Source organism: Chroicocephalus ridibundus, chromosome 4 (assembly GCF_963924245.1).
Source record: "Chroicocephalus ridibundus chromosome 4, bChrRid1.1, whole genome shotgun sequence".
Lineage (NCBI taxonomy): Eukaryota > Metazoa > Chordata > Aves > Charadriiformes > Laridae > Chroicocephalus > Chroicocephalus ridibundus.
Window position 1 is genome coordinate 48,618,195 of NC_086287.1, and position 60,948 is coordinate 48,679,142.

The 60,948-nt window shown below is 54.0% G+C and overlaps 1 protein-coding gene across 2 annotated transcripts; it reads left to right on the forward strand.

The window, feature by feature from the left end:
- Window positions 1-19,336: 19,336 nt before the first annotated feature.
- On the forward strand, window positions 19,337-60,720 carry ALX4 (ALX homeobox 4). Of its 2 annotated transcripts, none has more exons than XM_063334286.1 (4): window positions 19,337-19,736; window positions 48,736-49,046; window positions 57,031-57,159; window positions 59,252-60,720. In XM_063334286.1, exons 1-4 carry the CDS (start codon window positions 19,337-19,339, stop codon window positions 59,573-59,575), a joined length of 1,164 nt encoding a protein of 387 aa, XP_063190356.1. In that variant the 3' UTR covers window positions 59,576-60,720. The 2 variants fall into 2 exon arrangements, with proteins under 2 accessions (XP_063190356.1, XP_063190357.1); XM_063334287.1 differs by lacking the exon at window positions 19,337-19,736 and adding an exon at window positions 24,697-24,961.
- The last annotated feature ends 228 nt before the right edge of the window (window positions 60,721-60,948 follow it).

A 60,948-nucleotide genomic window follows, 5' to 3' on the forward strand; every position in this document is an offset into this window, starting at 1 on the left:
TTAAATCAACCTCAAAAAAGAAATATTTTCTTGTCACATCTTCAGCTCAGTCGCCTCAAACTTGGAATTAAAAATTGTTTTAATTTCAGCACACTGGGAAAACTCATATTTTAAAAAATAAAGTAGCATTCTCTAAACTTGTCAGGATTTTCCTCTAGCCTCTTAAGCTTTCTAGTAATCTTGAATTGCCTATTTGGCAATTTTTAAAGATGACACCACTATAAACACAGCTCTTTCTGTATATACATGTACATGCACATATATATATATATGTGTGTATATATATATATTGTAAAGACAGGTTATAAACTGCACCAAGTTGGCAGCTGTTGGGAAGGTTATTTGTGGAGCGAGCGCTTTAGCCTAAGGACGTGGTGGGCTCCTAATAATAAGCGAGGGGAAAAAAATTAATGTTTTCTTTAAATTAAGACTCAAACAGAATTGTTTTAATGAATTTCTAGAGCTAGCAGAGGAACTCGCAGGCTTCGGTTTGCTCCTACTCTAAAAAAAATTCCTTTGTGGTTTTCACTGTAAGATCAAAAGGAGCCAATTAACTTTTCTATAAGGTAAACAAATGGGGAACTACAAATATCCCCCCGAATGATCCAGCCGGCAGGGTCCGGCATTTTATTGTTTTCCCTTTTTTCTTGTTTTTGGTGCTGTTTCCCGCGTGTCTGGGGCGGGGAGCTGGCGGTGCCCACCACGCCGGAGTCCACGGGACCCGGAGAGGAGGCTGCCTGGCCGCAGGGGGTCAGAGGGCAGCCCGGCCTCGTCCCCCCAGCAGCATCCCAGTGGGATGGGATGGGATGGGATGGGATGGGATGGGATGGGATGGGATGGGATGGGATGGGATGGGATGGGATGGGATGGATGCTGCTTCCCCTCCCTCGTGCTTCCTAGAACCCTGGCTGGGGCAGGCTGGTGGCACCAGCGTGGCGCAGCCCAGGGCAGGAGGGCACGCAGCTCGCCCAGGGGGCACCCCAGCTTTTTGGATACAAGACGCTCCTTAGCACTCTGAGGAGGATAATATAAATTGAGGCCATTGTGTAACGGGGGATTGGGAGTATTTCTTTACCCTCACAAGCTGCGGTCTCTCCCCTGCCCGCTGGCTTCGGCAGGGCCCAGGGAAGCCTGGGAAGCCCCATGCTGGTGTAGGAGCCCAGGGGGGGCACAGCCTGGCCAGGCTGCGTGTCCTGGTGAGAGACGAGCGGGCACACGCTGGGGGTGCTCCCGGGACATCTCATGTGGGTGAGCAGCAGCAAGGTCATGGGCAGACGCAGAAACCCAGCAGCCACGGGCAAGGGAAGGAGAAACAGAAAGCATGAGAAAAACTTCCAGCCAAACCCCTTTCAGCTTTTTTCGCCCATTGTGAAGAAAACAAAACCAACAACACAAGTACGCAGATCCTCACCCCTGCCTTACCTGGTTACACCACAGGTAACCAGGAACCCTGCTCTTTTTAATTTTTTTTTCTTGCAGGGTATTTGCTTTGCTCCCTAACGCTGCTTCACTTGCTCGGTGACCCGTGGAACAGCTGCACTGCTCTCCCGGGATGGGGAACGGAGCCCTGCGGATTGCTCCTCTCCGTAGGGAGCACCGCGCCGGTCCCACAAACCATCCCCGGCTCCGGAGAACGGCCCCTGCTCCCCACCACCCCCCAGGCAGGAGAGCCCAGCTGGCTCCCTGCTCCTCAGCAACGTCACTCTGGTTTTAGGGAGCACCAGCTTTACTAAAAAATACAAATAACAAAATAAAATTACCTCCCCTGGGAAAAAGAGAAGGCTTTCTGGGGCTCGGCAGTTATCTTTAACTGAAGTAGCCATTTTGTCTCTGAAAGAGCCACCGAAACGGAGTGTCCCACAGCTGGGACAGAGGGCTGCTTATTTTTGACTGGACTGCAGAAAAGCGGATGCGTCAGGAAAGCAGCGAGCCGTGCCGCTGACAATGCTTTGCTCCCGAGGTAGCTGTGTCAGAGTTAGCTGAGGTACCTCCGATCCCCACCACCCCGTGATGTGGGGCCCAGGGGTGCTGGTCTGGAAACAACGAGGCTGTGCCTCCAGCACTCCCGGCCCCAGCAGCATTCCCGCCTGGGAGAGCACTCGCAGGTCAGGCACCAAAATATCGAGGTGCAGAAGCCCCCCAAACAATGTATTTACTGCCTTTGGCCACGGGGTCAGAGAGCCTGGTTTTGCAAGGCCAAGCAGGCCTTGGGCATCTCTGCGGTGTGACGTTCATCAGCATTTTAATTGCATTAGAGTGTCAGAGCTTGAGGTAGGAGCAAACTCAGTGTTAGCGACACCGAGCTCCTTAGCTCTCGCCTCAGATGCTGCAGTCGCCAGCACCGTGGAAATACTGCAGATAGACAGGCTGAAAGATGCCAGGACACATACTTTATCACTGTATAAATATCTCAAAATACTGCCAAACCCCTGAATAACGCAGAAATGCAGCCAGCTCTGGGACGGAGGGCAGCAAACCGGAGCATTACAGAGTAACGGCAGGAAGGAAGGATTTGGCAGGCTCCCACTCGCACCGAAAGGCATCTGTGGCGTTTGGTGTCCATGTGAAACTATCTCCTCCCTCCCAGTAACACCAGGAACCCCATCTGCGCGCCCTCCTTCAGTGGTGCCAGCCCCAAGTCCCCTCCCCGAGTGCCACCCTGGGAGCAGCCCGGCACGCCTGCTGCCCCGCGGGCCGCCGGACCTTGCTGCTTTCATTGCAGTGCCACGGCCTCGCTGAACAAATGCAGAGAGGGAGGGGGTTTTCTAAGGGGTCTCCTTGTGCTGCCACCGGCTCGCTCCGGCACGTGCGGCTCCGGAGCCTGGAGAGGGCTGGGACCAGCAAAACCCAAAGGGATGCCCGGAGCAGGGCGCCCAGGGTCCATGGGGAAAAGCAACCCACCGTCTTCATGCACCAAGTGCTTTGTGGAGAGGGGGAAGCGGGGTGATGACTGCATCCGAATGGATAAATTGCTATTTTAACCCCTAAATGGTTTTCATTACTAGCTTTTTTTTTTTTTCCTATTTCAAGGGGCAGCTAATGGTTTCTTGGGATTTTTAGAACAGGCTTTCCTGATCGTGTCACCAGTAAGTGAAATTAAGAGTCTCTCTCGCCCCACTCCCAACCCCCACATCTTCCTGCCAGATCCCTTTGGTAGGGAAGGGGAGTTAGTAATATTTACAGATCCCAGTCATTAGGCCTTTCCTGCATAATTTCTAAAATGCACTAAGAGAAAGGGGTGGGGTGGGGGGGATAAAGAAAAACCCCTTTATTGTGCTGAAGCTCATAAATTCACTGCGGGATGATTTATAGCAGCAGAGAGTAGCACCTAACTCAAGTCAATGCAAGAGGTTAATATGAAAGGTTAAGGAACTCGGTTCTGGCTGATTTATGGTTGGTCTGTCGGCTTTTATCCTGACCACAGCTCTGCAACTGTAGCTTGGGACTCTACAAAGCACAAGAGGGGGTGGTGGTGTTAAAAAAATAATGTGTATTTAGGCATTATCCCTGCCTATAAAATAAAGACCCCAAAATGCTTAAATGACCAAGGAGCTTTCGTATCACCACATGTCACGGCAAAAGCAAAGCGCCTCCACTCTTTTATTCCCAGGTTCCCAGACCAGAGGGGACGGCTGTGATCATCTTGTTTACTTCCTGTATTACACAGGCAATAGGTTTTTCCCAGAAGCTGGGTTAAAGCTTGTCTTCCCGAATGCTGCCCAAGCTTAAAACTTCCAAGCGCCAGGAAGCCCCTCTGCTGCCGGGACAGAGAGAGGTGCCTTCAGTGGCAATGAAATGATACCTTGCTCCAAGGATGAATTCCAGCATCCAGCCATTGCATCTTATGATGCATTTTCCCTTGCAGGATGGAGAAGCCCCATGTACGCAGACGCTTCTGTTTGCAAGTGTGAGCAGGCACTGATCTCCCAACCTTTTCTCTCCAGTAAGATGACGGGATCGTGCTCTACACAGCGTCCTGCTATGAGATTTATTTGCTTGCCTTGCCAAAAATCTTTCCAACTTCTCCCGGCATTTGCAGAGCCAGAGGAGAGCAGAACGGGGTGCAACATTTGAGTAGCAGCCTTACCAAGCGCTGTACGACTTCCGCTCCCAGAAACATGCAGCGTTACTACTGGTGTCACACTGGCAGTATTTCCATTAAAATCCATGAACAAATTTGCTTTTACTTTAAAAAGTTCCACCTTAATACCACATACTACAAGTTTTTAATCTGGCAGTATTAAGACAGGCATCGTCAAGAAATACGAGTAGGCGGATTTAATGTAAGTTGACTTTACCAAGCAGGATGTATTCCTGTTTGAAAAAGACAAGCAGTTCCTCTTACAAGACCCGTTCCTGCGAAGCCACGTATTGGCAAAAGACTTTTGTCCATGCTGTTTACTATAACCGTTGCACTACTTAATCCGTGAGCGATATCAGACTACTCCGTCCATAGCTGCCTGAATCTTCCCTTTCAGTCCCAGACTTCGTATTGTTGATGCTCGGAGCCTTGTGGATTTGCCCTAGATTTACCTCTGTGTAACTGAGAGCCCAGTCTGGGCAACTGGGAGCAGTTCTGTCTAACCGTACGTGCTGGAGAAGGGACATAGCGAGGATACTTTCACAGTAATATTTTGCAGCAATGATCCAAACCCACAAGAAATTCCTGTGCCTGTAAGTCTGTTACTTTGTTAGAGAAAATTTGGTTTGTCCTTGGATTTTTTTTTTTTTTTATAAGAGCATCTGTCTTCCAAAGGTTTGGGGAGCTGGGCTGCGTTAAGGCTTCAGCCCGGTGCCCACCATGAGCTTTTCCTGCTTGGGAGGGAGGAAGGACTGGGAGCCAGAGGCGTCCCTCAGGCACTTGTCTTCCTTTCTCTGCCGTGCAGGGCTGGGGATAGCTCAGCTTCCCCGGCCAGGGCACGGTGTCCTTGCAGTGACTGTGGAGCCCTTGGCCGTCCTGGTCTTCACCCCTGCTGTGCAGAAACCCCCCTCCCACGACTGGCATTCCCAAGCTGCTTTTCCAGCCGCTGGCTCCCAGCGCGGCGCAGAAAGGATGTTCATGTACCAGCTGGGCAGCGGCACAGAAGGGACGGTGTCACTCTCTCTTTGCAAATGCTCCCTGCGCCAAGGATATGCTCCCGGTCAAAAATAGCCTTTGGGTTTACGTGAGTTGGTTAAACAAATCATAAAGCTTTTAACCCCACTTGAAACCCGAATCTCCTGAGGATTTCTAATCAGAGAGGGAGAAAGGTACCCTTATGTGTTTGGGAAAGACATTATTTGTTTCTTAGCTGTATAACTAAGCTTTTTTGTTTTCACTTCATTTTCTTTTTGGTCAATTATGGTTGAATGAGCTCAAATTTTAATATCTGCGTGTTTATGCTACTAGCCACTGCTCCTGCTGCTTCTGGAGAATAGAGGATATTGGTTTATGGCCCATATGAGGCACAGAGAGACAGAGAGAGAGAGGAAAGCAAGTTAACTATAACTTCAGACTATTCTTTACTCAGTTTTTGAACAACCCATGGGCATATTCCTGCTCTTGGCTCTTAAACGATTGGCATAATACTTGAAGGGCTTAAGGTGTACAAATATCTTTAAGAGCTATTTCGCAAAGGTGAAGTACAGAGTAACTTTGCCAAGTCATTCTAAGCTGGGAAGGCAGGCATTTGCATAAAGAACTGTAAGTTTTGTACCAACTGGTAAGATGCTTAAATGCTCAATATATAGTATTTCAAGTAGAAAAATGCCGTCTCTGCCTCTCCTCTCGCGTTCCCTGTCATCTGTTGACATTAATTGTTAAAGGCCTTGGCAGAAAAACTAAATCACAGATAAAAAAGTAATACAAACAGAAAGCCTAATCCCGCTGCCAAGGAGCTGAACAGCAAAACTTTTATAGACTTTAGTGCAGGCCGCATTGGGCGCAGGCACACAGAAATTAGGACAAGTCACTATCTAGATTGTATGAGCCAACATACAGTCTCGGGAGGTTAGGGAGAAGATTTCCCTTTGGAAACACGTCCACCCAAATGTTTGAAATGCTGGTGTTTCATATGACTAAGAGAGGGAGAGAGTTCCCAAAACTCAACTTCCCTCGCAGACCTGGACGCATGTTTCTTGGACAGCTCCAGAAAAAATATATATTTCTCTTTTTAGCAGGTTGAAAAACAAACTTTAAAGTCCACGTGCCTGTACTAGTTGCACATATATGCATTTCTGGAAAGACGGGCTGGAGAAATGAGTTTTTTGAACACTTGTCAGAACTGTTGCACGTTCTTGCACCCTTCAGCTCAGATATCTCTTTGCAGGTTGCTGTTTTAATACCGTAAACAGCCACCGCTGTCGGGAGGCCACACTGCTGTATGCGGTCCTTCGTACTCTTACCAGAGGAATCTCCCAAGAGTTTTAAAAATCGGTACAAAGACCTTGAGTTGGCCCCTGGTTCTGTAAGGAGAAAACGCAAGAGGTGTATCCTTAGCAGAGCTGAATAGCAACATCACTGCATCGAGCTTTAGTGAAGGGGTTTTTTTCTCCAGTGGATTAATTTAATTTCCAGATAAATTCAGTTCCCCGTGACCATATTTGCAGCTCAAAGGACAGGGAGACAATCTTGCAGTCCCAGTCAAAATCACACCATTTTTCTTTTGCTGCTGTAGTTATTTAGGGATTTCAAAGGAGAACAGTCTAAAAGGATCGGTTTAGCAAACTCAGGCTAGCTTCTGCTAACGAACCCAGAGAGTGCCTTGCAGCCTGTGCAGGTATGGAACAGAGGTCAGGGCCAAGAGTCCAAGAGGACACCACCAAATGGTCCTGCTGCCCCTTACAGCACGTTTCCTGGACAGTTGCCCAAGCCACGTCACCATCTCAGTCTGCCAGGCTGGTACCCAGGGCAACACAGAAACGGTGTCCCTGGGGAGGGGGAGCTGGACACGAGGCGGTGGAGAGAGTTCCATTTCATCCTCAACCATGGAAGTAACCAGACTCTTGTTTCTGTGGTATCTGTGAGGTCTCTGTTCATCCATGCAGTTCGGTGATCTCATCCTCGCTGCTTGTCCTGAGGTAAAATAAATTTATGGATTTAAGGCGACTGAAGGTTTTTAAAACAAATCTCTTCTTGTCTCTCAAGATATATAAAAAAAAAAAACATATTTCAGCTTTCTGTTTTGTTTAAATGGCATCACACAACTCCATTGCCCATCCGGAAATATCACCCAAAAGCTGCCTCGAATATGAGCTGGAAGAGTGCTGATGCAGTTGAAGTAAATCACGCCGCTCATCCAGAGTGAACTGTTATTCCCATTCTCCTTATAAAAAGAATATTAACCTAGTAAAAAAAAATAATAATACAGAATAAAATGCTGAGTTTCTTGGAACTGGCTATCGGTCCACTGGGTCAATTTAAGGTTTTTAGTGAATATATTTCCTTCATGCTGCTTGAGGCCTTGAGGAGGAACTACCATACCTCTTCCAATATTTGGCAGTGATGTGTGTTCTATAAAAAAAAGAAATCAGATGGACACATCGCTGGACTCTCTCCTCTTGTCCAGGCTGGCTGAGAGTCTCGCTGATTCTGACCGTTGGGACGCAATCAACCCAAACCCATGCAGCCCTCTTTCTGAACATCATTATCCTTTTTAAGCATCATTAGGTTTCTCCTTTTTTGAATTGAGACAAATACTGAGCAGTCAAATGCCTTGTGTGAATCTCCATGGTGTCACCAGAGCCATGCAATTTCTATCAGGTAAAAAACCAGCCTGGGTATTCAATGCGCTAAGCCTGTTGTAAAGAATTCTGCTGGGAAGGAAGATGAGAAAATACAGAACAGGTAAAAAGATGCGTCTTACTCCTCTAGAAAGAGCAGGTTCACAGTTCAGACCCACGGGCTCACTAACCGATGCGTTTCTTAAAATGAGTCAAAAAGTCCCAGCACGCTTAACAGCCTCGCTCTGCAGAGTTTTAGGGTGCTCAACGAAATTTCTGTTCAAGAGAAGAATGAAAAGAAAGCAAAGGACCAGCTCTTAGGTGTAAAACTAGTGTTCTCTTCATTGAAACCACTCAGCAGCACTGAAGTCAACAGAGCAAACAACTTAAAGTAGGGAAAAAATCTGACATTTTCTAGCCCTATTCTGGCTGCAAATATGGTTTTGACAATCATTGACAAGGAGCTAAGAGCCATTCCCATTCCTGTGAGCAGAGAGCTTGCTGGTGAGCTGCTCACCATCACCGTGAGCCTATTGCTTCCTGTAAAGCAGGCGTGAGTTCACACGCACCTTATGCACACATCGTGTGACAGGTGTGTGACTAGGATTAATTCAGACGCAAGTAATCAGATTAGCTCAGAAATGGAGATCAGAAAACCTTATTGACCCTCTACGAGCAGTGATACCTTCATTCTGATCAGTGTGCTCAGGACCAACTCTTGATGCTTGTTTCATACCACTGAAAAAAACAGAGGCCCGCTGGAAGGCACCGTGGGCATGAGTAATACAATTTTGGCCCTCTGCGACTTGGGGGTTTTTTTGCCTTTGATTGCTTGATATGATAGGATGCAATGCAGAAGTCCACACAGACACTAAAAATTAGTGTGAGATAATAGATCCCTCCAGTTCTGGAATTCAGGGCCATAATATCTAATTGAACAGATATCAGTTGCCCGATGAACCTAATGTCATAAGCCAAACATCACAATGGGGTTGAAACCTGCAGAGTAATTTTGTCCACAGAAACCTCAGTTGTTGAACACGAACTCAAGAGTGAGGCTGGCCTGACTGCAAAAAGGGATTGAAATCACCCCCGTGCCACCATAGCAGAACTGGGTGGTGACGATTCAGTGCAGTGAAACTTTCCGATTCCCCTGCTGAAAAGCAGGGGGAAGGGAATACCGTACATAAGTATTCAGAGACCAGAGAAAGCCTGGGGAAAGAGGGGCACCGGTTGAGTTGGTTGAGCCTTCAGGGACCAGTAGAGTTTGTCCTAAGTGAGTATTTGGAGGCGCTGATGGCTCAGTGCAACATCACGATAGCAATATGGTCAGTCCCTGCATTGGCTTGGAGTCTAGAATGATCTGTGGAGAGAAGGAAATCTGGAAAATCCAGATCTAGACTCAACTGGATTAATATGCAGAAATGCAAACACAGCCGTAGTGGCATGCGCCTGGGCTACTGGACAGGGAATGCAAGTGTGCCTTGCAGAAAGGGTGACCCAAAAGCTTCTGCGACATTTAAATCTGGTCACTCCTTAAGCCCGTTGACTTCTTCTGGTCTGTAGCACAAAGATGGGCTTCACGTGCTCTGGATGCACAGTTCTCCGGGCATGGCCCATGCAGACTGCATGCTCTCGTGCTCACTGCGAGCCTGGGACACATCTCTCATTAGTTAGCAACCTGGTTACGAAGCGCTGCTGCTCTCGGCACAGTTTTGTTAACCACATCTGAATCAAGTTGAATTCAAGGGTTGCTACTTCTGGGTAAGCAATCAGAAGTTTAGATTACATGGGGGTAAATATTCACCATTGTATGAGGGTTTAAGCTACTCTCACCAGAGTCTAGAGTCGTCTCTTGAAGCGTGCATGCTGGTTAGGAAATGCCCGCGGCTTGTCTGGGTGTACCACCATCTGTCCGCATGGTTTCGTCCTTTTCCAGTGGCAAATGTGCGCTTAAGTGCTGGTGCACATGAAGGACTGGTGGCTTCACAGAGAAGCAGGTGCTCTGAAAGCTTTAAATAGCTCTGCCACGTACTTCAAACATGACTGGCAGCACTCCTAGCATTCTGCCCTGCGTTATTTGGCCAAGAAACCTCAGCCTTTAACTTCCAGACTTGGCTGTTTCAGCCTCGAGCCTCCATATGTCTCAGTCCTTTGGAGCATCCCACAGCTGAACTTTGCTTAACACAGGTACAGCTCCCTGGGGTGCTGTTCAAACATGCCAAGGGAGGAGGACATAATGAGAACCCATGGCAGGACATCTGTAATTTAAGCCAGGATTTGAACCCAGGCCTTGGCAGATGTCTAGGAGAATTTTGCCCAAGTGTGCTTGTTTTCCTCCTTTCTTTTTCCAAGTGTTTGTTTCCCAGTTTGCACTAAATTTTATTGAAAACATCAGGCTAATAGCAATGGGGAGAGTGGTTGAGTAGATTTTGCCTCTTTTTCCCTTTTCTTTCTGGAATGCAGCCATCAAAATAAACATTAAATACAAAATGCTGGGGCTTGAGTTATTACTTGTGAGGGTGCTGGGAGGGAAATTTATAGCAACATTACTGTGTTTTGCTAGAAATCTCTTAATGCACCAAAGTGGAGAGGTGTGTGTGTTTTTTATTAAAATGTTACACTCTATAAATCTGAGCAGCAGGGAGGACACAGGTGGCCCTGGGGCTCAGCTGACCGGACTGTCATTTCTAACTCGGGGAAGGTCTGTCTGTCTGTCCTCCTACCCCGTCCCAGCATCAGCACAGCCACAGGCTGTCTCCATCCCAGACTGCAACGGCTGTGGAGGCTCTGCATTTGTTTCATTGCTGTTATTGTTGTTGCTCTTGGGTTTACTCCCTCTTTTTTGTCCTTACAAACTTTAAGCCACCAAAGGTAACCCTGAGTCATTGCTCCTGCCTTTATAGTGGGTTTCCGAACGATGTCATTCATAGGCTTCTCCTCTCCGGGCTTTCTTGGTGACTTTCTCTCATGTCCTGGATGCAGTAGTCTCCTGACGAGAAGGTTTCATGGGTGGATGACCCCTAAAAGCTGAGGGCGGCTGCTGGGCAGAGGTATCTCGCTGTGGCTGAGCAATATTGCTGGCCAGGCAATTTGGAGATTGGGTGCACATCACTATGGTTTCTGACTCAGTAGTCTAAATCACAGTAGCCTGATTTCTGTCTGAGCTGCTGCAGCTTTCACTGGCTCCAGGGGAAGCTGAAGAAGCTCAGGACCTGGGGAAAACCCAACACTTTTATCCCTGTGTCTGTCAGTAGGTAAGGTGCTTCTGCTGAACTGCTCAGCTGGGAGGATGGCTGGTGCTGCTGAACTTTCGCTGGAGAGAGGGGCAGAGACCCGCAGGACTCTGGGCTTTTTCACGGCTCCCAGTAGAGAGCAGATCTTGTGGCTTAGTGTGAGTTCAGGCAATCACTCGTTTGAGACTCATTTTCTCTGCTTTAAAACAAGGGTGCTTCCCTCAGTGTGAGGCTTTACAATAAATAAGTGGCATCCTCGTGGCATGTACATCCAGGCAACCCCTCAGTTGCTCGCAAAATTTCTTGGCTGCTTTCTGTAAGAAAGAGCAACCCTGGGCCATCCTGTGGAGGGAATCTGCGAACCCTGTGAACCCCTTTCCCCTGAATTAGCAATGGCTCTGACACAATCAGCCTTGATCAGAATTTTTGTGGGAGCTCAAAAAAAACCCACCCTGAAAATAAGGAAAAGCAGGAAGGCTTAAAATAATAAACAAGCAAACGAGTAACAGAAAAGACAAGGTCACAGCTACGGTCCAGGGGACTAGCAGAGCAGCATTAAGCCCCTGCTAGGAATCACATCTGCTCGGAGATCCCACCGCAGCGGCTGCGAGACCCGACGGCGCTGGGAAGTTGAGCCCGTCGGGGAGCTCCGGTGGGACGGGGCAGCCCGAGAGCCGGGCGGTGTATTGCCGGCGGTGGAGCTCCGGCGGGGCCGGGCAGCCCGGGAGCGGGGCGGTGCGTGCGCCCGGCGGGGCGGCCGAGCCCGGGCCCCGCAGCCGGCAGTAAGGCGGCGGGGGCAGCCGGGGGGCGGCGGACAGGCTGCGGAGTGTCCCGGGAGAAGCAGCCGTGCGAAGAAGCCGAGTACGCTGTTTGCAAATCCTCCTTGTCCTGCTCCTCTGTCTTTCCGGGATATTTCTGGAAGGGGCTTTTCCACGGCTTGCCTGAGCTCTGTCCCCGCACAAAAAAAAAAAACAAAAAACCAAAAAAGCCATATTCCCCTTGCTGTACCCCTCCCCGAACGAACCTGCTGAAGAAAAGGGGGGTTCCTCCGGCGCCACAGCCCTGGAAACCCGCGCTCTCAGCAGCGGGATGGCGGCAAAGCCACTGGCGTGGCCCCGGGGCACGCGTGGGAGCACAGCCCGGGCTCTCCCCGCCGGGGACGGGAGCTCCGGGACACCCTGCAGGCATTGCTCTGAGCGCCTTAGCCGCGGTGATTTCGGCGCAAATCACACGGAAAATAAATTTGTGCATGGTGCGTTGACGGCCTAATATGTTGCCGTGATTTCTGGAATTGGGACACCATTATAATCCGAAAAAAAAAAAAATCACAACGGTTATTATTCTTAGCAGTGTATCAGGAGTTGCTCTATTTGGGGAGATCTGTTCTTGTTTGGTTTAGGGATGTTTTTAGGGAGCTGCTTGGAGATTACGACGAGAAAGGTGGATTTTTTACAAACGACACGGGGTGAAAAACCTGTCAGGGGGTAAGGCAAGGAGAGAAACAAACTGAATTCAACGGCCGGGTGGTAACGGGGACGGGGCTGAGCCGGCCTCCCCATCGCGGCGGCCCGAGGGCTCGCCTTGCCCCGAGTGCCTCATATTTGTAATTAAAAATATCCACGCTTCCCTGGGAGCGCTTTTCATCCGCTCTCGGCAGCAGGCACCAGCTGCTCGTCACCGAGAGATGCTGGAGGTGGGTCGCCGGGCCGGGGCACAGGCGTCCCCGGGTCCCGGGCGGCGGGGCCGGCTCTCAGCACCAGGCGTGCCTGGTCCGGGGGCGAGCTTCCTCACAGCCCCCCTTCGCTCGGCCTCCCCGCCTGCCCCAGCCTGTCCGCCCCCACCCCCCCACCCCCACCGCCGCGGGCTGTCCCTGCTCGTAAAGGTCAGGGGGAGCCGGTGACAGGTGCACCAAATGCCACTGGATGCCTTCGGCCCGGAGCCCCCTCCTCCCCGGCCTCTTTGTTTCGTGCGCAGGGCAAAGAGGACATTCCCAGGCCGGCGCACCCCACGGGGAAATACCTCCCCCGCTGCGCATCGCGGCCCCGGCCCCGAAAGGTCACCGGCGCCGGGGGCTGCCCTTGTCCTGTCCCCGGGAGCAGAGCCCGGCGCTGGGCGCTTGGGGTGGTGGGTCCTCCCGGTCCCGTAGCGCAGCCCCCGGGACGGCCGGGATGGTACCCAGAGCGCGGCGCGCATCCCTCGGCTCCTCCGTCCCGCCGCCTCCCTCGGTTCTCCCGGGCTCTCCTGCGCACTCTTCCGTGAGAGCTGTGCAGGAGCCGCGGGGCAAGCCGGGCCGCTAGCCCGCCTTGCCACCCGGAGAGCCTGCCAGCCGCTCTGCTTTTCCCTGCGCCGGGGCTTCTGATTCAAGCAAAAAATAGCCCCTGACTGCAGAGAGAGGTCTGGCAAGGTCACACGCAAACGGAAAATATCGAGGAAATTAATAGTAAGTGGATTTTTCCCCGCAGGAAGGAATTTACAGATAGCCAGTGAAAATTTCAGCCCTGGGATGGCGTATTAAATAAAGGCGCACCCCCCTAGATCGTGTTCGGGGTACTTGGAAGCGGGACGAAGTGCACGGAGGGGCTTTAACCCAGCCTGACGCGACCGGCTAAGCCCAGGCCAGGGTCCGAGGGAGGCCTGAACCTCCCCGCCCGGCTCGGCCCGGGCCGGGGCATCCGCGCCGGCCGGGAGCGCTCCGCCGCGGAGCGGGGCGCGGAGCGGGGCGCGGGGGGCGCCGGGGCCGCCCCTGCTCCGTCTTCCCATTGGCTCTCACGTAGTGGCGTCACCGGGGGCCCCCGGCAGCGCGATGCCAAAACCATTGATTTTCGGTTCCATGTTTTTCTGGGGACGGAGGGGGGAGGACGGGACCGAGGGGTTCGGGCTGCTCCCGAGATGCCGGGCTCCGCTGCCGCCCTGCTCCGGCCGCGGCGGCCCCGGGGGCTGACTGCAGGAGCGGGTGAATAAATGCCCTCGGCCGCCTGCAGCTTGAAGCGACCGCGGCACTTCCTGGAAAATAAAACAAAATTAGAAGAAAAAAAAAAGAAAAAAAGAAAAAGAAAAAATAATGAAAAATTTAAAGAAAAAAAATAAAAATAAAAATAAAAATAAATTTTAAAAAAAAAAAAAAAGCCTTGGCTAGAAAGTCTGAACGGAGCCCCTGCTGCCCGGAGCGCTCCGCCGAGCCCGACCGGCGCCGGGAGACGGGGACTCACCCGGGGCCGTGGAGCGGAACAGGCCGTGCCAGCTCCGGTCCCCTCCTGCTGCCGTCCCCGGTGCGGGGCCCCCGCCTGGTTCCCTCCTCCCGGAATGGGCACCAAGGTCCGCAGAGCCCGGAGCCCTCCGCCTGGGCCGGGCAGCCCAGGCACCGGCCGCGGAGGGCAGCGCGGCTCCGGCTTGTCCCGCACCCGTCGCCCGAGGGATCGAGCAGGTGCCCGGTTTGGGTGAAAACGTCTAGATATACACGGCTGCGCGCACACCTATGGATCCGCACGGAGCACAGCGTCCCCGGAGCAGCGGGGCGGGCCGGGGGGAGCCGTGGGCATCGGGGCTGCGGGGCGAGAGCCTGCGGGAAGCGGAGCCCGGGAGCAAGCTTTGAGGCCTTGCTGAAGCGGGGTGAGAGGCAGCGGCAGGAGCTCGGAGGGTGGGGGGAGAAGAGCTTTGCCAGCACAAGCCCGGAGGGGCAGGGGCGAGCCTGGCCGGACTCAGAGCCTCCTCCTTCGCTCTGCCCGGGCAGGAGAGGAGCGAGTCAGCTCCGTCTCTCTGTAAGCTCCTTCGTGACACGAAGAATGTGTTTTAGTAACAATCGACGTCGCATATAAGTCTATATACGTTTATCCCCGAGGAAAGGCGCCGAGGGCAGGAGAGCAAAGCCCCCGCGCCGACGCAGCTCAGGCCCCAGCGCGGCGCTCGGCGGGAGCCAGAGCGCAGGTACCAGCATCACTGTCGCCAGGCAGGCTCCGCTCCCCAAACAGAGACGCAGCCTTCGTCCCACTGGAAATTAAAAAGAAAAAACAAATAAAAAAAATTGGGAGATTAGCACGAATACTTTTTTTCCCCTCTCTCCCCCGCCAGCAGCGGTATTATAAATAGGTCGCCTTCAGATCTCGGTCCGGTACAAAAGGAGCTCGCGGCTCTGAAGTGACCACACAAACCAGCCCAATGGTAAAACAAATTGGAGGCAGTTTCCAAGAGCAGGGTTTGCCAAGGAGCCGGTAGGGAACGGCTTGAAAGATCCCCCTCTCTCCGTCCCCCTCCCCAGTGCAGTGAGCCCATTCCCTGAACCGAGGTATTTACTCTCCCACCCCCCGGGTGGAGCGGGGAGGACCTGGGGTTCTGTACCCGGCACCTCGCCGTGCCTCCCCCCAGCCACCCCGCCGCCGCTCCGGTTGCAGCCACCGACACCAGCCCCGGGCCGGCCCGGAGCGGGCGGCCGGAGCCCCCGGAGGACGGTGGAGGCTTGTGGGGGGACACAGTGGGTTTCTCCCGGCGGTGGCTGTGAAAGCGGAGAAGCACATTCCTGCCTCCTCCTCCCGGCCCCCTGCGAGAGCCGGGCACGTCCCCGCCGCCCTCCCGGCTGCCCGCTCCCCGCAGCCCCACGCCCGGTGTGCAGGGACCAGGTTGCACCTCTGCCTTTTCCCTGGACGTGACACAAGCCTGAGTGTCTAAATCGCATGGGAATAAAGATTTTTTTTCTTGCAGAGATGGAGTTGTAGAATCCGACCGCTATCGCCTGCCCCTCGCACCGGGTCCTCACCCGGGAGCGATGCCCGCTCCTGTCCCGGTCGAGAGGAAACGGCTCCTCGAAAACAAGCCAGGCAGGGCTGCCCTGGGCTGCTCCCTTCTCCCCGGGGCTGTCGCCGGGAGGGGACACATGGATCTCCCGGAGCTGGAGACCCGGGCGATTCCCCCAGCAGTGACTTGCTCGACTGGGAGCCGCCGTCCCTAAACGCGGGACCATGGGGATCTCACCCGGGCTCCCCAGCCCTCTGTGGGAAGGCACCCTCGGGAGTGACCCTTTCCAAAACCAGCAGCGACTGTACCTGAAAACGGTCTCGGTACAAAGCACACATACATACAGGATTGGCAACCGGCTGCTGCGGAGCGCAGACCTTTCGGCCGCTCTTTCGCCTTTCCCTTTTGGACGCCTTTGGTGCAGGGACAGGGCAGTTTTGGGGTCACTCAGAGGAAAAATGGTGAGATCGGGTTCCAAGCGGTGCGTGCCCCTTTCTGTCCCTGCTCTGCCGATCCTCGCTCCCGCAGGCGGGGATGCTCCTCTCGCCCCGGAGCCGGCAGCCCTCCCAGTGCCGCCGCGACTCCGCCGGGAGGGCAGAGCCCCACCGTCGGACCCGTCGGGCGGACACGGCCGCTTCGGCAGCGCCGCGACACGCAGTCCCCCTCGCCTCGTTTAACGGGGACGGCGGCCGCAGGCTCCCTGTGTGCTTCTATGTTCACACGGCTCCGCTCCCAGCTAACGGGGGCTGTGGGAATCCCCCGTCAAACTTGCTGAGAGGACTTCACGCAAAACCCAACCCAGGCAAACGAAAACCGTCAAGAAAGCGATTCCCCGGTTATTCCCCCCCACCCCCCGCCAGATCGCTAGGTATTTGCGAGCACCCTTTCCGTCGGTAACGATTCCCGAATTAACCTCCCACTTCTAGGGACACAAATTGGCCATTAGGGAGAGGATTTTATTGCGGTCCTTTCCGCGGGCTCTGGATTAGCCCTGATTGGGAACTAATGGACTTTTCGTTACAGTTTAATGCAAGGAGGGGCTGGCGGAGCGCTCCGGCCGAGGCAGACCCCGGGCAGCCCTCCTTCGGCTCGGCCAAGCCGGAGTGCCTCTGCGAGTCCCTGCACCGCAGCGCTTCTGAAGAAAAAAAAAAAAGGAAAATAAAAAAATAATAAATCTCCTGCCCGATGCCGTAATCTCTCCCTTTAGTTTTTGTTGTTGTTGCTGCTGTTGTTTAACTTTGCCGAACAGAAATCCCGAGGCCGAGTATAACGCCTCAGCATCGACGACTGCCCTCACATCATTTCTTTCAGCCTGTTTCTCCGTTCGCCAGAATAATTGCTGGGGAAGTAACCGGCTGGAAAACTCGTTTTTAACGAGCTCACACACATAATACTCTCCTCCATGAATGGCGCAGCGGCGAGTCCTCTGCGGGGGATGCGGGAGTCGGGGCTGCGGGTACCGGGGCTCCGCCGCTGGGCAGCTGCCGCTCGTCGGCTGCGGGTACCGGCAGCGCCCCGGCTCCCCCGGCCGCCCCGAAGTGGTTTTTAGAAAGATTCTCATGCATTGAGTCGGTTTGCTTTTTATTAAGTCGCGGAGAAGGGAGAGAGAGGGGGCTGCGGTGGGGTGGGGGAAGTTTGGGAGGGGAGAGAGAAACGACGAGGAAAGAATTAAGCAAGGTAATAAAGGGAATAAGGAAGGCAAATCCGCTGAAAGCTTTCTTGGACCAGAAAGCTGAGCGAGCGCAGCGCTGCTCTGAGGGAGACTCTCAAAATGGTTTGAAATCTAGTAAATGAACCCGTCTCTGGCTGTTTTAACGACGACCTCGCTAGAAATCCCCCCTGCATCTGGGGGGCGAGAGGGGCGGGGGGGGGGGGCTGTTCTTGTCAGATCCGAGCTAATGAAAACGGCGGTACTGGTCTTGCTCCTGGAGCAAGGCCCTGGGGGGCGGCGGCGGCCACGGCCCCCCCCGAACCGTCGCTCCGGGGACCGCACCCCCGCCTTACCGCCCCGCGCTCACCCCCCCCGGGGCCGCATCCCGCTCCCCCCGCGCCCCCAGATACACACACGCAGATGAAAGCCACGAGTCTCCCCCCGCTCTGCACGGAGGGGAGGCAGCCGGGGGGAGAAGGGAGGACACATGGGCCGGGCCCCGGAGGGAGCCCGCTGGGAGCCCAGAACCGCCGCCGGTGCCCCCGCTCCCCACCCGCAGCCGGCCCCGCCGCGGCCCGCGCTCCCGAAGGGGTTAAGGGCCTTCTTTTCTTCCCTTTCCTTTATTTTCCTCTTTTTTCTTTTCTTTTTCTTTCTTTTTTCTTTTCTCTTTTTTCCTTTTTTTCTTGCCTTTTTTTTCCCTTTTTTTTTGACTGAAGAACTGTGGATGTAGTTTGCGTAATATCTTTATTACTGAAAACTTCAAGGTAAGCGAGCAATAGAAACCAGATGTGGGGATGGGAGGAAGGCAGGGTAAGAGTAAGTGTAAGGGGTAGCAGGAGTTAACCGGGGGAGGAGGGGAATCAGGTTGAATGGCGAGGGAGGGGGGAGCGGCGGAAGGTGAGTATTGATTTATTTTTAAGCCCTTTTTGGGTTGCAATTGACCCTTCAAACCAAAAAGGGCTCCTGCCAGCCTCTGTCCCTTTGCAAGTTCACCTCTGGCAGTCCCAGAAGCCGGGGCCAATTTTATGTGCTTGGCGACGCTGTTAAAATTCCCTCCCTGCTGCCCTCCCGCTTTTGATCCAGTGGTTTTACACCTGGAGAGAGCACGTTTTTAGAGGTAAATAAATAACGACGATCACAAACGTGCGGCGAGAGGCCGCGGGAAGCTTGCCTGGCGATGAGCTGGGCGAGCACGGCACCGCCGTGCCAGGGGAGGCATCGGGGCAGCGCTGGGAGAGACGCTGGCCCTGAAGAGGTTAATGGCGGGGGAGGCTTAAAGGCATATAGCTGCGGGGGGAAATCCGTATTGCCTTTAATACAGAGGAGGGGGCCGCGGAGGCGGGGGTCCCCGCAGCTGGGGGCAGCGGAGAGGGCCGGAGCGAACCGAGCGTGTCACGACCATTAAAATCGTCCCCGGTGCTTCCGCCTGTACGGATCCCACATCCATCCCTTCGTGGCGTTCGTGTCATCTGTTTGATTTTCGGGTTTTTAATCATAAAAAATTTTGGGGTCGTTTTGTTGTTTTTTTTTTTTAATGTTTTTTTTTTTTTTAACGCAAAAGATATGACCTCCCCCCCCCCTCCGCTTCCACACATACACATACACACACACACCCCTTCCTGGGCCCCCTCCCCTACACTGTCATCATCTACATATTAATTGGGGGAGAGGTCTCTTTTTTTTCTTTTTTTCTTTTTTTTTTTCCCCTATGAGTGGGGGGGAAAGTGCGGAGAAGAGTCTCTGTAGAGTGTAGATAGTTTGGAGGGAGAGAAGGAGGGCAAGTGTGTGTGTGTGCGAGAGAGAGAGAGAGAGGGAGAGGGAGGGAAAGAAAAAGACCCCTTTTACTGTGCGAGATCTTAAGGGGGTTTGGAGATCTGGTCAGCTTTCAAGAACATCTGAATCCTCTTAGAGCTCCCTGGCCCAGCTGTGAGTGTGTGTGTATGCGAGAGGGAGAGAGAAAGAGAGGTTCCTGGTGCCCCTCCAAGCGCATTAAGGACACTCGGGCCTTTTAATTTTAGGAATGAATGCTGATACTTGTGTTTCTTATTGTGATCCGGCTGCCATGGATTCCTACTACAACGCAGCCTCCCAGGGCACAGAAGGCTCCTCGCCTTTTAGGGCATTTCAAGCAAGTGACAAGTTCAGCCCTACTTTCCTGGCCAGCAAAGGACAAGGCTTTGGTGACAGCAGCACTAAGTGCCGGAGCCGCTACAGCCAGCAGGAATGTCAGTCCCTGGATGGCAGCGTGCAGGCTCCCGGCTCCGCCGGGGCTCCGGCCTCCTTTAACAAATACCCTCCGCAGCAGCAGCAGCCGCCGCACCTCTACATGCAGCGAGGCCCCTGCAAAACCCCCCCGGACAGCAACCTCAAGCTGCAAGAGAGCAGCGGCCACAACGGAGCTCTGCAAGTCTCCTGTTACGGTGAGTCCTTGGCGAGCGACGGGGGAAGCACCGGGGGCGAAACCGGAGAGAGACGCCCGGGGTTGGAAAGGGCCTCCCGGGGGCGGGGGGCGGGGGGGGGGGTGTAGAGGCGGGGAACGGCTGCCCGGCAGGACAAGTCCTCCCGGGGTCAAGGAGACCTTGCCTGGCTCCTGCACGCCGAGCAGCGCAGCCGGCTGCGGCGGCGGAGCGCAGCGCGCCCGCGGACAGCCCCGTCCCGCCGCAGCCGCGGTGCGGGGCCGGGGGCCGCCGTGTCCCCCCGCCTCGAGTATCTTTATTCCCAGCCCGGGCTGGAGCCCGCGATGCCCGAGGGAAGCCGCGTTTCCCTCTCCTCCCGCTTTGCGGTGGTTTTAATCGTCGTTTCTGAGCGGAGCCGATGCGCTCCCGGAAAACGTTAGCTCTTTGGCAACGCGGGGAAATCCGCAGTAAAGGGGGAGAGAAACAGAAAGAGAAAGGAGGAGCGGACCGTCGGGCTGCCCCAAACTTTCCCTACGGGGACCTTCTTCTAGGGGGAGAATTTCTGGAAAATTTCACCGGAATCTTCACTTCCCTCTGTAACGGTCTTTCCTACTTTTCTGTCTCTCACTTTCTCTCCTAATTGCCACTCCCCTAATTGATTTCTGTCCGGCTGCAGATAACCCGCTCGCATCCTCTCCGCGGGTCATTAGCGGCAATTAAGACACTCCTTTGCGCTGGCGCTCGGCGTGACTGCCTTGAACGGGATGGCTTCCCTTGGCGATTCTGAGCGTGGGTTTAAGAGGCAAAACGCTTCTTCGGGAGGTTTCCGCTATATCGAGGCGAATTGCGGGGGGAAGGGGGAAAGAAAAGAAAAAGAAAAAAAGCCCCAAACAAAAACCAACCCCCAAAGTCACAAACAAAAAAAAACACCCCACAATTTTTAATTTTATTTTTTTTCCGAATAAAGGAAAGTGGAAATGAAATCTCTTCCTTTCCATCCCGGCGCTCTCTGTGCGGGCAAAGAGAGGTTGTCCCGGCCTTGATTCAGCGCGTCGCCGCTGACAGGGGTGGCCGCGTCCCCATCCTCGGGGCACCGGTCCACCGTGACCTCGCCAGGCAGGGACAAGGACAAGGCCGGGCTGGGTCTTAGGGACATTTCCGGGGTGTCCCTAAGACTAGGGGTGACTGCGGGTTGGGGGCGCGGGGGAGCCGGGGGAGGCCCGGGTCGGACCGGCGCTCCCACCTCCCGCGACCCGGGCTCTCGCCGTCGTTTTGGGTACTCCTTGCCCTCTTTACTTTCTCTTTCTGCCCTCACACATTCCCTTTGCCCCGTCTCTAGGCTTAAAAGGAGGCAGAGGCGCCTTCGCTCTGTCCGTCTTCCAAACCTCGGTGCGCCGGCCGCTCTCAGGCGCCGTCCATCACCCGCTGCGAGCAGCCAGGGGTTCCCCGCACCCCTCCCCGGATCCAGGTCCGCGGGCCCTGCTTCCCCCAGCACCGGTGACTCCCCTCCTGGGGAAAGGGCATGAAGTCCTCGCCAGGCAGCCGTGCCCGGGGGGCACAGGCAGAGCCCGCATGCCCTGCGCCCGGCCGCGCTGCCCGCTCTCCTACGGGCCGACTCGGGCAGGGGTCGGTCCCGTCCCCCCGCCTCGGGCATCGCTCTGACCCTGCCCGCACCCGGGAGGCACAGCCCGTCTCCCGCGGCACGTCCCCGCGGAGCTGAGGAGGGGCACGGCGTGGTCTGGCTGGGGGGCCGCTTTCTCGTGTGTTTTGGCCGGGGCCGAGGCTGGGGTGTTCTTCTCCCCCGTTCCCTCTCTTCCCCTGCCCCCTTCCCCGTAGGCGGGCAACCCCAGGCCGGCGCCAAGGCCCGCTCCGCACCTGCGGAGGCCTTCTGGGGCCAGGCCGGGACCCACGGGGAAGGGCACGGCGGGGCCGGGGAATCCCCGCGGGGAGAGAAGGGACCCGCTCTCCGCTCTCCGCTCCCGCCGGGCGAAGTGGGAGCGCAGGGGAGCCCCGGTGCCTTCCCGGCCGCCCTGCCCTGCCCTGCCGTCCTCTCCCTGCTAACCGGCTCTCTTGTTTTTGTAGGTTGCAAAGCCCAGGGCGCCGGCTTAGCCTGCGATGACGCATTGCAACCCCTGGTAGAGCCACACGAATTTATCACCCTCCTTAACACCACCGGGGTCCCCCCGATTTATTTTCACGCGGGGCTCCAGGCTTGACTTCAGTGGGAGCCCCGCGTCGGCGGAGGGTGGCCCGGCCCAGACCCGCGCTCGTTGCGAGCCCCGCGTGATGCGGCTAGGGACGATGGGGCTGTAATGAGAGGCACATGGGTCCGCGAGGATAATTAATAGCAATAATAACTAATGGATAATGATTGAAGAGAGAGACTCGCTAATAATAGCCAGATCGGGGTTTTGCACAGGGACGGCGGCACCCGTAGGTGCTTCTCCGCCTTCTCCCGAAGGGCTAAGCCCACCGCGCCGGGCACAGGCGTTGTGCCCCCGGAATGCCCGCCCCGGCTAAAGGGACCGGGAGATCATCGAGCCCGGCTAAATACCCTCGGCGTGGGTGAGAGCGGGGGAAGAGGGAGCCGTCCTCTTTCTCCGCAGCGGGCACAAGCGCGGCCCGCTAAGGCGCGGGCGGGATGTTACGGCGGGTGGAGAGAACGGCAGACGGGTTTTGCTCGGGGAGCCGGGGAGCAGGGGCTGCCCCGCTGCCGCCCGCCGAGCCCCCGCGGCCGCTCTGGCGCTGGTACTGCCGTGCAGACGGGGAAGGAGGGCGGCGGCGGCAGGGACTGCTGGCTCCCCGCCTTTCCCGGTTGCCTGGGGCTGAGGAGGATGCTGGGGTGGTGGGACGCTGTGCCCGTAAATCCTTCAATTTAAAAAACAACGTCACATAAACACCACCACCACCCCCCCAAAAAAAAAAGATAAAAAAAAAACAACCCGAGGCCGAGAAAGTGGTAGGTTGTGCCGCCAGGCAGTGCGCAGGCGGCCGGCTTCCCCCGGGCGACCGGAGCCGAGCCCGGGGCTGCTGCGGACCCATCGCCCGGGCGGGTTTCCGCGCTGCTCGGGGACGCCGCTCCCCGCACGGCCGCCCCGCAGCCTCCGCCTTTCCCCCCTCCTGCCTTGTCGAGCCCCGGGGTTGCCCGGCGCGGGCAGCGGCCAGCGGTTGGCACGGTGGGCACCCCGCGAAGCGGAGAGAGTGGAGATTTCCCCCGCGCCTTTTTTTTTTTTTTTTGTTTAATTTTATTTTAATTCTTTAATAAACAAGTCGTTTCGAGTTATAAAAAGCCCGTGCCTGCCATCTATTGCTCTCGGCTTCTATTTCTAGATCTAAGCCCTTCCATTGCATTGTACGGATAAATATAGGCCAGGGAGAGCTGCGGCCGTAAATACGCGGAGGACACGAGCGGCAGTCGCCGAAGCGTTTCCAGCCTGGCTCCTGGCAGGGCCGGTGGCATCGGGCGGCCCGGGCTCCCGGCCGGGCTCCCCGCGGCCCCCTCGGTGCGGCGGCTACCGGCCAGGCCCTGGGGGGGTCCCGGTGGGGCTCCCCGCCTCCCCCGCCGCTCGCCCTCCTGCCGGCGCGCTGCCGCCGGGCCGGCGGCCTCGCACGGCTTCCCTGCTTTCCCCGCCGTAAAAAGGGGAGGTACGGGTTACCCCGCAGACCAGCACCGGCAATTAAAGCCGAAATCTTAAATAAAAGCCCTCAGAGCAGGTTATATATCTTGGCTTTGGAGGGGAAAAAGCTTTCGAATGATTTATGTGCTGTAGTAATCTGACTTGCTATTTCTACTGCGTGGAGCTGAAGTAAGTTATATGTCTTGAAACATATGTATGCATACACCCATGCACACACACAAATATATACGTATAGTGTTGTATAGAAATACGGTCTGGGAAAACAAAATCCTTTGGGGAGTGAAGGCGAATATGATGGGGATGTTTGCTCAGAGGAGACAGGAGAAAGGAAACGGGCTTTCTGTAACAGAGGAAATTCTTTAAGTGCCGGGTTATGCAAATAACGACCATTTCTTTCATTTAGCGAGTAAATAAAAAGTGCAGGCTAAAGTGCGTTATTAATAGAAGTGCAGAAAGCAACTGCCGTAGGAATCAGAGGCTCGCTGCGTGCTTTTTTAAATTGACGCTTTTAATGCATTTCTCCTCCTCCTCCTCCCCCTAATGTAATGTAAACTGCAGGCACGGCAGGAACGAGCTCGCTGGCGGTCCCCCCTCCGCCTCCCGTGAGAGACCGCTCGCTGCCAGGCGCTCGGGGCTCCCCGCCGCGCCGCGCCGCGCCCCCGCCGGTGTTCAAAAGGGCTTTGCGGAGCCCGCGGTGCGCCGGGGAGGACCGTCGGCATCTGCCCCCTTCCCCCGGCTCCAGCCGCAGCCCCCAGCCGGGGGCGGGAGGGGGCTCCCGGGCTGCTTTCCCCGGGACTCTTGCAGGGCTCTTCCACATCGGGTTTCCTCCCGAGGTCTGGGACTGTTACGGCTCCCCCGGGCCTCCGCTCCCCGCGCTGCGCATCTCCGCGGGAGCCGCTCTGCCATCGGCCCGGGGGGCGGCCGCTGCCCCTCGCCCGGCCGCAGGGTGCAGAGGGCTTTGCGTGGGGGAGGGATGCCGGGCTGCGGCGGCTGCCCCGGTCCTGTCCCCCCTTTCCTCCCCCGCCTCAGCTTTGATCTGGGCCCTCGGCTCCTGCCTGGGCTCCCTCCCGCGGATAAAAGCGCCGGCGGGGAGGCAGGAGGGGTGTGCGCGGGCTCCCCCCGCACCCCGGCGGGGAGAGGTGAGGGGGGGGGGCGGGGGTGGGGAGATGCTGCTGCCCTGATCCCCGCGGGGGGCAACAGGGAAGTATAAAGGGGAGAAGTATGCGGGAGGGAGGCGCGAGTGGGGAGGGGGGGACGGGACCCTGGCGGGCACCGGGGAGAAGCAGCAGCGAGCGGAGCCAGCGAGGGCGGGAGGGGAGCCGGGGCAGCCGGGGGAGCCGGGTGGTGGGGCCGGCCCCTTCCCGGGTGCTGCAGGGCCGGCCGGCAGGGCCGCCGGCTCCCGGCGTGCTGCTGACGCCGCCCTGGCAATCGCCCTCTCTTTTCCACAATAGGGCCACCAGATCTGCCATTCAAGGGCTCCGGCACCCTCCCAGGGAGGGGAGGGAGCTCTCGCCAGGAGTTTGGCTAAGCCTCTGTTTGAACAGACACTCGGAGGTGCGGGATCTCCTCCGCGGAAACCTGCGGGATTTCCTCAGGGAGCAGGACGCGAAGGTAGGGCTCACGCTCCGTACCCCGGCTGCGCAGGAAGATTTATTCGCGGCTCTTTCCAAAGATGTTTTGCGCTTCTCTTGACTTGGACGGTAGATCTGGCTGGAGACTTTTATAGGATTCCTGACCCGAGCTGTTTATAACACTCATGTGTCAAAGGACCGGGAGCCTCCCTCCCCCTGTATTCCTGCCGCTCCCTCCTTGCAGGAAGATTTCTTTTCGCACTAGAGCTGTTTATTTTCGACTTGTCCGCTGCTGACTGGGATTAACTCCGCTTTAGCCGTACACTTCTGCAGCGCAAGCTTGTAACCCCAGCAGGACGTTACCAGCAACAAGACGGGTGCTGAAAAAGAAAGAGTCTTAAAACTTTTACTAGTCTTAATTGTTTTGAAAGCAACACAGTGCGAAGCAGACGAGAAAAATACTGATGGGGAGAGAGATTTGGAGATGCTTACTGAGTGCGTCTTTTCCTAAGGGTTTGGTGTAGGAGTCCTATTAACAATATATGCTGATGCCAGATAGCGCAAATGAGCTGTGTGTGTGTTATCTGGAGCTGCAGGCTGTTTATTTTGTGCTGCCTTTTGAGTGTACAGTCAGTGTGGTTGCATGACTAACTGGCTGGAGTGATTCACTGGCTGCTTTATGGGTGACTGCTCAAAACAAGTTGTGAATCAAAAGAGATTTCTTTGGCTGTGGTTTCTAACCTCCCAAGTTAAATGCACTCAGGGTTTAAGGGGAGCTAATGTGCAGACTTCAGTCCATCAGATCTTGAAGATTTATTCCTTTTCCAAGCCCTTCATTCAAAGCCATGATGAGTTTCCCTTGTAAGAGGGAGGTGGTGTCTAGGAGGCTCGGAGCCAAGGTCTGCTGCTAAAGGACATCTCCAGCCCCAGCCCTGTCCATTCGGTTGCCCTAGTTCCCAGCTCTCTGGAGTCCTTAAGTCTTGTTCAGGGCGTTTGGGTAGCTGTAGCAATTCTCAGGTAAAAAGTGTGACACATTCTGTAGCAGTAAAAGACTTTTCTTCGCATTATGCAGTCGGGAAAACTGAGGCTCAGAACCTGTGTGTGAGTGGCTTGTGCAAGGTCAAGCTGTCGCCACTCAGTGGCATCAGTGTGATCCTCCCAGGGCCCGGGGCTCCTGCAGAAGGAGGCTCTCAGCGGGCTGGAGAAGGAGCCCACGGCCGGAGTTGGAAAACTTACAGAGTAGACATCCTGTGTTTAATTTTGGAGGGGACTGAATTTAGGTTTCCTGATGGCCGGGTCCTTATTCAGTGCAAGAAGCATAGCAATTGGCGTGTTCTCATATGCTGAGGTCTCTCAGTACATAAAATAGGCTCAACCTGTCAATCCACATGAATGGTCTCATCTTTAAAAAGCAACTCATCAGCGTGGGCAAACTATATTGGCCCAAACAAGCTGTGGGTTGGTCACTGTCTTTCAGAAAATGCTGAGAAATCCCTGCCCTAAAAGTCATGTGTTTCTGAGGTATTACGCCTACGTTTTGGAAAAAAAAATCCCATCTCAATTGTTAATCAGCTTGGAAAGAATACATCTACTATCTTAATGTAGATACATTTTCAGAAGAAAAGAGAGATCTGGATTAGAAGGAACCTGAGCAGTAACACAGCTAATGTAAGACCCCTTGAGAATCATTTGCTAGAAGACGGATGGGAACATTTCGTATAAATAAAGCGTTAGAGTAATTTACCATAGTTACATGTCTCTCAGCTGCCTCAACTTGTAAATGAAAGTTCATAACTAAAGGAGGAAAGCTGCTTACATCTATTAAATAAATGACCTCCACTTTATTTTCTGTGTAAGTTCAGATGAATCAATGCTATTATACATACTGGTGATTCTGCTTGGTCATCTTTTCATTCATATTTGCATGTCATCTTCATCCTTTGACTGTCACATAAGTAGGCATGACGTGAAAGAGCAATTGTGATCACCGCGATAATTTTAGAGCCATTTTTTGGTCAAAGAAAGATGGGTCAACAAGAAATAGGGGAGAGGGATGGAGGGAGGAGGGAACAGAGATGAATGAGAAGAGGCAGGGGAAGAAGAAGAGGAGATATCTTGGAGGGGTGATGAGCAGTGGCAGACTCACCGCTATTACGGAACATGGTCTGCAACTGATTTTATGGACTATATAAGTATGAATCCACCAGCATCAAATTCTTTATCTCTCCATTGACAGTGCTGTGATTCAACACTTAGTAGCTATCTTCAGGTCCCAGCAGGATTTAGCCATGACAAGCTGGTATGTCATGAGCTATGGTCTGTCCTTATCTGCACTGATTGGAGACCATTGCATTGCCTAACTCAGCAGTTAAATGTCAATTTGAATCTGATTTTATTTTTTTTTTTTGGTGAAGATGCGATTTAAGGGTTTAAGCAGTTAGTCTGCTTGCTGGAAACAGATGGTTAAATCAGTATTATTTCTAAATATATTCTTTATTAGCAAGAACTGTGTTCATTAGCTGTCAGGCAAGTGGGTTTTTAGCTGGTGATGGAGCCTGAAAGGTAAGCTGGTTTAGTCACTGATAGGCAAGCTGTACGCTGAGGCTGGGTGGAAACTCTGAGGGGCTTATGAAGGTAGCAACCGCCTTTATTCAGTACAAGTCTGAAAACACTACGAAACCAAAGAGGGTAAGTCAACAGAAAGTCAAGGCCCATCAGAAAAGTGCTATTAATGGGAAGTAAGGAACCCGAGGAAAAGACAGAATTAACATTTTGGGCAGGCAGAAGTCTGGGGGAAATAAAAGAAACTTGTAATGTCTTGAAATGACTCCTATCTGATTGCTACCGTGTTTAGGGAGATAGTGCTTTGTGTGCAAACACCGCAGTGTAAAACAAATACCTTGGGTCTCATCAGTTCCCCCCTGTAGTGGAAACTCCCTCCTTAGGACTTGGGATATCGGCTGACTGCTTCAGTCGGGAGCAGTAACGCTGGTGTCGGGGTAGGATGCAGTTTCCAAAGAGGGAAACGGGGAACTGTATTAATCCTTTTGATGCAAGAGGGATCAGATAACAAAGGTGCTTGCAGACATCTAACCTATTCAGGAGCGCTGGAAAGTGAAAGGAATTCACACCAGAATGAAATCAAATCAAAACACAGGGAGAGAGGGTGATATCGGGAATTTTCCCAGAATGGGCCAAAAACAATCAAAGAAAGACTGTGCTGGGACAGTGCCCAGAGAGATCTGAAGGCACAGCTGCAAGACCCCGACTCTGCGAGGTGCTGGGGAACGTGTGTGACACAGGCCTGAAGATGTTTCACAAAACAGGGGAAAGAGGAAAACGTTATTCAGCCTGAAACTTAATAAGAGGCTTGAGCCACAGCAAGGTTTCTGAAAGAACAGAAAACCATCTCCAAAAGGAAAGCAAAGCCTCACCAGGGTACCAGCCTGCTGGGTGTGGAGTTGGTCTCAGGCTGTTGGGTCTGCCAGGCAGAGCTTGGGTCACCTGTGGGACTCGCCATTTCCAGAGTGTGTCCTCTGTAACGCAAGCACAGGAAAGCCCACAGCATCAGACTTTTCCAACCTCAGCAATGCCACTAGAGAAAGGACCCCATGGGAGGCTGACGCATGTCCGTTGCCACTGGGTGGCCAGCTGGAAAGAGGAGCCAGACGGAGCCTTGCTCTGCAGCGCTTGTTCACAGAGAAGAGCCTGAGGTCAGACACTGGGGCAGGGGTACACCCTGTAGCCTGGACGGTGGTGCTGGTCTCCGGATCAGGAGGAGCACCTTCTGCAGCACTGTGTGGTTCTTTTCCAGCCTTCCCTAGGATGGTGCATGCCCAGACCTTATCCTGGAGCGGAGTCAGGACCACAGCTGTGGCAAGGACCCATACCTGAGAGCTGAGAAGCCCTGTGTTATAGACATAACCCAGCTTATCAAGATTTGGTCTGAACCTTCATAAGCAGATTGGAGCCAGATATCAGTCTGAGCTAGACAGGACACGGCCAAATGCTAGAAGGCAAGAGGAAGAAGAGACCCACCTAAATTGGCAGAGGACCTGCAGACATTTTGTGTTCCTCATGTCTCCAGATGCCAGTGAGGACTTCCAAGATAAATAGCCGATGGACCAATTGCTAGACACTTAGGCAGATTGTGCAGGAGGCCAGAAACACTCCATGAAGCTGTGGGATTTATGGCGGAGCTTAAATACTGCATTTCATCCCTCGAACAGAAGTTGGAAAGCTGCTACTGGAAGAGAGGGAAGCTGGTTGCTTTATATAGGTATAAGGTCCTGTGCTAGAGAGAAGAGTATTTCCATCCAGTTCATACCACTTCAAGCTATTAGAAAAAGGGACTTACGCAGGACAGAAAAGCAATGGGGGATTGGCTACTACATCAAACATGAGAGCAGCGGCTTGGTTAAGTGCGGCTCTGATGGGGAGGGGAAATATCCACAGAGAGGTTTTTTACAAATATACGGCTAGACAGGACAGAGCCTCATAAAAATATACTGAAAGGCCCAAACTCAACTCAGGAAGCAAAGGCACCTGAAGCTGCACATACAAAGCTGGGTGATACTGGTTTTAAGTTAGAGTTGAGGCTGTAGCAAAGCTTTGTCGTGCCCAGGGCTGGATACTAAGTTGATGTTCAGTTGGTGTTGGCTCTTCCCTTGTAGCCTTCAATTAGTTGATTTTGGAAAGGGTACTTTTGTGGCTGGTTGTACTGGAAATCCCCTTTTCCTTGGCCTTGGTGGGAAAAAATGGAGCTCTTGGTAGTACAACCTATATGCCTCCGTTTGGCAGCGGTCCACTTCCGAGGGAGGGCTACAGGGGAAGCCAAGCAGCAAGAGAGGGGTTACCGCATGTGTATTTTATAGGCATTGCAGATGAGTAAAACTAGACGGAGAGGGACATGATGGGACAGTGCAAAATGGAGCCACCCCAGGGGGTACGAGGAAAGGCAGGGACTGGTAAAGTGTCCTTACTGAGGAGAAATGCCAGCGGGATACTGGACCACCAGGATCCAGGAAAATGCTCAGCTTGGCCAAGGTGGGAGATGAACTAGCACTCAGTGTGTACATCACTGTGGTTGATACCTGGTCAGTCAGCACACGGGCTTTCAACCTGCGGTGTTTTCCTTTAAAGACACGGCTCATGTGAAAGAGAGAGGTTTGGGCAATCTGTTTGTGGCACCTGCCTCCGCAGGCAGGCCCCTGAGTTGTTTCTTTGAGCTTGTAGCCAGCTCATGGACCTCATCTGTTGTCCTGGTTAGAAAGAAAAGGCGAGCAAGAGCTTTGCTGTGTAATATGTTAATCTCAAAGCGTGCTTGTGCCTTGCCATTAATAGATAATATCTGGCATATGCCTCACTAGGTTCATTTTGGTTTCCACTGTGGATATCTGGTGGTGAAAATTGTTTTCGTGTTAGGACAAGTCCACAGCAAACTGTAGTATGGGTGTCCCGCCACCCGTGTAAGGCAGCTCTCACTTGAGAGACCGACAGAGCAGGTATTATATGGCCAGCCATCCAATCTCTCTCTTATAGCTGAGGATATCCTGGCACATGGTGAACTCTTTAACAGCAACTGATAATGTTTTACAAACAGGCTTTCATGAGCTCAAGGCTGCCGATCTGAAATAGACGCCAGAGTGAGGTGAGCTGTTGAAAAGAGGTAGACAAAGAGGTTTGCACCCTGGGAAAACGCTCAGCCAGGGGCAATGGGGCAGTGCTTCCCCGATGCGAGGGAAGGGAGCAGGGCACTGTCAGTCTTGTGGGGCACTGGTCCTGCTGCTGGAGGCTCAGCTGTGGACTTCCCAGGCTTACAAAAGCTCCACATGGTCCTTGTGAGAAGGGAAAGCTACCTCAGTGGCGGGAGGAGAGCAGCTGGGCATTTTCAGAGCTGAAGCAGTCTCTGCTGAACGCAGCTGGGGGTGCCTCTGGGGTGGGGACACAAGACCACGGTCACCAAAGGCTAGTTCTCCCAACACCTTGTTCAAATGCCTTTTTGGTGGTAGACACCTCCCTCACCAGGACAGCAAGAAAAAACTGAGTTTGCATCCTTTTTTTCCTCCTTTCTTTCATAGTCTGCAGGAATTAAAATGCTCCTGCTTCATCCAGTAGAGGTAGGTTTGCTAGAGCAGAGTTTAAGGAGCTGAAAGTGTCTCTCAAAAAGCTTCCTAGTAACAAAACAAGGCGTGATTGAAAAAAACTTTCATTTGGCAACTGTGTTTGCTTTGGAGTATAGACTCTCTTTGGAGTAGCAGAGTAGCTCTTCGGCCATAGTGAGAAAGCTTGGAATTTAAAGACAAAATGTTGTATAGGAGATGGGGAAATAAAACAATGGGTGATGAGTATTCATGAGAGCTCATTATACCCGAAATACTCAAAAAGGAGGTTCTGAGGTTTCGTTATAATGTCAAAACCATTGGACATCTTGACGTTCCAAAATCCTTAGTCAACCCAAGAGAGAACTGGTTTTGAGGAAAATGCAGACAGATGACGGAAAATTACTACAGGAAATGTGATGCATTTCTTGCATGGGTTGTATTTCAAAATTGGGTCCCCAAAGATGGGGAGAAACCCTACGGAGCAGTGTCTCCTGGGGACCTTACTGCTATTCATTGCTGTTGATGTTGTTGGGCCTTTGCCTGAGATGGAATCTGCCAGACAATATTTGTTGGTAGCTATGGATTTCTTTAGAAAATGGCCTGAAGCTTACCCAAAAAGGAACCAAGAGGCTGTGATTGCAACCAAGCTTCTAAGGGATGAATTTTTCACCATATTTGGGGACCTAGACATGAAGAGCACGCAACAAGGCAGAGCTTTGAGGCAAAAGTATTTCAACAGGTTTGTCAGATGCTAGTAGACACAATAGGAGGTACCCAGCATCCTACAGATGGTGGAGAGGGGAAGCTTAGCTGGTTCTGGGAGGAGGCGCTAAGCCAACTGCATGACGCTTGGCCTAGGTGCCCCCATTTACTCTGCCTGGTCTCCCTGTGCTGCTCCTCAAGGCCTTGGTATCTGCTTGCCCCATGTCGGCATCTGAGGGATCTGAGTGTGTCTTGCATGGGACCAGAAACCTATGAGCAGGCAACTGAATCAGACCCCAGCTATTTTACAAGAGAATGACAAAGGAACCAGGACTAATCCTGCCCTTTGTCTATTCTGTTGACTGTAGTGACTTTCAGAGAAGTAGAAAGGGAAAGTGCAGCCTGACCCCAGTTCTCCTTTTCAGACATTAGCCAGGAACCATAGCACACTCCTTGCAAAACGTTTGTAAATTTGGGCCATTTGCTATGCACTGGTCTGGCCTATCTGGACTCTGCAAAAATCAAGTGGAACGGCTCGGGTTTTTTTAGACAAAGCCAAATGCAAGTATTGCCTCAGGCAACATGCACGTTCTCTGATGTAGGCTTATGTGTAGAAACCTGGCTGATTCCACATCCCATGGAGATGGAGAGATTAGGAGCCCAAAGCAGATAAACCATGGTGTGTAGCAGTGGCCACTTACGTGTATTAACACGTAAGAGACCAGCGGGTCCTGGTCCTGTGTTAATCAAAGGGTGTTTGTGCCTTACCATTAATAGATAATATCTGCAATGTGCCCAAGAGGAGTTGTGAGGGGAACCGAGTCTGTCCTGAAAGCCAAGAATACAGCTGTGGATGTTGAGTCTGACAGAAATTAGTTCCCTACTGGGGAAAAACAGGGAATGGCCTGGTTTAGCCCACAGATTTCATTAAAACCAAAAACTTTGCTGAGAACTCCTTCTCAGGGTGTCAAAAGGAAAAGGAGCAGCAGCTGAAAGCCTGCAGTGGCATCCCAGTGGGAGAAGCGTCAACTCGAGCTGGCTCTATGAAAATGGCCCAATGGAAAAACCCGATACAAGTATGTAAATAGCTAAATTGGTCGCTTTGACTCTCTTCCTCCCCGTATGTCTGAGATGATGCAGGTCCATGGGTCTGGTGGGTTCTGCTGGCAGAAGGCTGAGCAGGGGCTGGTTTTGCAGGGTTGGGTGCCTGGTGGTGGTGAGCGAAGCAGTTCCCTTTTGCTCAGCCCCGTTCCAGAAGCACTGACACAGTGGTGTAGGCATGGGCAAGCCGATGAAATCAGGGGATGAAGGCACCGAAGACTGCTCGAAGCACGCTCCAGAGCAGGCTGTGTGTGCCTGGAGCAGGGGGCAGGGGTAAGCAGGGGACCTGTCAGTGTGGCAGTGATATGGTTGATCCCAGCAGGGCTGTCCCTCCCCGCTCCTCGCCCTGTCATGTCCTGCACAAAGGGATGTGGTGCCAGGCCACCCCTTGCCCAGGCAGGCAGGTCTGCTCCACAGCCCCCAGCTCTCCTGGCAGAGTTTTCTCCTGGAGGCAAGACCCATTAAATAAAGAGATGACACACTGGCTTCCAGACTGCCCCCGGCTGGTAATAATCTGTAGAGCTTCTAACTGTAGCATCTGAACATCACAGTCCATCTACTGACAGGAGATGGAGTACCAACATTTTTTTTTCTGTTTATGTCAGATCACGTTCTTGACAAAGTTACACACATGCACACACGCATCCCCCATCCCTCTCCGCTGGGACTTATTTTACAAAGGAATGACTTACAGGGGGAGGTTATTTAGTTCCGTATGTGCTACACTTTGAAGGAAATCGGACTGTAGAGCAGTTGTGCTATCCCTGTTTATAAGCGTCAACTTCATCAGCTGTAGGAGGTTTCAATGGGGAAGAACAGTGTGATTCGGGAAGCTGCATCATTGCTTTGGAAAACAGGGGATGTGAGCTGCAAATACTCAGAGAACCCCTAATTCCGGGCAGGCCTCTTGGTACCAGCAGACGCAGCACAGGGGCTCTCTGCCCCCTTCTTCAGCATGGAGACCTTCCAGTTTCCTCTAGCACTAAAACCTTGGCTCTAAAACCCTGGCTTGTTGGAAGCTACAGCCTCGTAACTGTGTTCACTGAAGGAGTTTTGTAGTTTGGAGCCCCATTATTTACGTCCCACTGTATATCTTCTCCTGAGAGCCTTATGAACAAAATGGATTGCAGCAGAAATCACACATTCCTGTACAGGCATGTTTGCCTCTCGTGAAGTCTGCAAAATCACGACCCGAATGTACGGTGAGATAGTAAATCCGGGAAGACAGAGTGCGGGAAGTCTAGTCTGAGATGAGAAGGAAGGAGAAAGCCACCCACTGCCGCCCCAGCAGCTTTCCTTACAGCCTCTCTGAGCCCGAGGGCCGGGGATGCTTTGGGAAGCGGAGGCCAGCCCGTGCCTAGTGGCCCCGATAATGCCACGAGTCCCCAGACATCGGAAACTGAAGTGTTTATCCATTCTTTCCAAATCTAATTCTTTCCATAACCTTGGAGATAGGCTTATTTCTGAAAAGTGGAGGAAGATGGAGTGGGTGAAAAGGGGTCTTGCTGACTCTCAGCTAGGAAACTCTGAAATAGTACACACCTTTCAGACCGGCGCTTTCATGCACCAGTTGCAGCCCATGTTTTATGCTTGTGTATTTTATTCTCTCTAGGCCACCCCGCTTGTGGTCGCTCTTTCCACGTGCTGTTTAAGGCCTCCCCTTGCTTCCTGCCTTGCTAGAAAAAGGCAGTTTTTAAACACCAAAGCTCTGGTTGTGGCACTGGCGTGGGGGTGGCATCTTCTTTAGGCAAAGCCCTTCTAAGCTGGGGGCTGTGTCAGCACATGGACGCTCACGTGTAGATCAGAAATCTCCCAAAACAAGGGCTCCCCTAAGGGAGTATTTTGGGAGAGAGGGGAAAGGAGGGACAAACGCCCCTTGCGTTACGTTTGCAAACTGTCTGCGAGCAAGGTGTGATTTTTCAAGGTCTGTCTGGGAGCCAGGATTGTTGTTGGGGTGATGTTTGTGAGTAATCTTTGGTCAGCAGATTGCGCGCGTGTGTCAGGCGGTGCAAGAAGTAGGCAGCAGAATGGTGATCTGTGCTGGTAAGTGGAAGGTAGGTACACGGCGGACACATGAGATAAGAGTCTCATCTGTTCCTGGTTGGATGAGCATCACTGGCAGAAGGAGGTTTCTGGGGCAAATTCTCCTTTTCACAAGTTTCTAAAGAACATTTCTGTAAATATTTGCTAATGTTTACTTGACATTTGCAGTCACTCCTCTCAATATGATCCCATCCTGGCATGTTAACTGGAAACAAACACTAAAGTGGGCATGAGCCCCCCTGATGTGGATACAGTTTTTAATTTAGAATGATTTTCATGGTCATCATCTTTCACGTTGTTGTCCAGTTCTGCTGAGAATTAGTGGTGCTCCAGGAGTTTCACTCTTTCCAAGATTCATGATTTTTTTGTTCTCTGTTAGGAAGTCTGTTACCAGAATTACTGTTGTTTGTGTCTACTGTCTGACACTTCCTACCAAAATCCTGCCTCCGCTTGCTTCTAACTTAATCAAAACTTAACGATTTGGCCTAAAAGCTCCCACAGCAGTTGTTTGCCTCCAGCTGTTTTTATAATACTTTTTTTTTTTTTAAAGTTCATCTGAATCAATTAAGCTGTTTCCAAGAACGTAGCTAAAACTAAGCACGTTTTTGTTTTCTCCTTGTCAGAAAAAAATAATTACGTCCTTTTTCAAAATTTCTGGTGCACTGTGCTGTGGAGTAAGAATGACAGACTCGCAGAGGAGCTGGGCTTTGGGTAGGAAATGTGCTTCATGCCTGTCTTCTGAAAAACCTTCCAAGAACAAGCCTTAAGGAGCTGTGGTTCTCACTGACTCAGTAGCGACAGAGTTGATTTTCACACAAAATACACTGTAGATTTCCCATGTTCCGGGCATGTTTCCAGCCAGGTCTGAACTCTCTCTTCTTGCAGTGGCCACTTACCCCCGTAGATGGTCCAGCCTTCTTTGGACCCAGGCAAAGTAGGGGAGCACATTGTTTGATGTAACTACAGATAGAAGAAAAACTGTATCTGGGGAAGAGGCAGAAGGCTGGGATAAGAAATCTGGATGTGGTTGAATGGTCTGAAGACTGGGGAGTGTGTTGCGTGTTGGACTGAATGGGGGCTTAGGTCTGGGTGGCAAAGATACAGAGGTATTGCATTATTCAGGGCATCTGAGAAGCATACTGAGGCCGACAGGACCTTCATCTCCAAGGTGCAAAAATATTAGACAATGCTAAGTACTTTTTAAGACTCGGTCTTAGGTATATCAGGGCGGTTGTTCTGCCCTTTGTCGTTCTCCATCTCAGTTTGCTGTCCGTAGAACGTGAGCAATAGCCGTGCTTCATCTCACCGGGCTTGTTGTGGCTTAGGCATCTCTGTGCAACACTCCGATATGGCTCGGTGAATGCTGCGGGAAACCTAGAGGACACTGCTGAGCAGGGTGCGGATGCCGTGCAGTAAGTAAGGATTGCCTTCACATGCTGGATGATGAGAAGAAAATGGCGAACTGTCTACTGTAGGGATGCAGTATGTATGACCCAAAGACCCAGGAAGCAAGAAATATTTTAGAAAGGAAATAAGGGGAAAGGCACAAAAAGCCATTTGCACAGTGCTCTCACTGCTCATCCTCCTCTGTCCCATAGACAAGTTTGGTCCCTGCATTAGGTATAATCGTGGTGATGAGCAGCCAGGGACCACCTCCAGCTGGCAGAGGCAGCTGCAGTCCCTCAGTGCCGGTGGAGCCACGTTGCTTCAGGCACCATCCACAGCTGCAACAGCATGAGGGGCAAATGTCCTCTTCAGGCCAAACCCCAGAAAAATTTGGTTCCAGAGTGGCTTTATAAAGGGATGCAGTGCTGCAGGCGATGGTGAGAGATCCACATCTTGGCCTGGTTCAGCCACCACCAGGTGCAGTGGCCAGACCCTGGTAACTTTAGTGGCCAGGGTCGAGTGGCTGGAGAGCACGTGCAGGATGGGCGGACGCTGTGGGAGCACGGCTCACCAGGCACGGGCAGTCTGGGAGGAGAAGTGAACCACTGAGGGCGAGAAGAAAGTAAAGGTCAAATTCTCTTGACTAGTACAAACTTACTTCTTTCTTTTTTTTTTCCCCTGGTGACAATTAAACGTGTTGCAAGGTGAAGTAGTCCTCAAGTGAAATGAAATCCCCCTTCTCAGGCCTCGGAGCGCATAGCGCTCTGAATTACTTGACAGGCACAGTTTACCCTTTGAGCAATTCACGACTCCCCCTTCACAAATAAGAGCACACTTCTGTGGATGTTTTCCTTGTTCAGTACTACCTAATGGATTTTTTTTTTCTTAATAACTGTCATTTGCCCTGCATCTTGCTATTCTCAACTCAAAATGAAAAACGTAAGTCGCTGGCTGTGAATACTATTCATTATTCATTTACCAGAGGAATCTTAGGCACATTCATCCCATTTCCTCTTCGTGCCTCATTATCAATAAACCTTTGCCTCGCTGCTTCTGTAAATCATTTTCATCCCTTTCCTTTGCGAACCACGTGCTTGGGCTCTTGCACATGCGTCTCATGAGAGTAATTGGCCAGGTCACGTAGTATCATTTTTACTCCTTGATAAGCTGGCAGAACTTCATTAAGAGGAGATTACTGAAATGCACATACATATTTTTTTTGAGGAAGGAAACATTGCACTTAAACCATGACGCGAGCAGGGTTTCCCAGTATTTTCCCGAGCACAGCAGCTTGCATCAGCGGTTGGTATGATTCAAAAGACTTAGATTACCCTGGCTCCCATGGGGAACGTGCACCTTCTCTCTGCTGTGATACGAAGGACATGGAGCTAACCCTCCAGAGGTAAAAGTGCACTCAGCTGGCGGTTAGATTTCGGGGCTGAGGAGAAACAGGGCAGAACTCCAAACATCCTTTCCCTCCTCCCCATGGCCCCAACAGAAAGAAACGCAAGGCATGAGAGCGTAGCACCCGTGATCAATGGTGGGCTCCCATCGAAGGCTGGAGCAGTGCTGATGGTTCCCCACCTTAGCAGCTGCTCTTCATGTCAAATGCCAGCAGTGGATGTAGACCCGGAGCCAGGCTAGGGCAAGGGAGGACTGGCTGCTGCAGGGATCCTACAGGGGCCAAGAGTTTATTAAACTTCAGTTTAACTGGAGCTGAAATATGTTCCTCTAACACAGGGCAGCAGAGGTTAATGGAGTCCTTTTTGCAGACATTTTATGACACTCTTTGGGGCTACATATAAGAAGACTGGGGCATTCTGAGTAATTTAAATAAATATTTGTTTAGACTGTGTGAGGGGCAATTGGAGTTTCCAGGCAGGTCAGTCTTAGACAGATTTTTCTTTCTTTGCCCTTTCTCCTCAGCTGTAGCGTAGACACTCTGCAGTTCATGGCCAGGCCACGCAGCGCAGATATGCCCCCCCAATACCTCGAAACAGCTCTCCTGGTCAGTCAGACCTTAAGGCTGCCATGCACTCCTTGTACTGCATGGGGGGCTCACGGGGATCCAAGGGTGACAGCCCCTGGCTAGCAAGGGTGGCCGGTGCCCTCAGACCCTGTTGGGACTCCAGGCTTCTCCCTCTCCCTGGGCACCAGCATCGCCTCAGCAGGAAAACCCCAGGGGACTGCAGCACCGTCCCCATCTCCTGACCCCACGGCAGGCAGATTTTTTGCAGTGGGTGACCTGAGCGACAGAGTGAGGAGGGGTGTAGAGGTTGGGGGAAACAAACCTGTCCCTGTCAGGTTTGCTGTTAGTTATTTTGTCTTTGTTCTTGGTTGGCAAGTTCCCAGGTTGGTTGTGGTGCCTCTTGCTTCAGTTTGTGATTTTGCTGCCCTCTTTCTCTCTGCCAGTGAAAGCTGATGCCAGTCTGTCACCAGTCCCAGTGACTGTGAAGCCAGAAACCTAATTTCTTTCTGGAATACTCCTAAAAGCCTAGCGCTTGTAGGAACATTAGCAATTCCCAGACCTGGCTGGCCTTGAGTTTTGCAATGTGCAGTCAGAATGGAAATAAGTTTTAGCTGTGCTTCCAAGAACAGGCAGATTTGGGGATGGCTGAATGTTTTTTTCCTTCGTCTGGGCCTTTCTTTACTAATCAGCTGAATAAAACTGAGGAACAGCAGAACTATTTTCTTAAAGAACCTGGCCCAAACTTTGGCCCAACCTTTAAACTCAACCCTTTCTGTGGTTCAGTGAGTTTCAGCCAACTTTGGGTGTTTCCTGTTTTTACTTCTGCTTTTCCATCACTACTACTTTCCAATTTCCAAGCAAAAACGGTAGCACCCAAATCCCCATCGGATGCGTTGTACTTGGGTAGCAACGGGGCAGCTGCAGCATCTCATCCAGACTCGGAGTCCTCAGCTCTTCTCCGCAGGGGCACCTGGGAGCCCAAACTGGGACGCAGGAGAAGCAGCACAGGAGCTGTGCTGGGCGGATTTGTTGGGGCTTGTCTGACTGCCCGTCTGAAGCACATAACGCTTCACTTTAAGCATAAGGGTAGTCCAGGGACACACATGTGCTGCAGCACTTTTCTGGATGAGGGCCGCAGGCTGGCTGCTTCAGCTGGGCACAGCCCGCTCAGACGCCTCTCTGGCCGGTGCCTGCAAGCCTTTTGAAGTTCGTCTGTCACTAATTTGAAACAGGACTCCATAATGCAGAGGCAGCTGAGCTCTTGCTCAGCTCGTGACAAAATGGCTCTAACCTCCCTCCTTCTGCCCCTCTGCCCTGTCGGTTCTGTCAGGGTCGCGGCTCCAGCCCTGTTACCAGCGGCACAGAACAGGCAACTGGAAGTCACCTCTGGGAGGCAGCTGAACTTCAGCAATGCATTGCTGCCTCTGCTGCAAAGAGGTTGCTTTTGCAAAGCAGCCAGACAGGAGAACGCAGAGAGAGACAGACCGACGGACAGACCAACTGACCGACGGCGTGAACACTGTCTGGGCAGGCACAGACACATAGGATGGGGTGAATCACTCTCCAAGCTGGCGGCAGGGAATTAAACTGCACCATAGCCAGACGTTAGAGCAAGGCTCGACTCCCTTCAGGTGGTTTTGCCTCACCAGCCCTCCCCACCAGCTGGAAGGAGTGTCTCCCGCTCTCCTCTAATTCAGCGGCTGATTTATATCTGCTGTCATACGCGATGGCTGGTGGTGCTTCTCTTGGTGGGTGGTTAATGTGGAAGGCAACAGGCGTTGGGACCATGGAAGTTTGCACTGGTGCCTTGTGCCTCCCTCTCTCCCCAACAGAGCAGATGCCCTGCTCACCCAGTGCCCAGCCTTGGATGGAAATTGTAGGGAAAATGTCCAGGGCGTGTTGTGGGGAAGAGGGAGGCGCTGACCGGTTGTGGGGGAAAGCTCTGGAGGAGATGGCAGCTTGCAGTGAAGAGCCCCCTTTTGTCTTGCAGTGCTCGGGCAAGGGATCTTTTCAGATCTTTGCAGTGGCCAAAGGGCACGGGTGAGGTTAAGACGAATACATAAATCTGCATCCGATGGGGAGGCTTATGCTCTTCATTTCAGAGCGAGAGCTTAGCACTAAGCCCCGCATCACCCTCGTCTGTCACTCACATCTGAACAACCCTCAGTGTCTCCACTGGCACTGCCGGCCACCAGCCCCAGAGCTTCCCAGCGCTTACCTTTCCCTCTGCAGGTACAGGGCCTGACTTTAAAAGGCCTCGGAGCAGGGAGGGGGTTTAATCCTGGCTACCTTAAAGACTATCCTCATGTAAGTCTGCTGGACAGAATTTCCAAACAGGGGAGGAGCAACCTTGCCATATCTAGGTTTTCTAAAGGAAACACAACCCTGAGAAAGGCAGATGATCTTAAAATAAGCCAGACAGGAGGATGGGGCAGATGCTGCCCCAGATGCTGGTGGGCAACTCAGCTCAGACAGGAGCAGGACAGAAGCCCCACGCTGGGTCAGTGCATCAGGGCATGGAAAGCCCCAGGCTGCCTATAGTGCTTGTCTGTGGAGAACGAATGTCTTTGGGAAACAGCTGCCTGTTCTGCCTTTCATTTACCCAAGGGTCTGCGGACCTTTTTGGACTTAGCTCCCAATAAACAGCTTGGGCTGTGTGTAGGTATGAGGCTATGACTGAGAGGATCTCATTCAATACTTTGTCCTATATTAGTGATGCTGATTTGTTTGTGTTTTTTTTCTTTCTGAGGTCTCATATTTTTTCTTATTCAGCATTGAGCCAGGTCTTCAGAGCAGTTAAGTGCTCACATCTGGCTCTGAGGGACTTGAGAACAGCCAAGACCCTCAGGTGACCGTGGCCATGGCAAGACAATGCAGGATTGCTTTGGAAGGCGTAGACTACTTATCCAAAAGGTATCAAATTCAGAGCTAAAGGGAAACTGAAAGCCCTTTCAAGCCACCTTCCAATTCTTGCCTGCCTCGTGCATCTTTCTTGTCAGACAAGCACTGGTGACATATCAGTTCAGAGGTACTAGGTGGCTTTTGGTTCACATACACTGTTTTAGGTGAAGGCATAAGTAGGACATAGCAGAAACCCACGATTATTTCCCAGCTGTTTGTGACATGCCTACAGTGGGAAATAAAAGCCACATTTTAAAATGCAGTAGCTGAGCCATCTTGACTGTCATGCTTTAAAGCGGGACTTTGTATGTAGCCTGGCGTGCTGAAAACCCATAGCTGACCACCCTCAGCCCTAAGCCCGGGGCTGCCTGTGTGGGATCTACTGAGGGTCTGGCTGCCACTGAGCTGCACGGAGGTGACTGTCAGCTCCCTCCACTGTCACTTAAAAAGCCATCTTGTGGCTGATCCTGGCACGGCAGAGCGCATCCCCAAGGCACTGAAGACCTTCAGGTGGCAGAGAGGAGAGAGCCAGGTCTCTAAGAAATTCAGGGGTTCCTCAGAGAGAGCCAAGATGCCCAGCCTTGGAATTTTTGGCATAAACAATAATCTCCTTTCACATTCGGTAGTGAGGAAGCCAATGGAGCAGTTTCATTTTCTCCCCGTGGAGGCAATGGCAGTACGTTTTCTTGTTCTTTCTCTTTTCCTGTATCACATTCTGGGAGCCGGAAAGCGAGCTGCAATTACAGTGGCTTCCTAGAAGCATTTTTGTGCCTTTAAAATTTGCTAGTCAGCTCTTTCCTGCTGTTCAAATGAACGTGCCACGTGTAGAAGGACTTGGGGCATAAACGGTGCCTTTTTGCTCTAGCCACAGCTTCTATGCGGAGTTTTCAGAATTGATTTGTTTATATAAAAGCCAGTTTTCTTAGTGTCCTTTAAATAACATGAAACAGGAGCAAGTGGCGCATATTGCATTTGTGCAGATGGTGCTGAGCTCTCCCCAAGTAGCCACAGGGTGTGTGAATGCAGCTAATCAGACAATAAAGCAATGCGTGCCCCCGAAAGCAGATGTTTGTATGGGGGGTGGGAGGGGGAAAGCTAATGCAGAAAAAAAGCAAGAGGAACAGCAACTTCCACAAACAAATAACACACACGCGGACACCCACACAAACCCCAGGGTTGCTGTGACATCAGCTTCTCAGCAGCACTGGAGTTAATGTGTATCAAGCTGTCTGTCCCCAAACCCACACTGTGATTTACTTGAGGGGAATGTAACCAGCCAAGCACAAGAGGGTCTAAGTGCAGCCAGGGCTGAGGTTGTTTTGACTCCCAGGGAAGCATCGGGTGGTGAGGCACTGGAACAGGTTGCCCAGAGAAGCTGTGGATGCCCCGTCCCTGGAGGTGTTCAAGGCCAGGCTGGATGGGGCTTTGAGCAACCTGGTCTAGTGGGAGGTGTCCCTGCCCATGGCAGGGGGGTTGGAACTAGATGATCTTTAAGGTCCCTTCCAACCTAAACCATTCTATGATCTCCGAGGCACGCCAAATGGAGACAGAGCCAGTGAGTTATGTTATACACTGACTGCAGGGACACCAAAAGCCTGTGGACCCAGGAGTGCTGTGTGGCACCTTTGGCATTGTCCTCAGACTGCCTTTCAGGAACAGAAGGAGTTTCTGAGATTTTTCTGCTCCAGGCCTTAGTGTTGCCCCTGCTATATGCTTTGCTCAGAAAAATAAGTCTCTTCTTGAAGGTAGGGGCCCTAGGTGTGGTCAGGAGGAGCACAGTAGAAAGAAACACTCCTCTCCTCCTTTCATCCTTCTATGAATAGGCTTTTCCATAGGAATTTTTTCTGTCTGTAATTAGGTCTCCGAGGCAGCCAGGTATTTCACAGTTATTTTTAGCCTGTGGGTTTCGTTGTGTCCCTCCTTTGCTGTAGAGGCTCAGCAGGCTGCAGGCAGCAGAGCAGCAGTGCCAGCAGCTTCGGTTGGACTCAGCAGAGATGGACTATGTCCATGCAGATGAGCACAGTCACGCAGTGGTCTCCTCAGCCCAGCGGGAAGTCGGTGCGTGCCATGCCGTGAACAGAGGAGCTGCCTGGAGCGTACTCCAGCTTTCCTTCAGGTTCTGCAGGATGAACCAAATGAGCTCCGTGGCTGGGAGAAATGGACAGATGTGCTTCCATACGGTAACCAGCTCTGCTTTATGCAAACTCAAGGGAACTGCTGGTCACAAGGAGATGTGTTCATCCTCATCCAGAGTTGAAATGGAGATGCTCCAATTGGTTTCTGCTTATCAGTAAGGGTAACTGCAGCTTCCAGAACAATGCCAATGGCTTGTGTCTTATGCAGCCTTTTACCACCTGCAATTGAGATGAGTGCTGCCCAGTTTTTCACTTCAGTTGGGCCCAAAAGTGAAGGTATGTTTAAGTATCTGATCACTGCTAGTAATATCAGTAGTGCTAGATTCAGTCACAAAATTCTGTGTCTTCTCTCCATCTTTAAACTCTTCTCTACATCTGCAGACTGCAAGAGAGCTCACTCCCTGAATGGGAATAAACCTTAAGATGTGGGCCTTTGTACGTCTAAAATCCAGCCACTCCTTTTTATCCTATGTAACCCAAAATGTGGACATTTTTTAAGTGATAGCCCTGACTTCTAGGCTGCAATGACAGACAGGAGGCAGAAGGCTGCAACAGACAACTTGGGAACAAGTATAATGGCTTCAGCATGTGTTAAGGCAAGATCACAAGGTCTGGATAAGGTTACTACAGCCAGCCAAGTCCTGGAGGTGTGCTGGCTGGGCTGTGCTGCAAATCTTCCTTGGTAAGAAGTGTAGAATACACTGCCCAAACCCTATCCAGGCAAAATTTTAGCACTGGTATTTAAGCAGGAGTTGAAAGAATGACATTAAGAGCCAGAATTGGATTTAAAAAGCCTTCTTAAGCATCTGCACTAGAAGTTTTGGGTTGTTGTTTTTTTTGTTTTGTTTTTTTTTAAAAAAAGCATTGTTGCTGTGAAAAGCAGAAGTCAGACCACGGCTCTGCAGGCATGGAGAGGCACCATGAAATGGCTGGTGTAGGAGGCCATAGGGATCTGGGGATGGGCAGGGAGAAAAGCCTTGTGTCCACGCCTGGGTGGGAAGGCAGAAGGCCCCTACACCACTTAGTGTGGGAGCAGAGAGGCCACCTGGCACGGCCACACGCCGCCTGTGCCACACGCTTTGGATGTGGGTTGGCTGCTGGCGGGCAGCCTCTGTGAGCTGCTGTGTGCCTTTAGGTGTCCAGGGGTCCCTGGCTACTCTCAGAGCCCCCCAGGGCTGGGGTAGCCTGGGGCTCCTCACTGAGACCGTAACGGCTTGGAGGAGACTCTGCCAGAGCAGGACATTAGCAACACCAAGACCCTGGAGGCTTCTTTGCCTGGGGCCTGGGGGAAAGAGCCCTGTGCTGCCTGCAGCCCTGGGGTTTGCTGGCTGTGTAGCTGTCTTCCAACCTCTGAGGCTGTGGGGCTGCAACCACAGGATCTATGTGAAGGAGTCTTATCACAAAGGAGCCGCGGCTTGTCATGTTTGTGCTGTGCAAAGGACACCTGTCATTTCAAGCTGGGCCCGAAGCTGTGTATTTGAAACATCTCGCTCTACTTTGCATGCACCAAGCTTGGGATGCACCAAGCTGACGTTGCATTAAATTAAATTTCATGGTTAAGATCTTACATAGAGAAGATTTTATGTCATCACCCTCCCAAAATAGCACACTTCAGGAAAAAAACAGATATGAGTTGTGAATCCAGATGTTGTGACGGTGAGGTTAAAATGCCCGTTCCCTCTAGCCGGGGTGTCGGCAGAGCGCTGTGCTGCCTGGACCTCTCAGGGGGCTGACTGCACGGCCACGCATGCAGCATGGGCTGTTTCCTGCACCCCATTTCTCCTCCATGGGGTTCCCAGGACAGATGTGGTGAAATCAGAAAGGCATTTCCCCTCCAGGTGAGGTGGGGATGCAGGCAGCTCTCCTACCCGAAAAGGAGCAGCATGATGATGGGGGCCCACGTGCCCGGCTGTCCTGGGCTGTCCCTGCCCGTTGGCAACTGAAACAGAGTGACTCAGGGAAGTTCTTGGAAGTGCCGATGGTCTAGCAGGCAGCCAAGGCACTGGGAGAGCAGAGTATCAGGATGGGAAGCCATAAAATATCCTCTTTCTACTGCTGCGAGGGCAAGGACGGAGTCGTAAGCAATGAAGGAGGTACCAAGCGGTCCTATCAGGCTTGTAAGGGTGCAATGATACTCGCATTACCTTCTTGTCATGGAGATCTTCACAATATGTTGCTCAAGGTCTCTCTAGGTTTGATTAGAAACAGACACCCCAAACTTTGCACTGAAACTTTGAGGCCATCTCCAGTTACAGGAAGTCTGGACATATCCATATGCAGATGTATGCAATTTGTTTCACTTCAGCAGTTAGCATGACTGTTTTGAGGTCAGGAAGCCTGTTCTTAGGGAATGAGGGTTACTCCTCTGGATGCTCAGCCGAGGGTGGATGCACGCCATCCCCTCCCTACGCTGCTGTCCGTGCTCCCTGCCTCCCACCCTCCATCCCGCTCTCCCTGCCCCCCTTATGGCCACAGCTCATCCCTGCCAGCGCCCGCAGCGTGGGAGCATGAGAGCAGCGTGGCCACGCCGGCAAGGAGGGCTCTGGGCTGGCGGCAGGCAGGCATGGGGACACCCGCCGCTTGCTCCTTGGGGCTGATGGCTCGCGGCAGAGATAAGTATCACTGCTGAAAGCCCTGGGCCCTGCTCCCAGCTGCAGCTCCAGCTCTCCCGCCAACGAAATGACATCAGAGACAGAGCTTTTCTCTGCGTGTGTGCGTTTGTGCAGACCCTTCCCCAGCTAGCTGAGCTGCTCGAGCAATAAGAAGCGGCAGGGAAGTTCCCGAGGAGAAGCCCCAGGTCTTGCGTTTGCTGCTGCTGCTGGCGTCGCGAGGGACCTGGGAATTAGGGAGGCAGCCAGCTCAAAGGCATGGGGAAAATGTACTGAGCTTCCTGATATCATAAATAATAAAATAGAAAGAAAGGAGGAAAAAATTTCCCAGAATACTTTTACTTATTTATTTATGTACTTATTACTCCATCTCTACTGACTCTCATAGGCAGTAGGTCTGCCTTGCTGCAACTTTCTGGAACTGTTTCATCATCGTTAGTTTTGAAAAGAATAACTATCATGGCCGTAGCATACAATTTACCCAGGCTGTGGGGCAGGGCACTGTCCCAGCCCGTTCTGGACGGGCCTGTCCCCCTGCATCCCCCCGCAGCGGTGGAGCAGCTCAGCCCATCAGTGGGTGCAGGTGCAAAGAGGAGGCAGGGTGACACTGGCCTGGACACCGGCCCTGTCACCCAGGAAGTATAAATCTTGACAAAATATTTCTAAGGATCGAAGTGAAGAGAGTTGAGCTAGACAACATCGGGCTTTGCTGAGCTTTAGAGGGAGCTCCTCAAAAGCCCTAGGGAACAGTACGAGAGGAAGCAATAAATCTGAAACCACAGCAGGGTGGCAGTGGCAGATAGCCCCTGCACGTCCAGTGCCTTCATCCCAGTTCTGCCCCTAACTCCTCTGTACTAACTTGGGCAACTTTTTCACAAATACCTTTCATAGCTCACGCTCCCAAGCTTAAACTTGGGTCTTTCTTGCCATCGTGGCCGAGAACAACAGCTACATTTCATCCTCCTGTTTTCACCCCAATCACCTCGATGCAGTCTTTCCGCTGTGAGAGTGAGAAAAGGGCAAGGATATGTATATCTTCTCACAAGCCTGCTCACAGGCTTTTGGCTGTGAAGCCATGACAGAGCTGTTCACAGAAGGACTAAACTCATAATATACAGTGAATTAGGTGGTAGGATGTTGCAACGAGGGATGAGTGCTGGAAAAAATGGGAATTTCCAAAGACATGGACTAAGATGCCTGAGCTGTCATTAAAGACCCTGGATATGACACTGCTGAAGGAAATCTCCCAGTGGGGGACATCACTAGATGGTGGAGCTGTTTCCCAGAAAGACTGATCCGGGACTGAGGACATTTAAAAATAGGCTAATGAGAAATTTAAAAAAAAAATAAAAAAAAAAAAGATTAGCCAGTGGGCTTGGTAAGGAAAGCACAGATAGGAAGTACTACTACTGCACCCTTTCCTTCCCAGACCTTTCGGAGCCGAGTGTAGCGGCCCAAGGCTAAACCCTGAAGTACGGCTACCATGTTTTTTGTCCAAAGATTCCATCCAGAAATGTGGGCAGAGAGGACACCAGGACACCAGACTGCACAGCACATGCCCGGTGGGCCACCTGCTCACACAAATCCCTCTTCTTCTGGTCTGGGCACAGCCTGCTGCACGAAGCAGCAGCAGGAGGCAAGGGAGAGCCATGGCCACTTGTCACCAGAGGTGCTACGTGCCACTGGGTACCCATCAAGATCCTGCTAGCATGGCAGGGGTCTTGCTAATGAAGGGGGCACCACCATTGCTAGAGGCAGGAGGTGAGGAGGAGAGGATGCCCCATCACAGCAGCCTTTGCCTGTGCCTGAGGGCACGTACACCTGGTTTCACTCATAGCTGCTAAGCCTTAGAGAGGAACCAGCTCACTGCAGCGGTTGAAACGTCCACCTCCTGCTTCACGGTACTGCTCTCGTATGTCATGGCCTGTTAATTATTAATTGCTCAGGGCAGTCAGGCAGGAACAGCCTTCCAGGCTGCTGTGAGACTCCTCTCATTTCTCTCTGCCCCACACACAGGCTGGGGTGTTTCCACAGGTGTCTCACATCAGCCTTTTCTGTGGCACTGAGGGCTGTTCATTGCTGCTTTGACGAAAGCAGCGCAAGTCCCCGCAGAAGGCTGTGGGGGTGACCGGGGGTGTCAGTCAGGAACACCTCTGCTGGCACACCACCGTTGCCTGGGGATGCATGAGCAGAAAACAGATCCCACCAAGCACCACGCGTGGCTGCGGTGTGCCCCTGGTTTTCTGCCATGTTTTATTCGGTAGGGGAGCACGGATGGGCTGGTGACTGGTGACCATCCTCTGGGTTTGGGTCCCTTTGTTCTCAGAGACCGCCCCTGTGGCTGGGACCAAGGAATGTAGTCTTCCACGGGGTTCAGTCCCACTGTGGGCAGTGGGAGGGTGAAGGAGGGTCTCGCTGGGGTGCCATTCCAGGCACGTGGAAAGGAATCAGGAGGACCTGGTAGAGCTCACCCCAACCTTCCCTTCCCCAGCTGTGCTGGCATCCGTGGGCTGCCAACAGCCCCCCCGCCATAAGAGCCAGCTCTTCCCTCGAGTTGGGCCCAGCCAGGTGCCCAGGCCACCCCTGAGCTGGGTGCCAGCACCCCTGAGGCCGAGGCCGGCACCTTTCCTGTGCCCGCCCAGGGAGCCCCCTGCCTCGCCTCCCTCCTCTGCCTCTGCCCAGGCTGGCGTCAGCCTCTCTGCCTGCCTGTGGGGACTGCTGCCCAACCGCCATGGCCAGCTGTCATTGGTTGGACCAATTCATTGGTCAAAACATTTACATCTGCTTCCCTCTCGTCTCCCTCTCTCTCCCCACCCTGCTCAAACCTGCCCTCCTCTCCCCTCTCTGCCCTACCCCTCAAATAGGTAAGGAGAGCAGTTTGGGAGAGGCCGACTTGCAGCCCAGCTCCGACCCTTCGGGAATGGACAGCAGCTACCTCAGCGTGAAGGAGGCCGGGGTCAAAGTGCCCCAGGACAGGGCCAGCACGGACCTCCCCAGTCCCATGGACAAGGCCGACTCGGAGAGCAACAAGGGCAAAAAGCGAAGGAACCGCACCACCTTCACTAGTTACCAGCTGGAGGAGCTGGAGAAGGTCTTTCAGAAGACCCACTACCCAGACGTCTATGCCAGGGAGCAGCTAGCCATGAGGACAGACCTCACCGAGGCTCGTGTACAGGTAATGGGGGTGGCCTGGGGTTGGGCGAGGGGTGGGCGAGCTGCGAACAAGCCCCTGCTCTCTGGGGAATGAATCCATGAGACCTGAAAACTGGTTGTCCCTTGCTGTGCCTGAGGTCCCCTGCAGCCCCACCACAGCCTGCAGGCAGCCAAGCCCGACCCAGAGCCCATGCTGCGGGCTGGCACACCTCTCCAGTGTGCTGAGGTACATCCATGTCTGACAGAACAAGAGGTAATGGGCACAAACTTGAGGATAGGAAGTTCCACCTAAGCATGAGGAGGAACTTCTTTACCCTGAGGGTGGCAGAGCACTGGCACAGGCTGCCAGAAAGGTGGTGGAGTCTCCGTCTCTGGTGACATTCAAAACCCGCCTGGACGCCTTCCTGTGCAACCTGCTCTAGGTGACCCTGCTCTGGCGGGGGGGTTGGACTAGATGATCTCCAGAGGTCCCTTCCAACCCCTGCCATTCTGTGATTCTGTGACACTAGTGTCAGCTCCTTAATTTGGGCTGGTGTCCTGAGCTGCAGTGTTCAGAGAGAGGCCTCTTGTCCTTGAGGCAGATAAGCCTCACCACCACCCTAAACAAAGCTACTACAAAACCTACTTTCTTCAGGAGACTCTGCAGGGAACACAGGTTCATTAGGCTGAGTAGGAGCGAGCTTTCCCGCAGTATGGGCGCTTTCTGGCAAGATGGGGATGTGGAGGTGACCAGGACGTTCAGTACCAGAGGGTATGAGGTGGTACAGGAGAGGCAGCTGAGCAGGCACTAAGACTGCACGAAGCCTGGTGATCTGGAGCAAAAAGGTGCTCCCACCATCTTGGAAGAAGCAGGAGAGTCAAACAGCTGTGCTGCATTCTCACCGCCTCCACCCACACAGGTGCCACCTCCCATGAACTAGCTCCCCTGAACTGACCTGGGCGTCCAGCAGAGCCAAACTCCACACTGGAGAAGTGAATGATTCTCTGAACGCTGCTCTTTCCTCTGAGTCAAGGTTAAACCGAAGGCCTGGCAGAGCTCAGAAGCATTTGCAAATAGGAGCACCACCACTTGGAGCGGGCATCTGCAGCTCATGCCTTGATGGCCATCAAAGGTTCTGCTGAAGCTTAGGCTCTCTCTCATTCTCCAGTCTAGCTAATCCTGTGACTTCTGTCTGCAGGCATTTATCAGCTCACCACTCCCAGAACCTGCCTTAGCGTTGAGAATAGCTAGCGTGTGGAGGCAGTTGATTATCATTTTATACCAGGAAGACTCCCAGGTCCCAGGCAGCCCAGCTTTTCCTCTGCTCTAACATTTACAAGCAGTTGTTGCAAACAGTCAGGCCAGCATCCTTGCATAAGTACATTTTTCTGTATATAGATCCTGTAAACACATCCTTTCTCTGTACATTTACTTCCAGTTTCAACTAGCTGCGGGATTTTTCTCGTCTGCTCGCCTAAATTGGTTTGCAATGCTCTTCTTCCCCACAGCTGTTTCTCTTCAGGCCGGACATGGCTGCATTTCAGTAGAAAGCAGCGCGATTCCCGTTGGTCCTGCGCGTAGCGTGCTGAGCACTGCGGGATGGGCAGGGGAAGGCAGCGCTGAAAGCACCAGCTCTTTGCTTCTGCCGCTGGACGCAGCCCTTGATTTCCCAGGGACACATCACTAGCGCTGATGGGGTCTCCTGGGAGGCCGGGCGCAGCATCGGGTTACCGACTGCACGGTGCATGAAATTCCTTTAGCTCAGGAATGGGAATGAGGTGCTGGAGGGTGGCCGGCTCCTCCTGCTCGCCTCTGAGCCCGGGTGCGCAGCTAGCACATCCCAGCTAGTGTGCAGGGCTGGCCAGCAGAGCCAGGGCAGGCGAGCCAGAGGCATTCCACAAGTTCGTTACATGTGAGCCATGATCTCAGGGTTTTTTTTTTCACCACTTTACCACTGGATAACACTGCAGCCGACAGCAGAAGCACCTCCTCAGGCAGCCAGGAGGAAATCTGGCAAGGGGAGGGGTGGACAGCCTGGGGGTTTCACCCTGCCCTGAGAGAAGCGCCCCAGCAGCCCGCCGGCATGGGCAGCCGAGAACAGCCCCTCTCCTCTCCCGGCCGCCAGCTTGCACCTCTCACTTGGGATGGCGATGACAGGGCTCATATAACAGAGCGTCTGAAGGACTTGTCTAAGTGGCCTGGCCGCTCGAGCACTTACCCTGGGGTGAAAGGGGTAAGCACGTGCATTTCACTCATTCCCCCAGCCCCGTTGGGAAGGACCCTGTCCCTCGGGCTGCGGGCTGGCACCCAGCCACTGCCCCATGCTGAAGGGCTGCCGTGCCGTGGGGAGAAATGCAGTCTCCCTGTCACTGGCGAGCGAGAACCTGCAGGCTTGTGCCGAGTGCTGTGGGTGCTGGCTGGGCAGGCTCAGGGGCACCCCGGGTGCCAGGTATTTCACGTGGGTTCCCAGGGGGTTGGGGTGCTGGCTAGCGAGGTGCTCAGCCTTGGCACGGTGGTGGCAGCCCCTATGAGGCACGGGGACACGGCCTGGGGTGGCATGGGGCTCTTCTGCTGATGGCACAGGGCTGTGCTTCCCACGAGGGAGGCTTTCGGGACCAAGGCCTTTGTGAATCACCCTAGCGCCTGTCTCCAGCTCTGGGTTATGCTGTAGCTTGTTTTGGCTTGGCTTTGGCCTCCCACCCCTCTGGGCAGCTCTGCTCTGCAGTGCCTCCCCGCTGCAGCTCCGAGGGCATCAGCTTGCAGCTGAAGAGCGGGCACGGGCATGGGGCAGCAGCCCAGGGGATCAATGGAGAAGCAGATGCCTACTGCAAGGACCAAGGGCCCAACCAGCACCAAGGCAGAGGGTGAAAATCACAAATAAGTCACGAGCCCCTTACTTGTTTCCTTCTGCAAGCCAAACAGCAGCCATGTACTCAGGCGCCTGCTGTCAAGCTGGCAGGGGCTCTGGCTGCTCTGGGGTGTCTGGGCACACACCTACTGCAGCCTCATGGGCTTCGAGGGGAGCTCAACGGCGCCTTTTCCAAGGAAGGTACGGTCCTCTAAGGGATGGCAAGCATCCTGGGCTACTTTCATGGAGGCCAGCTTTACCTGCCTGCAAGGCTGAACCAAGCAAAGCAGAGTGGCAGGAAGGCGAGGTGCCCAGCAGGTCTGAGGTGTGATGCTCCCTCCCACAGCTGAGCCAGCTTTTGGCTGGAGGTCGTCCCCTCTGGCCAGGCTCGGCTCCCCAGGGAGCACAACCAGCCACCGTGCTGCAGGCAGGGGCAGATGCAGAGCCCAGACAGGCAAGCGGCAGCTCTGTTTTCTTTCCATCCCTTTCCCAAGCTCATGCTTCATTAGTGAAAGAGCTGACGGAGACCTCGGTGCCTGGAGAAGACCTCATGCCAGCAGCGGGCATGGGGCGGGCCGTGCTGTCTGCGGAGCGGTGGCATCCCGCAGCCTGATCCCTCTTCTGCTCCATTCCTCTGCCTGCCTTGCTTGCCAGCCATCGGTGCTGGTGTCTGACAATGTCAAAGCTAATTCCCACTGCGTTTTCCCTGCCTGCCCGCCACGACCTGGCCTCTTGCAGCCAAGTTCTATTAAGCTACTGCATGTCCCTGTTTTCCGACATGGGAGCCGTGCGTAAGCCCTGCGCAGAGGCAGAGCCACCCCACCAGGGAGAGGCTGCTAGGGCTCGGAAACAAACCTGCAAAGGTGTGCACTGTTTCCGTGTAATCCTACATGGCATGCATATCCCATTCCTTTCTCCTCCTCTTCCATGTCTGGGGCTGCAGAGCCCCAGAAAGAGTTCCTGCTTGGTACCGGCAACTGCCTGAGCTTCTTCCAGCCCATCCAGGGCTGCAGCAGATTTCTGAGGCGATGACACTGGAGAAACGTGGTAGACGCACACGTGTCTTCACACACGGCTCCTTCCCCTTGCAAGCAGACACACACACACAAGCCCACGCCAGCCCAGCTTTGGGCTGCAAGTACCTCTGCCTCCCGGCCTGCCCTGTGGCAGAGGAGAAAGAGCTGGGGCTGGAAGGAGGCTTGGCGGCCAGGGAATATAACCCCTCAGCCAGCCCCCCCGCCCAGAGCCAGCCTTATGATTGCTGGGACCGTTAATGAAATGTTTTCGGCGGTGAGTCTGTGATGCAGCGGGGGCTTGAAAGTGAGAGGGAAATGTCAAACTCCGCTGTAGCAAAATCACCGCCTTGGAAAAAAAAGAAAAGAAAAAAAGCAAAGCAAAGCAAGAAGTAATATATCTTGATCCCTTTTCCCCCATAAAACCCTGGGAGGCTGGTGGAAGGAGCGGAAAGACTGAGCTAAGCCTGCAGGAAATTAAACATGAAATGAAAACAAGCTCAAGTTATTCAATTCTCTCATCCCAGGCTCCAATTTCCCATTCCAGGCCACTGATAAAATGGTGTCCAGTTTCAGCGCTCAAGGATGAATTCTGGCTCTGTTCTTGCAGGCTGGAAAGTAAAGGGCTGGTGGCCATCTCCGGGAAGAGGGCAGACGGCCTGGCCTGTACCAGAGGGATGGGGTCCTGGAGAGAGAGAGAGACAGACAGACAGACAGACAGACGGACAGAGGCTGAGCAGAGGGAGGAGGGCAACAGGGCTGGAGGACAGGGATGGGCAGAATGGATGGTGCGGGAGAGCGGGAGCACGTGAAGCTTGAAGGCGGTGGGCAGCTCTTGCCTGCAGCCAGGCAGCGATGCAGCGAGGGGGGCTTGAGCACAGGGCATGGGGCACCGGGCTGCACCCAGCCCCACAGCTGCCACCAGCCCACCCTCACGTCCGCAAAGGCCAACCTCCCACTCCGCCGCAGGTAGCAGAGAGGGGAAATCATCTTTTTCTTTAACCTGGAGGAAGGACGAACGCAGCAATGCAGTCCCCAAGCATCCATCCATGGCCAGAGCGTGAGGTGCCGGCTCAGCCCATCCAGCCGTGCCCGGCGCGGGGTGCGTGGGGCCTGGTGGCAGGGGCAGAGCTGCAGCGCCAGCTGGGTGCCAGGGTGGTGGCAGCAGGACAGTGAGCAGGAGCCTCCTGCTTTCTTTGTCTCAGGCCGTTCCCGGCCTCTCCACCCCCCGCAGCACGTCAGCTGTGTATGCATATGGATTTAGGTACCAGCATATGGCTGAATGTTTATGGAGACATGAAACATTTTCTGTTCTGTAGAATTTTATAGGGCTGATTTGGTACATCAGGGCTTATCAAAGCATTGTCTGCAGGAGTCAGATAAATGACATTACCCTACACTCCCACTCTAATTGTTAACACTGAGACGCAGCCCACAGCGACTGCTTATCCCTGCACGGAGTACCCCATCCTGACCCCAGAGGACACGCTGCACCGACTGCTGCAACCTCAGCTGTCACATCCCTGTCCCATAGCAGCCTCGCTTGACAAAAGGTGACAGGCAGTGAAAGGAAAATGGACTTCTGTTGGGTTTTAGATTTGCTTTTTAAAAGCAGGTGTCTTCTAAGACTGAGGAAGCCAGGAAATACTTAGGATTATTTGGGTTTTTGCTGACATCGTCGCACTATCTATTGCCCTGCCTGACCCGTTTTCCCTGAAGCACTGTGGAGGCCTGGAGACACCTGAGTGCAAGATGCCAAGCAGCCTAAAAGGACCTGGACCAGAAGAGAAAGGAGAACTTTAAAAAGCAGTGCAAACCTTGTCGCAAGCGTTTTGGAGCAGTGTCTCACTGCCAGCCCTCAGAGCATCTCCAGTGCCCCCAGGCTGAAGGCATTCTTCCTTTCGGCCTAAGGTGATGGTTTTCCACAGCTTCCCAGCCCACCAGCCGCGTGGGCATTGGCAGTGCAGGAACTGCCAGTTTAAACCATTTTGCTCTGCCAGCGCCAGTTCAATCCGATGCGTAAATGAGGAGCAGCAGAGGAGAAGCCTGTGCTGGAGACCCTGTTCCGCCTCCGCCGGCCCCGGGAAACCTCCCCGTGGCTCCGTCGGGGCGGCTGCCCAGCTCCCGGGAGGGATGCTCAGCCAGGCTCCCCGGCTCGGCAGCGCAGGTGTGCAGCCGGGCTGGCGGGCAGGCAGGCCGGCCGGTGCCTTCGCCAGGCTAGAGGAATGGCCGCATATGCCTGGCATATGTTCGCCCCAGCCTTGCGAGCAGCCAGCGCTCTGCTCCCTACCTGCTCTCCACCCCTCTGTGCACAGCGGGGCCTCCTCCGCCCGAGGAGGAATCGGGTCACCACCGCTAACTTTGAATCTGCAGATCAAAGCGGCATCATCTGGGCCAGCCCCGGGACTGGCCTGCAGCTGGGCTGGAGCGGCCGTGCCAAGAAGAGGTAGAAGAAAAGCAGACAGATGCCTGGGGCATCAAACCCGCTCCAGTAGGACACTCTTCATGTGCAGCGTGTGCTCAGCTGGGATTATGTTAGGCCCTTTCTGCTGGTGCTTTTTGCACCCGCTGAAAATCCTCGTAGGGTTTTTGGTTCGGGGTGGGGGGGTAATATCAGGTTGCTGCTTTGGGTGTGGCCAGTCCGGCTGGCTTGTGGATGGCCCATGCCAGTGGCATTGCCACGGCCGCGGGGCAGGGTGCTAAACCCTACACCATCTGCAGCCCACATGGGGAGGACGTGCCCGGGGGCCGTCCCGCCTGCTCCCCGCGCCGAGCAGACCACAGCGCATGGCCAGCCCCTCAGCTGCCCGCTCGTACCGCGGGGCTGGCCGCGGTGGGGAGCTGCAAGAGGCCAGCACAAGGCTGCCTGCACGGTGGGGAGGGGGAAACTGAAGCAGGAGAGCCTGAAATGACTCTTCCAGCACACGCTCAGACCAGAAACCACAGAGCCCGTCTCTCCCTGTAGCAGCTTCTAGCTGCGCTGATGCAGGCTGCAAGTGCCACCGCTCTCCTGCCCCGCCAAAAGCCGGCCTGCCCCCCCACCCATGCCCAGTGCCCGGCTCACCCCACCATTCTCCACGGATGTGAGCCTCCCACCTGGCGCCTGGTTGCCCCAGCTGCCCACCAAGCAGCCGGGCTGCCCCATGGCCAGGCGCAGGCAGGGCCGAGCTGTTCGTTAGCGATGCCCCCCCCTCCTCCCCCCCCACCGGTCACCGTGTAAAACTCGAAGCAGAACCGAGCGTCTCTAGGGCTGCTGCTTTCATGCACTGGCGTGACCTGCACAACCCAGCCCCTGGTGATCGCCTGCATCTCTCGCTGCCTTCAAAGCGGCTCTTGATTGATGTGTTTCCCTGACTCACAAGCTTCAAGAGGCTTTGAAGACACTGGGCCAGGCTCTGATCTCTCTTAGGCTGATGCAAATCAGGAGCAATGGTGCTGACAACAGTGCAATAATCCACACTGATGTCAAGCCAGTAAAAATAAGAGCAGAAACAGAGTTTTGGTCTTTCCTCTGCCTTGAAGGGATCTGGGCAGCACTGTGAAGCAGAGCGCTGCAAACCCTGCAAAGAAAACTCGGTGAAAAGCAAAGGACATGAAGCTCTGTAGAGGGCACTTGTCCTCTCCTGCAGCTAAGGAGGGAGGGGTGTTACACTTTTTATTTTTTTTAACAGTTAGGAAAAATAAGACTGAGAGTTCAGTGAGAAAAGCAAGTTCTCAGCCAACGGCACCATCAGAAGCCAGGGTTAGGCTCGGGGAAAGCCCCAGCGCGGCTGGTTTCAGCCTGGCAGCGGCACACACGGGTGTATTCACGCGTCTCTGAGACTGGCTGACGGCACGAGAGCTGCGGCCAGCGCCGGGGTAACACCGATTCAGGGGCAGGAGGAAGATGGGTTATCCCAGGGCAAACCAGGCCGTGGGAGGCAAGAGCTGTGACTGTCCCTAGACAGGCAGGACACCGAAAGCTGGCCATCGCCTTTTGTCTGTGGTGCTCCCAGTCTGTGAGGGCAGGCTGGCTCCAGACCCCCCGGGGACGTGGGGCAGGATGGCTGCTCCCCTGTGGAGCTGGTGTGTGAAGCCCTGCCTGCCCGTGGGCTCCCCAGGGCTGCCGGGCTCCCAGTCGCTGCCGGCCCCCCTGCTCACAGCCCCCCTGTCGCCCTCTCCCCAGGTGTGGTTTCAGAACCGGCGAGCGAAATGGCGCAAGCGGGAGCGGTTCGGCCAGATGCAGCAGGTCCGGACCCACTTCTCCACCGCCTACGAGCTGCCCCTGCTCACCCGTGCTGAGAACTACGCCCAGGTGAGCGCATTCCCCGCCCTGGTCCATCTGTCCCGATGCCGGCTGGACACACCGCTTCTGCTCCCGTTCCCCCCCCCAAGTGATGCTTCCCTTCTCGGGTTCATCCACCTGCCCTCGGGCAAGGCTGCAAGAGCGCCGGGGCTGGGGCTATACGGCCAAGCACTGGAAGGCCAGGAGTTACTTAGCCGGGTGTCCTGCCCAGTTCCCTTGTGCCCTGGCCCGAAGCAGCCATCTCTAAAGCAGGCACCAAGCCCAGCCCTGCGTGATATGGTGCGGCCACCCTTTGGCCACAGGTCACCCTGCTCAGCACATCCTGTTACGCTGTCCTTCTCCCGTCACGTGTGCTGCTGCCCGCTAACTTCCCACTGGTTTGGAAAAGGTCCCAAAGGCTATTTCATGCGTAAAAGCCAGTAGTTCTCAGGAACACTTCTTGTTACCCTGCCTAGGTTTCCATGCTGCTTCTTTAGGCAGCTGGGCAAAAGCATTTTTCCCCTGGCAAATTCCCAGAGCCATCTCCCAGTAATGGGCTGTGGTACCCACAGCGTGCTCAGTGACGTCTGGGGATGCGTCCCATGGGGCTTGTGTGTTTGTGCTCCAAAGGAAGGGTAGCAGCAGCCTTCTTGGGGTATCTGGGGCTGCTCCGGGGTCCTGTTGAGATCATTCCTGCCCTGGCCCAGGAGGCAGGTGACACAGCTGCCTGGGAAACCTGTCACCACAGTAGCCTCCTAAGCACTGGCCCAGCCGCTGTTTCACAACACTGCCTTCAGACGCTGCCAGGGCAGACGGGCGTTCATTAGCTGGAGGGCTAGGCTGTGCCCCCACAAAGCACTCCCTCCATCCTGCCGACTCCTCTTCCCGCCACCCAGAATTTGCTGGAGGGCGCAGTTCTGCAGGCGTGATGCTCTGAACCCGACTTGTCCTCGCAGATCTGCTGGGAGCCCTCCCCGCCTGACGCCCCGTCTGTCAGCTACCTCCCCAGCCAGCGCTGCACCAAAGCTCCCCCGCGGCCAAGCCAGGAGCGTTTGACCTCTCTCCTGCTTGGCGTCTCCCCCAAACTGAACAAGAAGCCCTTATGAAACAGCTGAGAGATGCCAAAGCAGCTTTTCAAGCAGATGACGCTCTCAGCAGCCTTTTCAGCACTCCATTCTCTTGCCTTTGTAACTTACACTGCTCCCTCCCTCCATGCTGCCCTCCTCTCCCAGCCCCAGAGATCAAAAAAAATGAAAAGCAATTTGCAGGAGGTAAGAGATCAGAGAGGGCCCAAGGGTGAGGGGTGCAGCGGGGCGGTGGGATGAAGGGCCCTTTGCTCTCTCGCTCCAGCCAGCTGCTCGCCTCATCCCCGCTTTCATCCTGCGTGCCTGTGTCCACCCCCCCCAGCCGCAGCGCACCTACTCCTGCTGGCACATACTGAGCCCCCCCCTCTCTTCTTCTGCAATATCCTTTTATGAGGGACACTGCAGGAGCCCAGATGGCTGCACGAGGTGGCTCCGCAGGGCTCTGCTCTGCAGCACGGCAGGCGATGCTTCTGCAATGGGCAACAAGAGGCAGGGGGGCTGCAGGCAGCTCAGCTCCCATGGGCATGTCTGTGTGGTACGAAAAGCCTTTGCCTTGGCAAAACTGCCCCAAGCTGGGGCAGGAAGGCAGATCAGCTGCCCCACAGCATCCCTTTCTGCCTGTTCCCCCCGTGATGGGTAGGCCCAGAGTAACACGGTGGATGGTACCAGGTTTTCTGTGTCGAGAGCATTCCTGCTCCAAAAAGTGCTCATGGTACCAAAAAAAATGAAAGAGAAATGGCTGGGAGCGGGAACAGATGAACAGAGAGACACTATGGCAGAGGAGGGGCACAGTCCTGCTCCCCTGCAAGTTAGTCTCGCACACTCCCTGCCGCTGTCCGGGCTGGCATACAGATTTTGGAGGGGACCCACTGGCTCAGGGCGGGCTGTGGAAGCCACTGCTTGCAGGGGCCAGCATGCCGCATCCCGCTGCACTGGCTGGCCCCAGGCACCAGGGCCGGACACACTCTCTCTCCCCAGGCCAGCCGCCGGCCACATCCCACACGGGACAGCCCTGACACTTCTTTTCCCACCCCCAGATCCAGAACCCCTCCTGGATCGGCAACAATGGAGCTGCCTCCCCCGTGCCCGCCTGCGTCGTCCCCTGCGAGACGGTGCCCTCCTGCATGTCCCCCCATGCTCACCCCCACGCGGCCGGCGGCGTCTCCGAGTTCCTCGGTGTCTCCGGCCCCGGCAGCCACGTGGGACAGACTCACATGGGCGGCCTCTTCGGCACAGCCGGGATGAGCCCTGGCCTCAATGGCTACGAGCTGAACAGCGAGCCGGACCGCAAGACCTCCAGCATCGCTGCCCTGAGGATGAAAGCAAAGGAGCACAGCGCCGCTATCTCCTGGGCGACATGACAGGGCTGCAGCCCAGCGCCCGCCAGACACGGAGAGAGCACATGGGGACAGCCCAATAAATCCATCCGCTTGGACTCCAGACAGCAGTTGCCTCCTCGGGGATCTGAATGCAGCACTTTTAGCTACCCTAGGCATATAAAGTACATATGTTAACGTAAGTGGAGTGTTTCCAGCATGAACGTGGCAGCTCCCGGCTTCCTGGGATCAGGCAGGGAGAGGGAGGCTGTGGAGCAGCACCTCTTCCAGTGAGACCTGGGTCGGGATGCGTCCCCTCTCACCACCACCTCCCCAATAACCTGGGCATTTTTTCTCCCCACTCCTTTTTCTGACACCAGATCTGCCTTTCCAAAGAGCAAGAGCCGGCTGGCATTTCAGCGGCTTCCCCCACCCCCGTACACACACACACATACACACACACAAAACATCCCCTCCTAATTTGTCAACAGTGTTGCTCAGATCTGTTCTGCCCTGGGCAGGGGACTGGATGGGGACTCTGGCACCAGCAAAGAGACACCTCTCAGGCTGCTCCTGTCTTCTTAGCAGGAGCCACAACTTCCCACAGCTGAACGGGGAACAGAGCTGGGAAGATACCCAGGGCTAGAAAGAAGGCAACATTATCCTGTCTCCTTCTACCCTGCTTCCTTCCTCTCCATCTTGCAGTCTGAGGTGAAGCACGGAGCCGTAGAGGCCTGTGAAGGGGATGCTTTTCTTCCCAACAGGGCACGGTGCCACCACGCTGGGAGTCTTTGCCCGCTCCCTGGTCACCTGGCGGGCACCCCAGCAGGCAATAGCTTCCCAGCACGGCCGGCTGCCCCAGGGAGCACCTGAGGTTTGCTTTGCCACGGTCACGGTCAATGTTGGGGGTCACGTGCATGGTGGGGCAGCAAAATGTCTCCTCTGGCTTTCACTGGGTCAGGAATTACTACCCTCAATTTAGAGACAGCAGCTATGGCAGGGGAGTACAGCTGCTGTGTAAATCCACAGGTCCCCATAGAGACTGCTCTGAGAAACAGCTCAAGCGCTAGCACACAGCCACGGTTGTGCGGGGCCATCAAATTCCTCATACGCCTTGTCCTGGGGTCAGATACGTGCGGTGACAGCCCCTCCCTGCAGCCCTGAACCCCAGGGCTCTGCTGCACGCAGCTGCGGCGGGCATCTCCGCACGGGGGACGGCACAGGGACCTGGCTGGGAAGGGACCTGAGACTGGACGAGGTGGCATTGCCCCATCTCCAGCCACCTCAGATCCTCTTCACCTTGCAGAGGAAGCAGGAGACACCAGAACTGGCCTGCTTTGTCTGAGCCAATGTGCCTCCCGCTTTTCCTTCCCGGCGCTCTTACCTGCAACATCACTAACTGTTAAGTAAGTTCTCCT

Bases quoted from the DNA above. Each gene is read 5' to 3' on its own strand.
- ALX4 (XM_063334286.1), top strand. From the start codon at position 19,337: ATGAATGCTGATACTTGTGTTTCTTATTGTGATCCGGCTGCCATGGAT. The intron at 19,737-48,735 runs GTGAGTCCTTGG...CCCCTCAAATAG, and splicing joins TCTGCAAGTCTCCTGTTACG to GTAAGGAGAGCAGTTTGGGA. The intron at 57,160-59,251 runs GTGAGCGCATTC...TCCCACCCCCAG, and splicing joins GTGCTGAGAACTACGCCCAG to ATCCAGAACCCCTCCTGGAT.